The sequence below is a fragment of the Pristiophorus japonicus genome, chromosome 1, assembly GCF_044704955.1.
Source record: "Pristiophorus japonicus isolate sPriJap1 chromosome 1, sPriJap1.hap1, whole genome shotgun sequence".
Classification (NCBI taxonomy): Eukaryota; Metazoa; Chordata; class Chondrichthyes; family Pristiophoridae; genus Pristiophorus; species Pristiophorus japonicus.
This window is the reverse complement of record NC_091977.1, coordinates 300616490-300688578: the sequence shown is the minus strand read 5'-3', so window position 1 is coordinate 300688578 and position 72089 is coordinate 300616490.

Below are 72089 nucleotides of genomic sequence, written 5' to 3'. Positions count from 1 at the left end.
GCAAAAATTTCTATAGATATGTAAAGAGAAAAAGGTTAGTAAAGACAAACGTAGGACCCCTGCAGTCAAAATCAGGGGAAGTCATAACGGGGAACAAAGAACTGGCAGACCAATTGAACAAGTACTTTGGTTCGGTATTCACTAAGGAGGACACAAACAACCTTCCGGATATAAAAGGGGTCAGAGGGTCTAGTAAGAAGGAGGAACTGAGGGAAATCCTTATTAGTCGGGAAATTGTGTTGGGGAAATTGATGGGATTGAAACATAGAAACATAGAAAATAGGTGCAGGAGTAGGCCATTTGGCTCTTTGAGCCTGCACCGCCATTCAATGAGTTCATGGCTGAACACGCAACATCAGTACCCCATTCCTGTTTTCTCGCCATACCCATTGATCCCCCTAGTAGTAAGGACTACATCTAACTCCTTTTTGAATATATTTAGTGAATTGGCCTCAACAACTTTCTGTGGCAGAGAATTCCAAAGGTTCACCACTCTCTGGGTGAAGAAGTTTCTCCTCATCTCGGTCCTAAATGGCTTACCCCTTATCCTTAGACTGTGACCCCTGGTTCTGGACTTCCCCAACATTAATAAGAACATAAGAACATAAGAATTAGGAACAGGAGTAGGCCATCTAGCCCCTCGAGCCTGGTCCGCCACCCAACAAGATCACGGCTGATCTGGCCGTGGACTCAGCTCCACTTACCCGCCCACTCCCCATAACCCTTAATTCCCTTATTGGTTAAAAATCTATCTATCTGTGATTTGAATATATTCAATGTGCTAGCCTCAACTGCTCCCTTTGGGCAGAGAATTCCACAGATTCAAAACCCTCTGGGAGAAGAAATTCCTTCTCAACTCGGTTTTAAATTGGCTCCCCCGTATTTTGAGGCTGTGCCCCCTAGTTCTAGTCTCCCCGACCAGTGGAAACAACCTCTCTGCTTCTATCCTGTCTATCCCTTTCATTATTTTAAATGTTTCTATAAGATCACCCCCTCATCCTTCTGAACTCCAACGAGTAAAGACCAAGTCTACTCAATCTATCATCATAAGGTAACCCCCTCATCTCCGGAATCAGCCCAGTGAATCGTCTCTGTACCCCTTCCAAAGCTAGTATAGCCTTCCTTAAGTAAGGTGACTAAAACTGCACGCAGTACTCCAGGTGCGGCCTCACCAATACCCTGCACAGTTGCAGCAGGACCTCCCTGCTTTTGTACTCCATCCCTCTCGCAATGAAGGCCAACATTGCATTCGCTTTCCTGATTACCTGCTGCACCTGCAAACTAACTTTTTGAGATTTATACACAAGGACCCCCAGGTCCCTCTGCACTGCAGCATGTTGTAATTTCTCCCCATTCAAATAATATTCCCTTTTACTGTTTTTTTTCCCAAGGTGGATGACCTCACATTTTCCGACATTGTATTCCATCTGCCAAACCTTAGCCCATTCGCTTAACCTATCTAAATCTCTTTGCAGCCTCTCTATGTCCTCTACACAACCCGCTTTCCTACTAATCTTTGTGTCATCTGCAAATTTTGTTACACTACACTCTGTCCCCTCTTCCAGGTCATCTATGTATATTGTAAACAGTTGTGGTCTTGGCACCGATTTCTGTGGCACACCACTAACCACCGATTTCCAACCCGAAAAGTACCCATTTATCCCGACTCTCTGCTTTCTGTTAGCCAGCCAATTCTCGATCCATGCTAATACATTTCCTCTGACCCTGCGTACCTTTATCTTCTGCAGTAACCTTTTGTGTGGCACCTTATCAAATGCCTTTTGGAAATCTAAATACAACACATCCATCGGTACACCTCTATCCACCGTGCTCGTTATATCCTCAAAGAATTCCAGTAAATTAGTTAAACATGATTTCCCCTTCATGAATCTATGTTGCGTCTGCTTGATTGCACTATTCCTATCTAGATGTCCCGCTACTTCTTCCTTCATGATAGCTTCAAGCATTTTCCCCACTATAGATGTTAAACTAACCGGCCTATTGTTACCTGCATTTTGTCTGCCCCCTTTTTTAAACAGAGGCATTACATTAGCTGCTTTCCAATCCGATGGCACCTCCCCAGAGTCCAGAGAATTTTGGTAGATTATAATGAATGCATCTGCTATAACTTCCGCCATCTCTTTTAATACCCTGGGATGCATTTCATCAGGACCAGGGGACTTGTCTACCTTGAGTCCCATTAGCCTGTCCAGCACTACCTCCCTAGTGATAGAGATTGTCTCAAGGTCCTCCCTTCCCACATTCCCGTGACCAGCAATTTTTGGCATGGTTTTTGTGTCTTCCACTGTGAAGACCGAAGCAAAATAGTTGTTTAAGGTCTCAGCCATTTCCACATTTCCCATTATTAAATCCCCTTTCTCATCTTCTAAGGGACCAACATTTACTATAGTCACTCTTTTCCATTTTATATATCGGTAAAAGCTTTTACTGTCTGTTTTTATGTTTTGCGCAAGTTTACATTCGTAATCTATCTTCCCCTTCTTTATTGCTTTCTTAGTCATTCTTTGCTGTCATTTAAAATTTTCCCAATCTTCTAGTTTCCCACTAACCTTGGCCACCTTATACGCATTGGTTTTTAATTTGATACTCTCCTTTATTTCCTTGGTTATCCACGGCTGGTTATCCCTTCTCTTACCGCCCTTCTTTTTCACTGGAATATATTTTTGTTGAGCACTATGAAAGAGCTCCTTAAAAGTCCTCCACTGTTTCTCAATTGTGCCACCGTTTAATCTGTGTTCCCAGTCTACTTTAGCCAACTCTGCCCTCATCCCACTGTAGTCCCCTTTGTTTAAGCATAGTACGCTCGTTTGAGACACTACTTCCTCATCCTCAATCTGTATTAGAAATTCAACCATACTGTGATCACTCATTCGAGAGGATCTTTTACGAGGAGATCGTTTATTATTCCTGTCTCATTACACAGGGCCAGATCTAAGATAGCTTGCTCCCTTGTAGGTTCTGTAACATACTGTTCTAAGAAACAATCCCATATGCATTCTATGAATTCCTCCTCAAGGCTACCCCATGCGATTTGATTTGACCAATCGACATGTCGGTTAAAATCCCCCATTATTTGCCATTCCTTTTTCACATGCCTCCATTATTCCCTTGATTATTGTCCGCCCCACCGTGAAGTTATTTTTTGGGGGCCTATAAACTACGCCCACCAGTGACTTTTTCCCCTTACTATCTCTAATCTCCACCCACAATGATTCAACATTTTGTTCATTAGAGCCAATATCGTCTCTCACAACTCCCCTGATATCATCCTTTATTAACAGAGCTACCCCACCTCCTTTCGCTTCTTGTCTATCTTTCCGAATTGTCAGATACCCCTGTATGTTTAATTCCCAGTCTTGAAGGCCGACAAATCCCCAGGGCCTGATGGACTGCATCCCAGAGTACTTACGGAGGTGGCCTTGGAAATAGCGGATGCATTGACAGTCATTTTCCAACATTCCATAGACTCTGGATCAGTTCCTATGGAGTGGAGGGTAGCCAATGTAATCCCACTTTTTTTAAAAAGGAGGGAGAGAGAAAACAGGGAATTATAGACCCCTCAGCCTGACATCAGTAGTGGGTAAAATGATGGAATCAATTATTAAGGATGTTATAGCAGCGCATTTGGAAAGAGGTGACATGATAGGTCCAAGTCAGCATGGATTTGTGAAAGGGAAATCATGCTTGACAAATCTTCTGGAATTTTTTGAGGATGCTTCCAGTAGAGTGGACAAGGAAGAACCAGTTGATGTGGTGTATTTGGATTTTTAGAAAGCTTTCGATAAGGTCCCACACAAGAGATTAATGTGCAAAGTTAAAGCACATGGGATTGGGGGTAGTGTGCTGACGTGGATTGAGAACTGGTTGGCAGACAGGAAGCAAAGAGTAGGAGTAAATGGGTACTTTTCAGAATGGCAGGCAGTGACTAGTGGGGTACCGCAAGGTTCTGTGCTGGGGCCCCAGCTGTTTACATTGTACATTAATGATTTAGACGAGGGGATTAAATGTAGTATCTCCAAATTTGCGGATGACACTAAGTTGGGTGGCAGTGTGAGCTGCAAGGAGGATGCTATGAGGCTGCAGAGTGACTTGGATAGGTTAGGTGAGTGGGCAAATGCATGGCAGATGAAGTATAATGTGGATAAATGTGAGGTTATCCACTTTGGTGGTAAAAACAGAGAGACAGACTATTATCTGAATGGTGACAGATTAGGAAAAGGGAAGGTGCAACGAGACCTGGGTGTCATGGTACATCAGTCATTGAAGGTTGGCAGGCAGGTACAGCAGGCGGTTAAGAAAGCAAACGGCATGTTGGCCTTCATAGCGAGGGGATTTGAGTACAGGGGCAGGGAGGTGTTGCTACAGTTGTACAGGGCCTTGGTGAGGCCACACCTGGAGTATTGTGTACAGTTTTGGTCTCCTAACTTGAGGAAGGACATTCTTGCTATTGAGGGAGTGCAGCGAAGGTTCACCAGACTGATTCCCGGGATGGCGGGACTGACATATCAAGAAAGACTGGATCAACTGGGCTTGTATTCACTGGAGTTCAGAAGAATGAGAGGGGATCTCATTGAAACGTTTAAAATTCTGATGGGTTTAGAACAGGTTAGATGCAGGAAGAATGTTCCCAATGTTGGGGAAGTCCAGAGCCAGGGGTCACAGTCTAAGGATAAGGGGTAAGCCATTTAGGACCGAGATGAGGAGAAACTTCTTCACCAAGAGAGTGGTGAACCTGTGGAATTCTCTACCACAGAAAGTTGTTGAGGCCATTTCACTAAATATATTCAAAAAGGAGTTAGATGTAGTCCTTACTACTAGGGGGATCAAGGGGTATGGCGAGAAAGCAGGAATGGGGTACTGAAGTTGCATGTTCAGCCATGAACTCATTGAATGGCAGTGCAGACTCGAAGGGCAGAATGGCCTACTCCTGCAGCTATTTTCTATGTTTCTATGTTTCTATAATGCTCACGTCCTGCGTAACAGAGCTGTATCTGACATGTTTACTAGTCAGCCACAAGGTCAATGCTGGATGCTTGGTGTCAAAGGATATGGCCTCGCCACCTGGCTGTGATGACCCCCCCTCCCCCTGTGTGACACCCACACCGAGGCCAAGTAGCGAAACAATGAGAGCCACAGAGCCACTCACAATATCGTTGAGAAAACCATTGGAATGTTTAAGCAGCACTTTAGAATCCTGGACCACTCAGGAGGAGAGCTCCAATACCACCCTGAGCAGGTAGCTCAATTCGTGGTGGTGTGCTCAATGCTGCACAACTTGGCTATCAGGAGGGGACAAGAATTGCCAGCAGGGACTGATGGTTCACCTCAGGAGAGAGAGGAAGAGGAAGACGAGGAGGTAGACGCTGACATCGGCCAGACAATCAGGCTGACACTGAAACCATGCCCCCACCCCCCTCTAGACCGCAGGAAAGGGCCCATGGTGGCTACATAGCTGCAAGACTCTTATGTCAGCAGCTCATAAATGAGTGCTTTGCTTGAAAGAATGTTGTTGTTATTTACAAAGGTGCAACACTGCTGGGTGTGCAGGTCATAGATCAATGGTGTGCATCACCTTGGCGACAGTTAAAGTTTAAGTTGATTCAAGTTAAGTGTAATTATACCCTTGCATGTTAAGGAATCACCAGTGTGATGGTGCAGCTATCTGAACCAATGTGCAACAAGGTTTTGTTGAATAAAAAACATTTAAACCGACCATTTGTGTGAAATCATAAATCATTACTTAAATGGCGGCAGATTAAGAAAAGGGGAGGTGCAACGAGACCTGGGTATCATGGTACATCAGTCATTGAAGGTTGGCATGCAGGTGCAGCAGACGGTGAAGAAGGCAAATGGTATGTTGACCTTCATAGCGAGGGGATTTGAGTATAGGAGCAGGGAGGTCTTACTGCAGCTGAGGCCTCACCTGGAATATTGTGTTCAGTTTGGTGTCCTAATCTGAGGAAGGACGTTCTTGCTATTGAGGGAGCGCCACGAAGGTTCACCGGACTGATTCCCGGGATGGCTGGACTGACATATGAGAAGAACCTGGATCGACTGGGCTTGTATTCACTGGAGTTTAGAAGAATGAGAGGGGATCTCATAGAAAAGTATAAAATTCTGACGGGACTGGACAGGTTAGATGCAGGAAGAATGTTCCCGATGTTGCGGGAGTCCAGAACTAGAGGTCACAGTCTAAGGATAAGGGGTAAGCCATTTAGGACCGAGATGAGGAGAAACTTCTTCACTCAAAGAGTTGTTAACCTGTGGAATTCTCTTCCGCAGAGAGTTGTTGATGCCACTCGTTAGATACATTCAAGAGGGAGTTGGATCTGGCCCTTACGGTTGAAGGGATCAAGGGGTATGGAGAGAAAGCAGGAAAGGCTACTGAGGTGAATGATCAGCCATGATCTTATTAAATGGTGGTGCAGGCTTGAAGGGTCGAATGGCCTACTCCTGCACCTATTTTCTATGTTTCTATGTTTCTATTATAACTGTAAAAAATACCCCACCTCACCCCCCGCCCCACCCCACAACAAATTTATCACATTTACATCATTCGACTGGTCACCATTTCCAGCAAAACAAAACACAAATGCAAACCAGCAAGTTAGCCCCCACGCCACTTCCCTGCCCCTCCCACCAAAATAGCACAAACATCATAAAAATATGCGCAAGACAACACCAGCGGCCATGCACCTCACTTTCCTTCCCCCCACCCCGTCGCATCTACTCCCCATCTCTACCCCTTCCCCTTCCCCTTCCCCTCCTGACTCCAAGCCACCTGGCTGAGGAGTTCCTCAGGCGCTGCTTCATTGGGGGGGATGACAGCAGAACCGCCATTTGGACGGATACAGGAGAGGACGGTCCTGAGGTGGGAACATCCTCCGGGTCAGAAGCAACATCTTCCTCCTGGCTCTCATGTGTCATTGGCAATGGGGGTACGGCACCTTGGGGTGCAGTGCCGTGCTCCGGGACCACTGGGAGGCCTCTGCCACCAGTGTTCCTGGTTATCAGCTCCAGGGCCTCCGCGATCCGAGCCACACACTCCGTCATGGTGGCAGACATGCTGGCCAGGTAGAGGGATATGACCCCCATTGTCTGTAGGATCTGCTGGCCTATGTCAACACTCCTCCTGGACAAGTGTACCATGTCCCAGCTCAGATCTGCCGCTTGTGGAGCACACCTGCTGCATCGAACCAACCCCCGCTTGGTCGGCGCTGTCCTGGAGACACCTGGGGTGCCGTGTGGCAAGTTGCTTGGGCCCGGTACCTCCACGGTGGATGTGGGAATGGCCGCAGGAGCACTAGATGTTATCGGTGTCGAAGGGATTATGGAGGTTGGGGAAGCAGGCTCCTCGAAGTCGGCACTGTCATCCGTTGAGAAGGGACCCAGCAGATGCACGGCGAGAATCGGTGCCCCTCAGCACCAGATGGAGGAGAGTCCAGCGAGTCCGTCCCCGCGCCCCCAGCTTCTGGGCTCAGTGTTCTTGCATGGGACACGCTGCTGGTAGAGCTGCAAAACATAAATGAGGTTAGTAGAAGAAAAGGGGGTGCTAGAGTCACAAGGTGAGTCCAGCGCTACACACAGCATATGCACGACAAAAGCAACACCACTATCAAGATCATGACAGACATCACATTTCATGACCATCACCAAATTCTGCATTGCAATGATTCTCATGAGGACATCATCATTTAGAGAAACATTTTATGATTCATCTATCATATAATATTGGTCGGATATGAGTGGGTGTGGCATCTATTGATTTACATCACGCAATGGTGTGCACTTTACTCACGGGGCATCACATCAGGCTCTGCTGCTGCTTGTGTGGCCGACCGGGGGTGGTTCCCCACTAGTGCCAGCACACGCTCCTCTATGTCGGTGAGGTCGATGATGACTGGTGGCCCTCCAACCCGTTCGCCTCTGCTCGGCCCTATTCCTCGAAAGCTTGTTCTGTAAAAGATAACACCAGCACAACATGGCATGAGATCATTGCGTGATATCATTGTTCGGTACTGTCACAGAGACTGCTACAACACATGACCAACAGATGTAATCATGATTATAATGAAAATGATCATTCTTTACCTAAAGACGTACACTGTGACTACAGGCTTTGAGTACAACCTTCCGGTATAAGTGCAAGACATCACATCTGATTTTAATCACTCATTACACTTATAATTCCAATTATATAAATATATAAGTACATATAAATAAATGTAATACTTACTCTGGCGGATCCGACAAGGTCGTTCCATCGCTTGCGGCATTGGTTGCCCTCACGCACCTTGTTGGTCGCCAATGAGACCACCTCGGCTATCTCGGCCCATATCTTCTGGTAGGCCTTTGGGGTGGGCTTCTTATGCCCTCCCTGGGTCAATTGACCTTCTGCATGAGGGAGGCATTTGCCTCATCAGAGAACCTCCTCGCTCTTTTTTGTCCTCCCAATTGTTCCTCTCCCAGCTCACTGCTTTCACCAGCATCAGTCTCCACAGCATGCTGGGTTGCCTCCTTCATTCCTTCCATGTTAAGTATTATTTATTCCACAAAAACTCAGTGCCAACTACCTTCTTTGTGCTTAGTAGGCTTTTTGTTGCTCCTGCCTGCCACAACAGCCAAACAAACACAGACAACACCCACACACGCTTTCAGTCCCTCTCTCTCGATCTCCTCTTCTGTGCATGTAATGATGACCCCTGACCTCCTGAAACGTGGGAAAAGAGCGTTGCCATGCCGTTGCTATGGTCAGCGACACTTTACAGCAAGAGGTCAAAAAAATTTAATGCTAACGCCCATTTCAGATCGCTCGCGGTAATGCCTATTTTCAAAAATGGAATGTTAGGATTTTGAAAATGGGCGATAATTCGGCGATCTCAAAACCCATTTTTACCATCCACGCTGGAAATAATGCCCATTTTTTGGCGATCTGCACAAAAGTGGAAAGTCTAGCCCCAAGTCTGCAAGAAGACCAGAACAACAAACGGATCCCACCAGGTGTACATTTTTGGAGAACGAGGTATTTAGTTTGAGGAGTCATCTTTTGCCTGGTAGACTTCGTGTGCAAATTGGGAACATACGGGTTCATTATTGCAGTCAATCAAACAAGATGACTGCAAACAACGTATCGATTCAAACACATTATCGAAAACTGCAGCAGCGGGGGATTATTCAAAACATGGATATAAATATGCGAGCTAGAAGCAGCTTAGAAGCGAAGCGAAGAGTGGTACTGAAGCGATGCGAAGTATGGAACAAACACGGAAGGAACAGAACTGAGAAGAACAGCCAGAAGATGAAACATCCGGTCAAGGAACCAATGACCACGGATCTATGATCCACAATTACAGCGATAAACTGGACGGGTGATTGTCTGTCTTCAGTCAATTCTCTCAGGAATCTAGTTCTGTAGTTTTAGTTAGTTTTTGCTTAATAAAACTGACACTGGGTTAAACCTAAGTTTTGTGCCACATGTTGTCCTTTTTCCTATAATTCCCGAGGTCAAATGAATCAAGGTAGAGTGTAAAAAGAAACACCCTAGACCTTCCCTCCTCTCATGCTCCTTCCCAACGTTTCAAGCAGCTGTTACTTTCTCCTGTAGCCTCCGGCTCTTTTTCACCTCCTGTTTGAACCTTCCCTGCCGAGAAGGTGGCCCTTATTCCCCCTTCCGCCCCTCACTAACATTTCCCTTTCCACATGATGCCACCCCACCCCACCCCCCCACCCCACTTTGATGTCTCCATCCCCCTCTGACTCTTCACTCCCTGTTCCCCATCAGATACACCGATACATAATCTCCCTTAGAGAGTATTCCTGCTATTATGGTCTCTCCAACAGTGCTGTTCCCAGCGACCTTATCTCAACCGCTGACTCTTGCTCCCCGTTTCTTCTCTCTCTGGGACAATGGCGCGTTTCCACCCATCTTGCTCCCTTTTGGCGTCCCTGCTCCCACCCTGCTGCCCCTTTAAGACTCCTGGCTCTTGCACCCTCTCCTTGTCTTTCCCCCTCCTGCTCCCCGAGATGTCTGACTCCCCATCTTTCTTTGGAGTACTTAAACTTACCCTGCACCCCGCTCCCTCCTCTGCTCCCCCCAGCGACACCTGATTCTTTAGGGAGTATTATGGCTTGACTCTGCCCTTGACCCTGCCCTTGACCCATGCTGCCCTCTGCTGTCTTTGTCCTTTTCTACCGTACTTGATATGTTTTCTACCATCTCCATCCTATTCTCTGCTCTGCAATTTTCTGCCTCTTCTTGAGCTCTTTTCTCATTCCGTTCACCGGCTGTGTCCTCCGCCTGCTCCGCTCTTCTGGCCACTCCACTCACACCTCCTGCTCCCATCTCCTCATCACTCAAGGAGCTTCCTTCTGCCTCACACTCACAGCGGGTGGGGCCTTGTGATGCACCCCACAGCTCTCTGCCTTGCAGTTCTGAGCAATGTGTCCAGACCCGCCGCAGTTATAACAGTACAGGTCTGGATAGCTTCTTACAAAATGGTCGTGTCCAAGACAATAACAACAAACCTTCACCTGGTTATCATGCAGTACCTGGAAATACTGCACTCCTTCCATTATCTCGAATTTCATGCTGTAGGATAATTACTTCATTCCCTCTGGGAATCGCACCTTTACATAATGGGTTCCATCTGCTACCTTGTGTTCCTTGATAATATCTCTTCTTTACTGCCAAGAAAATGTTAATGTCCCACGACTCCAACTTTTTTATTAGCACATTGGTCTCAATATAAACCGGCAGGTTTAAGAATGAAACCATCGCCTCTTCAGAATACAGCAGGAACTTATCACCAACCTTCAAACTCATTAAAAGTCTTTGCACCTCCTCTCAGCCACTGACCGTCACCTCGAACCCAACATTCAGCTTTGGTCGGTAGGCAAAGCAGCTTCCCTCACCACAGTACTCATGTACTTACTGCCTGGATAAAATCCGAAGCTCGTATCTCCTTATCCTCGACTGAATCACCACCGTGTTTTCATTTGGGCCTTTTATTCTCCCTTCTCCCAACATTTTCTCCCCTGATTAAATTCATCCTGGGAACATTGTCCTATGAGGGACCTGGAACACCTTGCCCCTCAGCAGCCATCTGGCTGCTGTTTATGGGCCAAAAATGCCCTAAAACCTGAAAGAAACAACCCAAAAACCCAGCACCAATGTTAAACTATTTTACCATTTTTGTCATTCAGTCAAGTTGTAATATGCTTAACGTCATAGATGCAGAACTGAAAGTCATGCCATTTGAAATCTTAGTCATGTATAAATTCAGCTGTAGATTTGAGTACTTACCTGATTCAGACTGAATTGTAATTCCATAGCTGTAGAAACAGTCTAGTATTTTTTTTAAATCCTTATTGTAAGCTAAATCTCATAGATATTCTCAGAGGACATTTTGTGATCGATACTGCACTGAAAGCAGTGCTAATGCATGGGCTTGTCATCGGGAATAATAGGTGGTTATTCATTTCAAAGCAAGAGAAGCCGTGGGGATCTATTCTTCAGAACATTTTTACAGGAGCACAGAAGAACAGTGGGTCAGAATCAATGTACCCTGGTATTAATTGATTAGAAATTCACAACAGGCTGCATTATCCATTGCCAGGTACAACACAAATGCAATGAAGGGATCAGAAGCCCTTGTGTACAATTGAGCAGAATACTTCTAATTGACATTGAATATTGAAATTAGGACTAATATTTCATAGACACCCTTTAAGTACTCACTCATATTTTTTAATAATGACTTTCAAAACATATTTGAACCCTGAATAGCATAGAATTCAAGTAGCAGATAACCACAGTTTTGCTATGCAAGCAAACATCAATCCATGACTGTCGGGTCGTAACAACTTGTAATATATATATGGAATTGTTATTTACTAGTAAAACATGGTATTGCTTCTCTCTAGGTCTTCTCATCAAAATAATACCCCTGGTCTAGCATCAGAAATTTGTTAAAAATACTTTTCAATCATATGATATGGGACTACATGGAAAAAGATCAGTGGCTAATTTAGCAACAGTCAGCAGCTACAGCAGAAGTGAGTGGTCAAAAATTTGGCAGATGGAGTATAATGTGAGAAAATGTGAGATTATCCACTTTGGTAGGAAAAATAAGAAAGCAGATTATTATTTAAATGGGGAGAGATTATAAAATGCTGTTGCACAGAGGGATCTGGGAGTCCTTGTACATGAAACACAAAGTGTTACCATGTGGGTACAGCAAGTAATTAGGAAGGCAAATGGAATGTTAGCCTTTATTACAAGGGGGATAGAATATAAAAGTAGGGAAGTCCTGCTACAACTGTACAGGGCATTGATAAGACCACACCTGGAGTACTGCATACAGTTTTGGTCTCCGTATTTAAGAAGGGATATACTTGCATTGGAGGCAGTTCAGAGAAGATTCACGTGGTTGATTCCTGAGATGAAGGGGTTGTCTTATGAAGAAAGGTTGAGCAGGTTGGGCCTATACTCATTGGAGTTTAGAAGAATGAGAGGTAATCTTATTGAAATATATAAGATTCTGTGGGGGCTTGACAGGGTAGATGCAGAGAAGTTGTTTCCCCTCATGTGGGAATCTAGAACTAGGGGGCATAGTTTCAGAATAAGGGGTCGCCCATTTAAAACGGAGATGAGGAAGAATTTCTTCTCTCAGAGGATTGTGAATCTTTGGAATTCTCTGCCCCAGAGAGCTGTGGAGGCTGGGTCATTGAATATATTTATGGTGGAGATAGACAGATTTTTGAACGATAAGGGAGTCAAGGGTTATGGAGAGTGGGCAGGGAAGTGGAGTTGAGTCCATGATCAGATCAGCCATGATCTTATTGAATGATGGAGCAGGCTCGAGGGACCAAATGGCCTGCTCCTATTTCTTATGTTCTTATGATTGTGAATTAGGCATGGGATAATTCCAATAAATCACTAATGCTGCACTTCATTATTAAAAATATATTTGGAAGTACGTTAATGGCCGGAACAGTAGCAGTCATAGTTTATCTAATGGGACAACTAGGGGGAGACTTTACTGTAACGAGCGAGTGGGTTTGGGACTGGGTGGGTGGTTAAAAGTGCTAAAATTGACAGCACATCAGGACGCCAGCTCCAACCTTGCAACTTCTGCATTTAACTGGAGCACATTCGGCTGCGTGTGGGAAACACCCTTGGGAGAGTCGGGTTGCCAATTTAAATATGTTATGAGTTAATTAACAGCATTTTTAACAGGTGTTTTCCATTTTAACTGTGGGTTTCCCGGGCTTCGTTAACCTCGCCAGTGAAAGCAGGGCGAGAGCACAACGGCAATTGTGGGGGATGAACAAATGACAGGCAAAAACTCCCATCAGGACTGAGACCTCACACCTGCTTCCTTGCCGAAGTGAAAGGCTTTTGCTCACAGCACTTGTTATGAGAGTTTGCTTTCAGTACTTTCTAGGCAATTTCTACTATCTTCGAGATGAATTCCACTACTTTGGAGGATTGTGCGTCCGATCTCCACTTTCCATCTCACATATATGAGATCAGCATGGGTGCCGCTGATGCTGTCTCACCTTGGACCTCAGATCAGGACCAAGATGAGCAGCAGCAGCCTTCTCCTTGCAGACCTGCCGCTCCACAGGAGAAAGGGGATGAGCACAGAGGTGTTGCTCGTAGGAGGCGATACCCCCAACACAGGGTATGTAGGCACAGGATCAGCTTCCTGGACATGTCTGAACACCAGTGCCTCAGGAGGCTCTGGCTATTGCGTCAGGTCGTGGCAGACATTTGCAGCCTGATGGAAGAAGACCTGCTGCCAAGTGGACCTGATGGCCATGCTTCACCTGTGGATGTCAAAGTGACTCCGCCCTCAACTTCTTCGCATCAGGCTCCTGCAATGGATCTGCAGGAGACATTTGCAAGATTTCACAGTGGGCCACCCACAAATGCATCACCCAGGTGACCGATACCATGTTTGACAAGTTAGGCATTTTTCCACTGATGAAGCCAGTGTAACTGAGCGGGCGCTCAGTTTTGCGGCTCTGGCTGGCTTCCCACAGATGCAGGGCATCATCAACTGCACATATATGGTTATCAAGGTACCCCAGATCACCCAGGAGTGTTCATGAACTGTAAGGGCTTCCATTCCATCTATGTGCAGCTCGTCTGCAACCATAAAAAGATCATCATGCATTTGTGTACCAGATAGCCACTTAAAACAAAGCTGATGATACCCGTGAGCAGCCCAAAAGTGCTACAATCAAAGTCATATGACAATGGGATGTGTCATCAAGCAAGCAATCGGGATGCTGAAAATGCACCAGGTGCCTTGGCAATCTGAAGGCGTCTTCAATATGTATCAGCCAGGTTCTCCAGAATAATTTGCACAACAGAGCGCTGCAGCAAGGATTGGAGCAGCAGAACTAGCAAGGCACAGAGAGCACTGACTCTTCGGAGAGGGGGAGAGGGAATGTTATAATGGCAAGACTTAGTTAGGCTGCACTCAGCTGGCAGCCATATGCTGAACCCACTTGCGCCCCACCGCACCCCCCCACCACTCCCGATCCCCAGTACAAATCAGTTCTGCAATGAACAAAGCATCCCTTTCAAAGACACCCATTGCTTAGATTTAAGTCTTGTCTTACATAAGAACATAAGAATATAAGAAATAGGAACAGGAGTAGGCCATACGGCCCCTTGAGCCTGCTCCGCCATTCAATAAGATCATGGCTGATCTGATCATGGACTCAGCTCCACTTCCCCGCCGGCTCCCGATAACCCCTTATCGCTCAAGAAACTGTCTATTTCTGTCTTAAATGTATTCAATGTCCCAGCTTCCACAGCTCTCCGAAGCAGCAAATTCCACAGATTTACAACCCTCTGAGAGAAGAAATTGCTCCGCATCTCTGTTTTAAATGGGCGGCCCCTTATTCTGGTTACAGGAATGTGGGAAGGGAGGACCTTGAGATAATCACTATCACTCGGAGGGTAGTGCTGGACAGGCTAATGGGACTCAAGATAGACAAGTCCCCTGGTCCTGATGAAATGCATCCCAGGGTATTAAAAGAGATGGCGGAAGTTATAGCAGATGCATTCGTTATAATCTACCAAAATTCTCTGGACTCTGGGGAGGTACCAGCGGATTGGTAAGTAGCTAATGTAATGCCTCTATTTAAAAAAGGGGGCAGACAAAAGGCAGGTAACTATAGGCCAGTTAGTTTAACATTTGTAGTGGGGAAAATGCTTGAAGCTATCATTAAGGAAGAAATAGCAGGACATCTAGATAGGAATAGTGCAATCAAGCAGACGCAACATAGATTCATGAAGGGGAAATCATGTGTAACTAATTTACTGGAATTCTTTGAGGATATAACGAGCATGGTGGATAGAGGGGTATCAATGGATGTGGTGTATTTAGATTTCCAAAAGGCATTTGATAAGGGTTACTGCAGAAGAAAAGGTACGCGGAGTCAGAGGAAATGTATTAGCATGGATCGAGAATTGGCTGGCCAGCAGAAAGCAGAGAGTCGGGATAAATGGGTCCTTTTCGGGTTGGAAATCGGTGGTTAGTGGTGTGCCACAGGGATCGGTGCTGGGACCACAACTGTTTACAATATACATAGATGACCTGGAAGAGGGGACAGAGTGTAGTGTAACAAAATTTGCAGATGACACAAAGATTAGTGGGAAAGCGGGTTGTGTAGAGGACACAGAGAGGCTGCAAAGAGATTTAGATAGGTTAAGCGAATGGGCTAAGGTTTGGCAGATGGAATACAATGTAGGAAAATGTGAGGTCATCCATCTTGGAGAAAAAAACAGTGAAAGGGAATATTATTTGAATGGGCAGAAATGACAACATGCTGCGGTGCAGAGGGACCTGGGGATCCTTGTGCATGAATCCCAAATAGTTAGTTTGCAGGTGCAGCAGGTAATCAGGAAGGCGAATGGAATGTTGGCCTTCATTGCGAGAGGGATGGAGTACAAAAGCAGGGAGGTCCTGCTGCAACTGTATAGGGTATTTGTGAGGCCGCATCTGGAGTACTGCGTGCAGTTTTGGTCACCTTACTTAAGGAAGGATATACTAGCTTTGGAGGGGATACAGAGACGATTCACGAGGCTGATTCTGGAGATGAGGGGGTTACCTTATGATGATAGATTGAGTAGACTGGGTCTTTACTCATTGGAGTTCAGAAGGATGAGGGGTGATCTTATAGAAACATTTAAAATAATGAAAGGGATAGACAAGATAGAGGCAGAGAGGTTGTTTCCACTGGTCGGGAGACTAGAACTAGGGGGCACAGCCTCAAAATATGGGGGAGACAATTTAAAACCGAGTTGAGAAGGAATTTCTTCTCCCAGAGGGTTGTGAATCTGTGGAATTCTCTGCCCAAGGAAGCAGTTGAGGCTAGCTCATTGAATATATTCAAATCACAGATAGATAGATTTTTAACCAATAAGGGAATTAAGGGTTATGGGGAGCGGGCGGGTAAGTGGAGCTGAGTCCACGGCCAGATCAGCCATGATCTTGTTGAATGGCGGAGCAGGCTCGAGGGGCTAGATGGCCTACTCCTGTTCCTAATTCTTATGTTCTTATGTTCTTATGTTCTTATGGCTGATCTGATCATGGACACAGCTCCACTTCCCTGCCCGCTTCCCATAACCCCTTATCCCCTTATCGTTTAAGAAACAGTCTATTTCAGTATTAAATTTATTCAATGTCCCTGCTTCTACAGTTCTCTGAGGCAGTGAATTCCATAGATTTACAACCCTCTGAGAGAAGAAATTTCTCCTCATCTCAGTTCTAAATGGGCAGTCCCTTATTCTAAGATCATGTCCCCTAGTTCTAGTCTCCCCCATCAGTGGAAACATCCTCTCTACATCCATCTTGTCAAGCCCCTTCATAATCTTATACGTTTCAATAAGATCACCTCTCATTCTTCTGAATTCCAACGAGTAGAGGGCCAAACTACTCAACCTTTCCTCATAAGTCAACCCCCTCATCTCGCGAATCAACCTAGTAATCAATCTAGTAAACCTTCTCCGAACTACCTCCAAAGCAAGTATATCCTTTTGTAAATATGGAAACCAAAACTGCATGCAGTATTCCAGGTGAAGCCTCATCAATACCCTGTACAGCAGTAGCAAGACTTCCCTGTTTTTATACTCCACCCCCTTTGCAATAAAGGCCAAGATACCATTGGCCTTCCTGATCACTTGCTGTACCTGCATACTATCCTTTCATGTTTAATGCTCAAGTATCCCAAGTCACGCTGTACTGCGGCACTTTGCAATCTATCTCCATTTAAATAATAACTTGCTCTTTGATTTTTTTCTGCCAAAGTGCATGATCTCACACTTTCCAACATTATACTCCATCTGCCAAATTTTTGCCCACTCAGTTAGCCTGTCTATGTCCTTTTGCAGATTTTTTGTGTCCTCCTCACGCATTGCTTTTCCTCCCATCTTCGTATCGTCAGCAAAGCTGGCTACGTTACACTCAGTCCCTTCTTCCAAGTCGTTAATATAGATTGTAAATAGTTGGGGTCCCAGCACTGATCCCTGCGGCACCCCACTAGTTACTGATTGCCAACCAGAGAATGAACCATTTATCCCGACTCTGTTCTCTGTTAGTTAGCCAATCCTCTATCCATGCTAATATATTACCCCAATCCTGTGAACCTTTATCTTGTGCAGTAATCTTTTATGTGGCACCTTGTCAAATGCCTTCTGGAAGTCCAAATACACCACATCCACTGGTTCCCCTTTATCCACTCTGTTCGTTACATCCTCAAAGAATTCCAGCAAATTTGTCAAACATGACTTCCCCTTCATTAATCCATGCTGACTGTGCCTGACCGAATTTTGCTTTTCCTAATGTCCTGCTACTGCTTCTTTAATAATGGACTCCAACATTTTCCCAACCACAGATGTTAGATTAACTGGTCTATAGTTTCCTGCTTTTAGTCTGCCTCCTTTTTTAAATAGGGGCGTTACATTTGCAGTTTTCCAATCTGCTGGGACCTCCCCAGAATCCAGGGAATTTTGGTTAAATTACAACCAATGCATCCACAATCCCTGCCGCTACTTCTCTTAAGACCCTAGGATGCAAGCCAACAGGTCCAGGGGATTTATCTGTCTTTAGTCCCATTATCTTACTGAGTACCACCTCCTTAGTGATTGTGATTGATTGTGTTAAGTTGTTCCCCCCCGCCACAGCCCCTTGACTATCCACTGTTGGGATATTGTTTGTGTCCTCTACTGTAAAGACTGATACAAAATATTTATGCAGAGTTTCTGCCATCTCCATGTTTCCCATTACTAATTCCCCGGTCTCGTCCTCTAAGGGACCAACATTTACTTTAGCCACTCTTTTTCCTTTTTATATACCTTTCGAAACTCTTGCTATCTGTTTTTATATTTTGTGCTAGTTTACTTTCATAGTCTATCTTCCCTTTCTTAATCATTTTTTTAGTCATTCTTTGTTGGCTTTTAAAAGCTTCCCAGTCTTCTGTCCTCCCACTAGTTTTGGCCACTTTGTATGCCCTTGTTTTTAATTGGATACTGTCCTTTATTTCTTTAGTTAGCCACGGATGGCTCTCTTTTCTCCTACACCCTTTCCCCCTCACTGGAATATATTTTTCTTGAGAGTTGTGAAATATTTCCTTAAATGTACACCACAGTTCATCAACCGTCCTACACTTTTATCTATTTTCCCATGCTTACCATTGGCTTGCAGCCTCTGAATGCCACCTTAAATAAGATTACCAGCATGAGTTACCATTCATCACAAATGAGAAGGCCACTTGCCAGGTAGCAAGAAAGAATGGGCAAGACAGGAAAGTGGTGCAAAGAAATAATATTTATGTGGCTCAAAATAAACAGAAACTTAACAATGTAAAATTTTGTAGCACACTCATGTGCCATGTGCATACACTTGTGCATCTACAAATCTTTCACCTTCCTTTTTCTGCTACTCTTATGTCGTGCAGTCCCAGTGGCTTGAGCAGAGGTTTCGGCAGGCTGCTCAGATACCTGCTCTGACTGCTGAGGTGCACTTGGGTTTTGGAACCCGTGAGGGCCCTGCTAAAGACTGCTCCACCTGCACCTGTGCAGCGGCAGATTCAGACATTGGGACACGAGGCAGCATGTGAAGTACTGACTGAGGGTGGGGCAACAGGTGAGAAGTGCAAGTGGTTTGAGCAGAGTGCCCACTTCTATGTCCCCTTTCTCTATCTTCCCTCTCATGGCGCGCCCGCACTTCCCTGCTCACAATGAGCTGGAGAGCACTTTGCTGCACATCAGTAGGGCAATGAATGGCCAAGGCTAGGGTTTCATCAATCTTATTTAAGGTGGCATTCAGAGTCTGCAAGCCAATGGTAAGGGCCAGCATTTACTCACTTGGCTGCCGTGTTTGATGCGGGCACAGTGACATCATATCCCCCATTCTCCATCATTTACACCTCATTTGCAATGACTCATATTCACATCAATTTTACATGGGTGGCTAGGGTTCTAAGCACCATGGAGAAGGTGGAAGAGAATCTAAAGATTCAGTGTTAACGTGCAGTTAAAAGTTTATTTTTCAGTCAAGTTGTGTTTTTATTTTTAGGTGTTGCTAACTATTTTGTCATCTGCCTGTGTGTTGTTTACCAAGGAGTTCATCATTTCACCACTTCCCCCATTTCAGATATGAACATTGGCTTCCCTATTGGGAATTTCCCTCTATCTTTGCCTCTTGAAAGAAGAGGAGAGGGAGCATTAGAGTGATGACAGACTGATGAGGATGCACCAGAGGAAGCTGATCCCACCCATTGGTACCACCATACCCGAGTATCCAGGCAGAGGCACTCCTACCTGCATGTGTCAGCTGTGGCTCAGTGGATAGCACACTAGCCTCTGAGTCAGAAGGTTGTGGGTTGAAGTCCCACTCCAGGGACTGGAGCATAAAAATCCAGGTTGACACTCCAGTGCAGTGCTGAGGGAGTGCTGCACTGTCGAAGGTGCCTTCTTTTGGATGAGACGTTAAACCGAGGCCCTGACTGCTCTCTCAGGTAGACATAAAAGATCCCATGGCACTATTTCAAAAAAGAGCAGGGGAGTTATCCCCGGTGCCCTGGCCAATATCCCTCAATCAACATAACAAAACAGATTATCTGATCATTATCATATTACTGTTTGTAAGAGCTTGCTGTGCACAAATTGGATGCCACATTTCCCACTTCAAAACGTACTTCATTGGCTGTAAAGCGCTTTGAGACATCCAGTGATCTTTCTTTCTTTCTTTCTTGGCTCAGATGCAATGCCAGTGCCAGCTTCAATTCAAAAGGAAGCCATCACTGAGTTATCCTGCATGCTGTAACTGAAACCATAGCCCATCTCCACCACCACGAACACCACTATTAAATTCATCCTTGCAATTAATTTCTATGCTATGGGGTCATCCCTGTTGCTACTGAGGACATCTGTAACATTAGCCAAACTGCTGCGCACAGATCATTAAGCAACTCCTCGGATGCATTGTTCTCTGGAGCTAGTAATCTCACCTCCTTCCTCATAGAAAACCGATGGCAACATGACATGGCATTGCAATTTTACAGAGTAGCAGAATCCCACAAGGTCCAAATAGTCATAGATTGCACCCATATGACCGTACATGCTCCCTTGCACAAGCCCTATACCTACATCAACAAGAAAAGATTCCACTCTCTCAATGCCCAGTTCACTTGCAACCAGCAGCACATCATAATGGCAAAGAAAACGCACTGCCCTGAAAGCTGCTCCAATGCCTTCACTTTAAGGCATTCCACCATGCCTGCACTCTTCGACATTGAAAGGGAAGTTTCCAGATGGCTGCTGGAAGATCAAAACTATTCTCCACAGTCTGGGCTGATGACACCTGCGTACTTTCCTATGACACCAGCTATAAGATATAACAAGGTCCATTCACCCACCAAAGTCATCAGTGGGAAAAATATAGGCATGTTGAAGACACGCTCCTGATGCCTGGATTGATCTGAGGCTGTCTTGCAGTATAGTCTGACAAGGATCTCAAGGACCATGGTGTTGTGCTGCATGCTACACAGCTTTGCTTCATAAGGAAGCCTCCTCATGACGGCCCAGGCACCAAAGGTCTCAATTAAGAGCAAGGACATCAACAAGCAGAGCAGCAGCCTAAAGAAGCTGAGGACAACCCATTGCCAGCTACAAGAGATAGTCATGCCAATCTGATAAGGGAGACCTTCTCTTGACTATCACATCTGGCCACTGCATAAACAGTCCTAGCTACATCTTTGCCCTTCCCACCAGAATTATGTCACCATCCACAGACCCTTCTTTATCAATATCAAATTATGGTACTTGATCAAAGCCTGCTCCAACCTCGCCAGTGTCTGTATGCATGACACTTTTAAAGCTGCCATAATGCTAGTTATGGCCCATGCAGTCCCGGGCTCAATCTACAGACATGCTGTAACACAAAGGGTCTCAAGGATTGTGATAGTTTGTTGAATGCTGCACAAGTCACCGTATATAATGGGGTAGAAATTCAAAGTCCTGGGCCCGTACAACGTTTCTACGGACCCGGGAAGGTATCGGAAAAGCCGGTTTTCAGCACGCAATGCGCATGCGCTGAAAACCGTCTTTTCCGATCTGTCAAGCTAGAGTTTGACAGATCGTAGGCTTCTCGGGAGCGAGGACAGTTATACGGGCAAGATTGTGAGATTTACGCATATCTTGCCCAGCAAATGTCCTCATAAATCTTGCACCTGAAAAAATGTTTTTTTCTTTAAAAAACATGTATAACAACTTTAATTTCTATTAGTGTATTGTGTGAGGTGTTTTTTAAATGTTTTATGTAATGTTTGCGCATTTTGGGGTTTTTGTCATTCATTGTAATAAGAGAATCGTAATTTACGAATCTCCTATTACAATGAATGAGAAAATACTTACCTGTGATTGGGTGTCCAGACACACGTGACTCCTGCGGACGTCCCGATGAGCACGCACTGTGACGTACAGAAAGAGGAGGCCTGCGGATCGGGATTTCGAGCGGGCGCAGCAGCTTCAGGTAACTGCGCATTTTATGCCTATTATTTAGTGCTTTGCCCTCAAGAGGAATTGAGCAGCATGGAAATCAGGAAGAGGAGTAGTAGATTTCTGCAGTGGATGCAGAAGACAACCCATTGCTGGCTGCATGGCACTGATACAGGAGACCTACGCTTGCCTACTACATCTGGCTACTGCATTAACAGTCCTGCATATATCTACCATCTTCCCACCTTTAACATGGCATCTCTATGCACATCCATGTGCACCCTGCTCCCATTCATGCCACCTGATAACAAATTCCAAACCATGCCAATAACATTGTCTGCATGCGCAGCATTAGGCCAAGCAGAGTTTCAGTGAAAACAGGAGGTCACTGTAAGTGGTGGACATGCCTAGTACTGTGCGTTGCTGGAAGGTATGGCTGGTTCCTTCTGCCTTGGCAGAGCTGATAAAGTCGTAAAAATTTCTCTGACACTGAATTGCTGCGCATGGGGTGTGTTGACTGACTGCCCTGCCAATTCTTTCCATTGCCTACTCTCCACTCTCCTGGGAAGCCTACCTCACTTTGTTCCAAACAGGGCCTTCCTCCTCTGCCTGACTAGCTTCAATCAGCAGCAATTCTACGGCTGTGTCAGTGAACCTAGAGCTTAGATCAAGTTATGCTGCCGTCCTCTCCTTCCCGATGTAACTCAAAAAACGGAGACAGAAACTTCTTGATGAGCCATTCTACTGATCTCCCGTTCGGCTCCACCACTTCCAGTATTCCCAGCCAGAGATTTCATGCAAAGTAGAATGTCAACCCCGTATATGAGCAGGCATAGTGTAATACTAGGCAAATGATGGAAATATGTGCTCCGATGTATTTTACACTATTTCCACCATAGCCACACGGGGTGCCTGTTTGCTCCTGGCAATAGCTATGCCATGAGCAGCAGAGGACCATAAAGCCTAGACAATCAATCGAAGAGCAACGGTCTGCATATGCTTGGGTGTCATTTTTTTCAAAAGTGCAATAGGCAACACAGAGGATTCGAAGTTCCAATCCTCACCCCTGCCTTACCCCTCCCCTTTCAGCAGTGGGTGTGAAGTCGAGCTAAAAAATGCAAATGACCCCGCCCGCAGAAAAACAGCCAGGAGAAGGGGCGCATCCTTGCGATGGACAGGAGTCCCACCCACCAAGGATCCACTGGGATTCCACTAATTAATACAGTGACTACAATTCAAAAGTACTTCATTGGCTGTAAAGCAATTTGAGGCATCATGAAGTGCGCTATATAAAGGCAAGTTTATTCTTTCTTCCCTTAAAGCACTAAATCCAGGTCTTTATTTTGTCAGTAATAGCTGGCTGCTCATATCTTGCCTGACCTGGTAAAATTGTTGAACTGTTTCTGGCACTGTACTTGCAAGGAATTTTTTTGGATGAGTGCCCCTTACAGCTGCTGCAGGTGCTTAAATCATGCTCCAACAGATTAATTTCCACCTGCTAACTAGTAAATGTCCAGTCAGAGGTCATTCTGGTGCCTGGAACTGGCCCCAATTGTTAGAATTGGTCTGACCTAATTTCCTGTCAGCAGGCGTGACTCATGCATCACGCTACTTCCACTCAGGATTTCATCCAGGCAAGAGATCTAGGCATCGTTTCTGAAGTGCTTAAATGGGAAGGTCTGCATCTCAAAGCATTAAGATGAAGACATCACTGTTTAAATTCAGCAGAAACGCTCTGCAAGTAGTGCCTTGGATTGATCAGTCCAATATAATCTCAGGCAGCAAAACCCATTGGTTATACTGATCAGAACAAATCAAATTGGTTAGGGTAGCCTTGAGGAAGAGTTCATAGAGTGCATAAGGGAAGGGTTCCTTGAGCAGTATGTAACAGAACCAACCAAGGGTCAGGCTATCTTGGATCTGGTCCTGTGTAATGAGACAGGATTAATAAACAATCTCCTAGTAAAGGATCCCCTTGGAATGAGTGATCATAGCACGGCTGAATTTCAAATTCAGATGGAGGGTGAGAAAGTTGGATCTCAAACCAGTTTACTAAGCTTAAATAAAGGAGACTATGAAGATATGAGGGTAGAGTTGGCTAAAGTAGATTGGGAAAATAGATTAAAGTGTAGGACGGTTGATGAACAGTGGTGTACATTTAAGAAGGTATTTCGCACCTGTCAAGAAAAATATATTCCAGTGAGGAGAAAAAGGTGTAAACGAAAAGATAGCCATCCATGGCTAACTAAATAATTAAAGGACGGTATCCAATTAAAAACAAGGGCATACAAAGTGGCCAAAACTAGTGGCAGGACAGAAGACTGGGATGCTTTTAAAAGCCAGCAAAGAATGACTAAAAAAAGGGAAGATAGACTATGAAAGTAAACTAGCACAAAATATAAAAACAGATAGCAAGAGTTTCTATAGGTATATAAAAAGGAAAAGAGTGGCTAAAGTCTCTTCAAGGACGAGAACAGGGAATTAGTAATGGGGAACATGGAGATGGCAGAAACGCTGAACAAATATTTTGCATCAGTCTTTATGGTAGAGGACACAAACAATATCCCAACAGTAAATAGTCAGGGGCTATGGGGGGGGAGAAACTTATCATAATCACAATCACTAAGGAGATGGTACTCAGTAAGATAATGGGACTAAAGGCGAATAAATCCCCTGAACCTGATGGCTTGCATCCTAGGGTCTTAAGAGAAGTAGCGGCAGGGATTGTGGATGCATTGGTTGTAATTTACCACAATTCCCTGGATTCTGGGGAGGTCCCAGCAGATTGGAAAACTGCAAATGTAAAGCCCCTATTTAAAAAAGCAGGCAGACAAAAAGCAGGAAAGTATAGACCAGTCAGCCTAACATTTGTGGTTGGGAAAATGTTGGAGTCCATTATTAAAGAAGCAGTAGCAGGACATTTGGAAAGGCATAATTCAGTCAGGCAGAGTCAGCATGGATTTATGAAGGGAAGTCATGTTTGATAAATCTGCTGGAATTCTTTGAGGATGTAACGAACAGGGTGGATAAAGGGGAACCAGTGGATGTGGTGTATTTGGACTTCCAGAAGGCATTTGACAAGGTGCCACCTAAAAGGTTACTGCACAAGATAAAGGTTCACGGGGTTGGGAGTAATATAATAGCATGGATAGAGGATTGGCTGACAAACATAAAACAGAGAGTCGGGATAAATGGTTCATTCTCTGGTTGGCAATCAGTAACTAGTGGGGTGCCGCAGGGATCAGTGCCGAGACCCCAACTATTTGCAAGCTATATCAACGACTTGGAAGAAAGGACCGAGTGTAATGTAGCCAAGTTTGCTGACGATACAAAGATGGGAGGAAAAGCAATGTGTGAGGAGGACACAAAAAATCTGCAAAAGGACATAGACAGGCTAAGTGAGTGGGCAAAAATTTGGCAGATGGAGTATAATGTTGGAAAGTGTGAGATCATGCACTTTGGCATTAAAAAAAATCAAAGAGCAAGTTATTATTTAATGGCAAAGTGCTGCAGTACATCGGGACCTGGAGGTACTTGTGCATGAAACACAAAAGGACAGTATGCAGGTACAGTAAGTGATCAGGAAGGCCAATGAAATCTTGGCCTTTATTGCAAAGAAGATGGAGTATAAAAGCAGGGACGTCTTGCTACAGTTATACAGGGTATTGATGAGGCCACACCTGGAATATTGCATACAGTTTTGGTTTCCATATTTAAATCAATATGAAAAATGTACTGTGCTGCTCCTTTGTGCTCTGTCTGTTATTCCATGAACTAATGCATAGGAAATCCACAGAAGGTTCCAGGAAAACTCTGAGATGATTACCTCCAGTCACTCACGTTTAGTGCCTTTCCACAGGGTTTCCACAAATGTAGTTTACAGTGGGTGATTTTTACTGAGCATTACTAAGGTGATAAACACTAAACTTGCACTGATAGTTCAGCAGGTCAGTAAATATTAACGAATGCCACACATTAATGCATATAGGATCTTCTGTCTGATAAGTCTGGTACGGTACTCATTCAAATTTGTTAATTTTTACTTTTGCTACTACAGATTTCAAAAAAGCCCTCAACTTTCACAATATTAAGGTCTAATTTCCCATTGATTTGTTTAATAATTTGGCTGAGTGTTTGAGTTACTTTACAACAAGAATTTGTAAAGTTACAAACAAGACTACAGGAAGATATCAATGGACTGGTCAGGTGGGCAGAACATAAGAAATAGGAGCAGGAGTAGGCCCTATGACCTCAACTCCACTTTCCCGCCCGATCTCTATATCCCTTGATTCCCCTAGACTCCAAAAATCTATATCTCAGCCTTGAATATATTCAGTGACTAAGCATCTGGGGCAGAATGCCAAAGAGTCACAACCCTCTGAGTGAAGAAATTCCTCCTCATCGCTGACTTAAATGGCTTACCCATTATGTTGAGATTACGCTCCCTAGTTCTAGACACTCCAGCCAGGGGAAACAACCTCTCAGCATCTACCCTATCAATCCCCTTCAGAATCTTGTATGTTTCAATGAGATCACCTATTATTCTTCTAAACTCCAGAGAGTATAGACCCATTCTACACAATCTCTCATCATAAGACAGCCCTCTTATCCCAGGAATCAATCTAGTGAACCTCCGTTGCACCGCCTCCAAGGCAAGTATATCCTTCCTTAGATAAGGAGACCAAAACTGTGCACAGTACTCCAGGTGTGGTCTCACCAAGGCACTGTACAATTGTAGCAAGACTTCCTTACTCTTGTACTCTGACCCCCTTGAAATAAATGACAACATGCCATTTGCCTTCCTAATTGCTCACTGTACCTGCATGCTAACTCTCTTTGTTTCTTGCACAAGGACACCCAAATCTCTCTGAACAACATTTAAAAGTTTCTCACCATTTTAAAAATATTCTGTTTTTCTATTCTTCTTACCAAAGTGAATAACCTCACATTCCCCTACATTATACACCATCTGCCACCTTACTACCCATACAAGTCTCACATGCCTCTATCCTAGGCTCTGCTACCTTTCTCACCATTCTCTGCCCCCAACCCTTTTTCAGCAGTCCTGCCGCATGTGTCTCCAGTGTATATGCCCCTGACCTCAGACTAGCAACTCAATATGAGCCTGGTGCAATTGATCCTGGGACAAGTGCCACTGCAACTCAAGATAAAAGAGTTCCTGTAACTTCAAACTGCTCCTTTAAAAACATTAACGATGTAACCACATCAGTGGCCTTGTATGGTCAAACAGTACTATCTTGGAAAGATTATGCAATTTCATGCCTCTGCTGTGCAGCTGTGGGAATGTCTCATGTTGATACAGAGTGCTCGAACAGTACTGTGTCCTTGGACAGTCAAACTGAGTTCAGCACAGGGTCAGCGCTGAGGGCAGGGGTTAAGGGAGCTCTAAGCAAATGTGTTAACTCCACATGAAGTGGCGGCTGCTCGGAGTTTCACATTCAGTGATGTAACACGTTCCAGCTGTACGTTGCAGAATTCTTTCCTAGAACTCGCAATTGCTTTCACACATGTGCTGAAGATTGTAGGGCCAAGGCATTTCCTGGAATGACATTTCACCGAAACCTTGTGTGAGAGAGCTGCACAGTCAATCTCTGCTCACAGAACATGTGAAAGTGTTTAAAATAGTTTCTAAGACTTTGAAATTAAAGTCTAGAAATTACTGTTGGCAATAATAGCAGACGAATGGTTAACACGTACACATGGCAATCCTCTGTCTGCTATTTTAATGGAGATGTTAAAATAGTGGATAAATACATTTTATAGGAATGCATTAAGCCTTGACCCACCACTATCAGCAATGGTAAACTCTAGTCTAGTACGTTTCACAAGACAGTGGGCTGAAGTTTAGGGGAGAAATTGGGGTAGTTTGTACCTCCCATTTGTGCCCGTGGGGGCGTTAACGGGGCTCAACAACTTTTTGCTCAGGCGCAGCACCGCTAATGACTCCCGCGGCGACAGTAACCGCTCGCGCCCGCTCCCCTGCGCTGACGATGATGACATCATCATCATGCGCAGCAACCCGTTTTCGCCCCGGAGCAAAAATTCAGTATCGCCCCCTAGGCTGCACTGGGCGATGCCAGTTAGCCGACCGCTCACAGGCCGCTAGTTAAAGGGGAGGGGGCATGCACGCAATTAAACAATCGTCCGACTTACCTGTCACGGCCCGTTGCCTCCATGAACGCGGGGTCCGTGCCGCGATCAGGCAGCCGGGCACTTTGCTTGAGTGCTGGGCTGATAGCTCGTCACCCCGCTCCCCGGTGGTCTAGGTGGGGCCCCGCAGAGTCTGCAGTTTGACCCTCCCCTTTAATGAAGGGTGGGCCACTTCTACGCAGCAGCAGTACTTGACCCAGTGCGTAGCGCTGCGCCCCGCTCCATCTGCTTCCACCCCTTCAGCGCCCCAGAGAGGAAGTGGAGCACGTTTTTTTGCGCTCCACTTCCTCTCAGGGGTGATAACCCCAATTTCACGAGTGGGGCGGGACTTCCACGTCTGGCGCAGGAACTCCCACCTCACAAATGTTACCATCCCCAAACGGGATGCTACTCAATTTCCCGGCCTTAAACATTGATGGAGCCGAAAAACTGGCGATAGCAGATCAGCCGCCCATTAATGCACTCCGCCCGATTTTCCTTTATGATGACTTCAATGGAAAGGAAAATCAGGCAGAATATATGATTCCCAATTGAATGATTGCCATGATCAAGAGCACTAATATTTATCTCTCACACTGCGGCAATGAGAAAAATTCCAAAATATTGATCATATTAACGGGAATGATTAGTTAATATTTCATTGGGCAACCTATTACACACATAGTGGGTAATGGAATGCCTATTGGCAGCAACATAACGTTAATAATTATTATATAGTTTAGTGTAACAGTGATTGTACAATGAAATCAGAGCCAGTGGCTTGTGCGATAACATCAGTTTCGCACTATGTCTCATTGGGCCACAAAGAATGTTTGGCAATATGCCAGAGCAATGCATTATCAGAGAGTCATAGGATAAGCCATATCATTCTATTGTGTCAGGTATCACTCCACCTCCATGGAATCAAATGGACGCATTACAACTTTTAATCATTATACTAGAGCAAAATGTATACTATACAGGTGCTGCTATTTATCAATAGATAAATAATATATTGCCCAAATGTATAAATAATATACACTATATACAATATTATACAAACCAGTTGGTCATACTTTTGCAGCTGGTTTTATCTGGTCAATGTCACTTGGATAAATATATCACACTGGTAAGGCATGATATATCTTTTTTTAAATTATACAGAACAAAGTGAAAATCAACACCTTCAGTTTTAATTGCACACTATATAATGGATAATTGTTCGATACTATATTTTACCTATATAAAAATTGGGTAAATAACTACCTGTGGACAAGCACAATATAGACAATTTAGTACTAGTATTAAATTACATTCTGTATTGGAATGAGCAAAGTTCAATTGGAATATTAAACTAGGCATCAGGGCTCAGTTATAGCAACCTTTCTGAAATGATGTATTTTTCTACAATATCCAAAATTCTGACTCACCTCTTTCTGTATGCATAACTTTCTAATAGATTTCTACCAATGTCTTCATCTGCACAATGTCGTCATCTTTTTGTTAAGATTAAGTTCTATGGTATTAAAGGGACGATGGCAGTAAGTCAGCTACTGTGGATATTAAGTCAGCTAAATGACCAAAAAGAGAGAGGAGGGGTTAATGGATGTTTTTCAGACTGCAAGGACATAAACAGTGGTGGACCCATGGGTCATTATTAGGACCATTGCTTTTCTCAATATATATGATTTATCTGGACTCGGGTATAGGGGGTACAATATCAACATTTACAGAAAAAACAAAATAGGGAGTGTGGTTATCTGTGAAGAGGACTGTAAGTGACATCAGGGCATCTGTAGGAGTTCTGATGAAAGGTCATCAACCTAACCTGAAACGTTAACTCTGTTTCTCTCTCCACAAATGCTGCCTGACCTGCTGAGTGTTTCCAGCATTTTCTGTTATTATTTCAGAAGGACAGAGACTCGGCAGATAGAAATGTAATACAGGGAAATGATAGGTAAATCTATAAAATGTTGGGACAATTTAATAAAACTGTAAAAATAATGCGTATAAAATACTAGGGTACAGACCACATAAGCACTGAAGTAATGTGAAGCATATTGAAATCATTGGTTAGGCCACAGTTAGAAGCGTATGGAAATCATTGGTTCGGTTCAGTTTTAGGCAACCTATTTAGGAAGGATGTCAAGGCAATGGAGAGGGTGCAGAAAATATTTATAAAATGATCCTCAAGGATGAGAAGCTTTAATTATAAAGGGAGACTAGAGAAACAAAGGCTCCTTTCACTGGAACAGAAACTATTGAGGAGATCAGATAAGTAATTCAAAATTATGAGAAGTGCTATGAAGGAGAAGAGGAAATAACTAGGACCAATTTCGAGAGGTCGAGAGGCGGGAGTGCGTGGCGTTGGTGAGGCCTATAAAGGCCCAGCGGCAGCGAGAGGCAGCGGCAGTCCGAGAGGCGGGAGTTCGTGGTTGGTGAGGCCTATAAAGGCCCAGCTTGTGCAGCTACAGCGGGGAGAGAAGGCAAAAAAGAAGTAGAAAGAAATCAAATTGTGACGTCACAGCCAAGGGGTAAGTGATTGGCTGGTGATTGGTGAGTAGCTTTTCTTTTTATTTTTTAGATCAGTAAATAAACGTTTAACATTGTTGTTGCCAATTTAAGTGTATCTAAGGGTTAAGTCATGGCAGGAGAGCTCGGACACATGATATGCTCCTCCTGTACTATGTGGGAACTCAGGGACACTTCCGGTGTCCCTGACGACTACATCCACAGGAAGCGTATCCGCCTCCAGCTCCTGACGGACCGTGTTGCGGAATTGGAGCTGAGGGTGGATTCACTCTGGAGCATCCACAATGCTGAGAATGACATGAGTAGCACGTGTAGCGAGTTGGTCTTACCACAGGTGAAGGGTCCACAGCCAGCTAGAGAATGGAAGACCAGCAGGAAGAGCAGTGCAAGGAAGGTAGTGCAGGGGTCCCCTGTGGTCATCCCCCTGCAAAACAGATACATTGCTTTGAGTACTGTTGAGGGGGATGACTCATCAGGGGAGGGCAGCAGCAGCCAAGTTCATGGCACCGTGGCTGGCTCTGTTGCACAGGAGGGCAGGAAAAAGAGTGGGAGAGCGATAGTGATAGGGGATTCAATTGTAAGGGGAATAGATAGACGTTTCTGCGGCCGCAACCGAGACTCCAGGATGGTATGTTGCCTCCCTGGTGCAAGGGTCAAGGATGTCTCGGAGCGGGTGCAGGACATTCTAAAAAGGGAGGGAGAACAGCCAGTTGTCGTGGTGCACATTGGTACCAACGACATTGGTAAAAAAAGGGATGAGGTCCTACGAGAAGAATTTGAGGAGCTAGGAGCTAAATTAAAAAGTAGGGCCTCAAAAGTAGTAATCTCGGGATTGCTACCAGTGCCACGTGCTAGTCAGAGTAGGAATCGCAGGATAGCGCAGATGAATACGTGGCTTGAGCAGTGGTGCAGCAGGGAGGGATTCAAATTCCTGGGGCATTGCAATAAGTTCTGGGGGAGGTGGGACCAGTACAAACTGGATGATCTGCAGGGAGGACCGGAACCAATGTTCTAGGGGGAGTTTTTGCTAGTGCTGTTGGGGAGGAGTTAAACTAATATGGCAGGGGGATGGGAACCAATGCAGGGAGACAGAGGGAAACAAAAAGGAGACAAAAGCAAATGGCATGTTGGCCTTCATAGCGAGGGGATTTGAGTACAAGGGCAGGGAGGTGTTGCTACAATTGTACAGGGCCTTGGTGAGGCCACACCTGGAGTATTGTGTACAGTTTTGGTCTCCTAACCTGAGGAAGGACATTCTTGCTATTGAGGGAGTGCAGCGAAGGTTCACCAGACTGATTCCCGGGATGGCGGGACTGACCTATCAAGAAAGACTGGATCAACTGGGCTTGTATTCACTGGAGTTCAGAAGAATGAGAGGGGACCTCATAGAAACGTTTAAAATTCTGACGGGGTTAGACAGGTTAGATGCAGGAAGAATGTTCCCAATGTTGGGGAAGTCCAGAACCAGGGGACACAGTCTAAGGATAAGGGGGAAGCCATTTAGGACCGAGATGAGGAGGAATTTCTTCACCCAGAGAGTGGTGAACCTGTGGAATTCTCTACCACAGAAAGTTGTTGAGGCCAATTCACTAAATATATTCAAAAAGGAGTTAGATGAAGTCCTTACTACTAGGGGAATCAAGGGGTATGGTGAGAAAGCAGGAATGGGGTACTGAAGTTGCATGTTCAGCCATGAACTCATTGAATGGCGGTGCAGGCTAGAAGGACCGAATGGCCTACTCCTGCACCTATTTTCTATGTTTCTATGTTTCTAAAAGACAGAAAGGAGATGAGTAAATGTGGAGGGCAGAGAAACCCAAGGCAAAAAACAAAAAGGGCCACTGAATATAAAGGGGCTGCAGGAGGGGCAAAACTAAAAATCATGGTTTAAAAACTAGGTTTAAAACACTCCACCTAAATGCACGCAGCATTCGAAATAAAGTAAATGAGTTGACGGCACAAATCATTACAAAAGGGTATGATTTGGTGGCCATTACAGAAACATGGTTGCAGGGTGGCCAAGACTAGGAATTAAACATACAGGGGTATCTGACGATTCGGAAAGATAGACAAGAAGGGAAAGGAGGTGGGGTAGCTCTGTTAATAAAGGATGATATCAGGGGACTTGTGAGAGACGATATTGGCTCTAATGAACAAAATGTTGAATCATTGTGGGTGGAGATTAGAGATAATAAGGGGAAAAAGTCACTGGTGGGCGTAGTTTATAGGCCCCCAAAAAATAACTTCACAGTGGGGCGGGCAATAATCAAGGGAATAATGGAGGCATGTGAAAGAGGAACGGCAGTAGTCATGGGGGATTTTAACCTGCATATCGATTGGTCAAATCAAATCGCACGGGGTAGCCTGGAGGAGGAATTCATAGAATGCATACGGGATTGTTTCTTAGAACAGTATGTTACAGAACCGACAAGGGAGCAAGCTATCTTAGATCTGGTCCTGTGTAATGAGACAGGTAAAATAAACGATCTCCTCGTAAAAGATCCTCTCGGAATGAGTGATCACAGTATGGTTGAATTTGTAATACAGATTGAGGGTGAGGAAGTTGTGTCAGAAACGAGCGTACTATGTTTAAACAAAGGGGACTACAGTGGGATGAGGGCAGAGTTGGCTAAAGTAGACTGGAAACACAGCCTAAACGGTGGCACAATTGAGGAATAGTGGAGGACTTTTAAGGAGCTCTTTCATAGTGCGCAACAAAAATATATTCCAGTGAAAAAGAAGGACGGTAAGAGAAGGGATAACCAGCCGTGGATAACCAAGGAAATAAAGGAGTATCAAATCAAAGACCAATGCGTATACGGTGGCCAAGGTTAGTGGGAAACTAGAGGATTGGGAAAATTTTAAACAACAGCAAAGAATGACTAAGAAAGCAATAAAGAAAGGAAAGATAGATTACAAAGGTAAACTTGCACAAAACATAAAAACAAATAGTAAAAGCTTTTACAGATATATAAAACGGAAAAGAGTGACTAAAGTAAATGTTGGTCCCTCAGAAGATGAGAAGGGGGATTTAATAATGGGAAATGTGGAAATGGCTGAGACCTTAAACAATTATTTTGCTTCGGTCTTCACAGTGGAAGACACAAAAACCATGCCAAAAATTGCTAGGCTAATGGGACTCAAGGTAGACAAGTCCCCTGGTCCTGATGAAATGCATCCCAGGGTATTAAAAGAGATGGCGGAAGTTATAGCAGATGCATTCGTAATAATCTACCAAAATTCTCTGGACTCTGGGGAGGTACCATCGGATTGGAAAGCAGCTAATGTAACGCCTCTGTTTAAAAAGACAGGTAACTATAGGCCGGTTAGTTTAACATCTGTAGTGGGGAAAATGCTTGAAACTATCATTAAGGAAGAAATAGCGGGACATCTGGATAGGAATAGTGCAATCAAGCAGACGCAGCATGGATTCATGAAGGAGAAATCATGTTTAACTAATTTACTGGAATTCTTTGAGGATATAACGAGCATGGTGGATAGAGGTGTACCGATGGATGTGGTGTATTTAGATTTCCAAAAGGCATTCGATAAGGTGCCACACAAAAGGTTACTGCAGAAGATAGAGATACGCGGAGTCAGAGGAAATGTATTAGCATGGATAGAGAATTGGCTGGCGAACAGAAAGCAGAAAGTCGGGATAAATGGGTCCTTTTCAGGTTGGAAATCGGTGGTTAGTGGTGTACCACAGGGCTCGGTGCTGGGACCACAACTGTTTACAATATACATAGATGACTTGGAAGAGGGGACAGAATGTAGTGTAACAAAATTTGCAGATGACACAAAAATTAGTGGGAAAGCGGATTGTGTAGAGGACACAGAGAGGCTGCAAAAAGATTTGGATAGGTTAAGCGAATGGGCTAAGGTTTGGCAGATGGAATACAATGTCGGAAAGTGTGAGGTCATCCACCTTGGGAAAAAAAACAGTAAAAGGGAATATTATTTGAATGGGGAGAAATTACAACATGCTGAGGTGCAGAGGGACCTGGGGGTCCTTGTGCATGAATCCCAAAAAGTTAGTTTGCAGGTGCAGCAGGTAATCAGGAAGGCGTATGGAATATTGGCCTTCATTGCGAAAGGGATGGAGTACAAAAGCAGGGTGGTCCTTCTGCAACTGTATAGGGTATTGGTGAGGCCGCACCTGGAGTACTGCGTGCAGTTTTGGTCACCTTACTTAAGGAAGGATATACTGGCTTTGGAGGGGGTACAGAGACAATTCACGAGGCTGATTCCGGAGATGAGGGGGTTACCTTATGATGATAGATTGAGTAGACTGGGTCTTTACTCGTTGGAGTTCAGAAGGATGAGGGGTGATCTTATAGAAACATTTAAAATCATGAAAGGGATAGACAAGATAGAGGCAGAGAGGTTGTTCCACTGGTAGGGGAGACTAGAACTAGGGGCACAGCCTCAAAATACGGGGGAGCCAATTTAAAACCAAGTTGAGAGTGAATTTCTTCTCCCAGAGGGTTGTGAATCTGTGGAATTCTTTGCCCAAGGAAGCAGTTGAGGCTAGCTCATTGAATGTATTCAAGTCACAGATAGATAGATTTTTAACCAATAAGGGAATTAAGGGTTATGGGGAGAGGGCGGGTAAGTGGAGCTGAGTCCACAGCCAGATCAGCCATGATCTTATTGAATGGCGGAGCAGGCTCGAGGGGCTAGATGGCCTACTCCTGTTCCTAATTCTTATGTTCGTATTTCCTGATAAGAACAAATCTCCTGAGGAAGTAAAGGAGTGTTTTGGAGCTTATATTTATGCAGAGGAATGTTACAACATATTTCTATTACCATTACCCATCAATGTTCTACTGAGCAGCGTCATTGTGTGATTATAAGGCAGCATGGTAAGAGCTAATTCCCAATATCGAGCAAGGGTTCAATTCATCCCTGAGCATAAAACATGGGAGAATGCCTCTTTTTATTTGTAATTAGTGACTCATTCATAAAATTGCATTGTCAGAAATCACATTTTTCGTTAGCAAGAAATGAATTATGGAGAAAAATATTCTTCTATTTTTCATTAAATAAAATGGATTACCACTGTCTCAACTTTGCTCCAGTCATTTCAATAGGACCAATTTCCTGATAAGAACAAATAGATGCAATTTAATCTCAGAGACAAGATGATGTCCCTCACCACCTGAGTCTTGTTCTCGGAATGGAACTCACCCAAGCGCCCTATTAGTCCCATAGGCGCGGCCATCTGGACTCTGGCAATGTCAAGTGTGCTTGAAATTTACCTTGGATTTTTAGCTGTGCTGCAAAACAAAGAACCTCTCAAATTCTTTCTGTTGTTTGGCAGGATGATCCACTGACAAAAATTTCAGCTCGGGAATCTGATTACATCGCCAATGTGATATATTCTTTATGACATCACTAAGCACACAGACTACAAGATAGCTCTACAGGAACTTGTTATCATGTAACCTTGTCACATGACCCATTATTGTATTTACATCAGCAGTTGCATTACCACAGTAGTCCACTCGGTGGAGCAGTAATCCACTGGGGGAGCTCTATATTACAAAATCCACAATTAATTTACAGCCTCTTCTCTCACTCAAACATTCACACTTCAATATAATACCATAGAATTTAGAAACATTTTAATGTACGGAGTGACTCCTGACAACAAACTGGAAGCTACCAGAAGCTGCGCAAATTTAAAAAATAACATTCACAATAGCTCGTGTAGCTCTGCAGTTGAGAGCCCCCAATCTCTGTAGCTCGGCAGAAAACCATTTTTATGCGCTCAGTAATTAGCATCATCTCTCTCTTGCACTAATCTGTACTTTCCTGGAACCTTAAACTTCTGGAACTCATTCCCTTCCTCAATCTTCCCTTCCTCCGAAAATCTACAGGTGTTTAAAAGCCGAGCTTGCTGTCAACTCACTATTACCTAGTCTTCTTGTTCTTTCTCAACCTCTGGTATCACCCCACATTGTCAATTTAAAAATAAGTAACCTATTTTATCACTTGTCACGGATATCGACATGGGAGCTGTTAGGAGAAATGCCTGATCAGAAACACTGAGCGGGAACGGGAGGTCAAGGCCTATAAAGGCCAGCAGCAGTCGGAGGAGCCACAGGAGCGGGAACGGGAGGTTGAGGCCTATAAAGGCCAGCAGCAGTCGGAGGAGCCACAGGAGCGGGAACGGGAGGTCGAAGCCTATAAAAAGGCCAGCAGCAGTCGGAGGAGCCACAGGAGCGGGAACGGGAGGTCGAGGCCTATAAAAAGCCCAGCAGCAGTCGGAGGAGCCACAGGAGCGGGAACGGGAGGTCGAGGCCTATAAGAAAGCCAGCAGCAGTCGGAGGAGCCACAGGAGCGGGAACGGGAGGTCGAGGCCTATAAGAAAGCCAGCAGCAGTCGGAGGAGCCACAGGAGCCAGCTGGTGCAGGGACAAAAAAATTTTTAAAAAATCAAAATCAAAGTGTGATGTCACAGCCAAGCAGGTAAGTGATTGGCTCTTGGACTGGTGAGTATTTTTCTTTTCTTTTCTTTTTCTTTTTCTTTTCAGTCGGAGCTTGAGTTGGTGCAGCTGGAGACACCTCCCGCACACATGGTCGCCCCAGCTGCGCGAAGCACCCGGGACTTCCCATATGCCACAGGATGTGCAATCCACGGGACTGAGCTGCCCTGCCATCCCTCTAGCTACACTCGCAACTATCAAGTAGAACTAAACTCTAAACCTTAGTACAACACACCCAGCCGCTAGTCAGCAAACAGCCGATTTAATTAACTGGCTCTCCTTAGATAATAAAGATCACATATATTTACTGGCAGATCCTACTTACTGTCATGTATTTGTAAGGGGTGGTTTGCAAAGGGTCAGCTTTCCCTTCTGACCTTATATGAGCGGTTCCGAATCGCTCCCACACCCTTGGTTCTAGACACTGGAATTATGAAGGGACTGTGACAGACTTGGACAGACAATCGGTTTCAAGGTAGGAAGCAGGTATGGCTTTATTGTGTTTAAAAAGAAGTAAAAGGCACACCTTTAATAACACACAGCTGCGCGAAGCACCCGGGACTTCCCACATGCCACAGGATGTGCAATCCACGAGACTGAGCTGCCCTGCCATCCCTCTAGTTACACTCGCAACTATCAAGTAGAACTAAACTCTAAACCTTAGTACAACACACCCAGCCACTACTCAGCAAACAGCCGATTTAATTAACTGGCTCTCCTTAGATAATAAAGATCACATATATTTACTGGCAGATCCTACTTACTGTCATGTATTCAACTATCATTGTAACCCATGTATAAGCTGACCTAAGTTGTACACCTTGAGAACATTGACCACAAGGGGGTGAACTTGTGGGAGACATCCCTAACCTGGACTTTCAGGTATAAAAAGGGAAGCTCCACCCACCTTCATCACTTGAGGTCTGGGTAATAAAGGTAACTGGTCATAGAGTGATCTTCTCTCAAGTATGGGCCTTGTGTGCATTTATACTATATAGTAAGGACATATCACTTATAACAATGCTAAAGGAGTTCCCTGAGTCCATCTCGCTCTTCAACCGGTATTCTGTTCTGAGTATCGGTGGGGGCGATGGTGGCTCTGGGGAGTGCAGCCAGAGCCAAGTCCATGGCACCACGGGTGGCTCAGCTGCACGGGGGGGCAGGAAGAAGAATGGAAGAGCTATAGTGGTAAGGGATTCAATAAGTCAGGGGAGCAGACAGGCGTTTCTGCGGCCGCAGACGTGACTCCAGGATGGTATGTTGCCTCCCTGGTGCCAGGGTCAAGGATATCACCGAGCAGCTGCAGGGCATTCTGCAGGGAGAGGGTGAACAGCCAGAGGTCGTGGTCCACATCGGTACCAATGACATAGGTAGAAAGAGGGATGAGGTCCTGCAGGCAGAGTTTAGGGAGATAGGAAAGAGATTAAAAAGCAGGACCTCAAAGGTAGTAATCTCCAGATTACTCCTAGTGCCACGAGCTAGTGAGTACAGAAATAGGAGGATAGAGCATATGAATACGTGGCTGGAGAGATGGTACAGGCGGGAGGGCTTTAGTTTCCTGAGGCATTGGGGCTGCTTCTGGGGGAGTGGGACCTGTACAAGCCAGACGGGTTGCATTTCAACAGAGCAGGGACCAATATCCTTGCGGGGAGGGGGGGTGGGGAGGCTGCTCGTGCTATTGGGGAGGTTTTAGACTAGCTTGGCAGGGGGATGGGAATCTGAAAATAGATTCAGCAGGGAGGGGAGTAAAGCTGAAATTAGAAAAAATAAATAAAGAAAGTGAGTTTGAAGGAGGAAACAAGCAGGAAAAAAAGGTAAAAAAACAAACTTAAAGGAACTTTGCTTAAATGCACGTAGCATTTGTAACAAAATAGATGAGTTGACGGCACAAATTGAGACAAACGGGTATGATCTGATAGCCATTACAGAGATGTGGTTGCAAGGTGACCAGGACTGGGAATTAAATATTCAGGGGTACTTGACAATCCAGAAGGACAGACAGAAAGGAAAAGGACGTGGGGTAGCTCTATTGATAAAGGATGGAATCACTGCAATAGTAAGAAACAATATTGGCTCAAATGATAAGGGTGTTGAAACAGTTTGGGTGGAGGTAAGGAACAATATAGGAAAAAAGTCACTGGTGGGCGTAGTCGAAAGGCCCCCTAACAGTAGCAACTCAGTTGATCGGAGCATAAACCAGGAAATAGTGGGGGCTTGTAAAAAGGGAACAGCAATAATCTTGGGTGATTTTAACCTCCATATTGATTGGACAAATCAAATTGGTCAGGATAGCCTTGAGGAGGAGTTCATAGAGTTCCTTGAGCAGTATGTAACAGAGCCAACCAGGGGGCAGGCTATCTTAGATCTTGTCCTATGTAATGAGACAGGATTAATAAACAATCGCCTAGTAAAGGATCCCCTTGGAATGAGTGATCATAGCATGGTTGAATTTCAAATTCAGATGGAGGGTGAGAAAGTTGGATCTCTAAATAAAGGTATGAGGGCAAAATGGACTGGGAAACTAGATTAAAGTGTAGGATGGTTGATGAACAGTGGTGTACATTTAAGGAGATATTTCACAACTTTCAAGAAAAATATATTCCAGTGAGGAGGAAAGGGTGTAAGAGAAAAGATAGCCATCCGTGGCTAACTAAAGAAATAAAGGACGGTATCCAATTAAAAACAAGGGCATACAAAGTGGTCAAAACTAGTGGGAGTACAGAAGACTGGGACACTTTTAAAAGCCAGCAAAGAATGACTAAAAAAAATGATTAAAAAAGGGAAGCTCGACTACGAAAGTAAACTAGCACAAAATATAAAAACAGATAGCAAGATTTTCTATTGGTATATAAAAAGGAAAAGAGTGACTAAAGTAAATTTTGGTCCCTTAGAGGACGAGACCGGGGAATTAGTAATGGGGAACATGGAGATGGCAGAAACTCTGAACAAATATTTTGTATCAGTCTTTATGGTAGAGAACACTAACAATATTCCGACAGTGGATAGTCAAGGGGCTATAGGGGGAGAGGAACTTAACACAATCACTAAGGAGGTGGTGCTCAGTAAGATAATGGGACTAAAGGCAGGTAAATCCCCTGGACTTGATGGCTTGCATCCTAGACTCTTAAAAGAAGTAGCAGCAGAGATAGTGGATGCATTGGTTGTAATTTACTAACATTCCCTGGACTCTGCGGAGGTCCCAGCAAATTGGAAAACTGCAAATGTAACGCTTCTATTTAAAAAAGGAGGCAGATAAAAAGCAGGAAACTATAGACAAGTTAGCCTAACATCTGTGGTTGGGAAAATGTTGGAGTCCATTATTAAAGAAGCAGTAGCAGGACATTTGGAAAAGCAAAATTCGGTCATGCAGAGTCAGCATGGATTAATGAAGGGGAAGTCATGTTTGACAAATCTGCTGGAGTTCTTTGAGGATGTAATGAACAGGGTGGATAAAGGGGAACCAGTGGATGTGGTGTATTTGGACTTCCAGAAGGCATTTGACAAGGTGCTACATAAAAGGTTACTGCACAAGATAAAAGTTCACGGGGTTTGGGGTAATATATTAGCATGGATAGAGGATTGGCTAACTAACTAACAGAAAACAGAGAATTGGGATAAATGGTTCATTCTCTGGTTGGCAACCAATAACTAGTGGGGTGCTGCAGGGATCAGTGCTGGGCCCCCAACTTTTTACAATCTATATTAATGACTTGGAAGAATGGACTGGGTGTAACGTAGCCAAGTTTGCTGATGATACAAAGATGGGAGGAAAAGCAATGTGTGAGGAGGACACAAAAAATCTGCAAAAGGACATAGACAGGATAAGTGAGTGGGCAAAAATTTGGTAGATGGAGTATAATGTTGGAAAGTGTGAGATCATGCACTTTGGCAGAAATAAATCAAAGAGCAAGTTATTATTTAAATGGATAAAGATTGCAAAGTGCCACAGTACAGCGGGACTTGGGGGTACTTGTGCATAAAACACAAAAGGATAGTATGCACATACAGCAAGTGATCAGGAAGGCCAATGGAATCTTGGCCTTTATTGCAAAGGGGATGGAGTATAAAAGCAGGGAAGTCTTGCTATAGCTATACAAGGTATTGGTGAGGCCACACCTGGAATACTGCATGCAGTTTTGGTTTCCATATTTACGAAAGGATATACTTGCTTTCGAAGCAGTTCAGAGAAGGTTCACTAGGTTGATTCCGGGATGAGGGGGTTGACTTATGAGGAAAGGTTGAGTAGTTTGGGCTTCTACTCATTGGAATTCAGAAGAATGAGAGGTGATCTTATTGAAACGTATAAGATTATGAAGGTGGATGTAGAGAAGATGTTTCCACTGGTGGGGGAGACTAGAATTAGAGGGCGTGATCTTAGAATAAGGGGCCGCCCATTTAAAACAGAGATGAGGAGCAATTTCTTCTCTCGGAGGCTTGTAAATCTGTGCTATTTGCTGCTTCGGAGAGCTGTGGAACCTGGGACATTGAATAAATTTAAGACAGAAATAGACAGTTTCTTGAGCGATAAGGGGTTATGGGGAGCGGGCGGGAAAGTGGAGCTGAGTCCCTGATCAGATCAGCCATGACCTTATTGAATGGCGGAGCAGGCTCGAGGGGCCATATGGCCTACTCCTGTTCCTATTTCTTATGTTCTTATGTTCTAAGCAGATCACAATACTGTTTCAAACAACAACAACAACTTGTATTTATATAGCTCCTTCAACATAGTAAAACGTCCCAAAGCACTTCACAGCAGTGTTATAAGACAAAACAAATAAATTTGACACCGAGCCACATAAGAAGAAATTACGGCAGATGACCAAATCTTGGACAAAGAGATAGGTTTTTAAGGAGCGTCTTAAAGGAGGAAAGAGAGGAAGAGAGGTGGAGAGGGTTAGGGAGGGAGTTCCAGAGCTTCAGGCCCAGGCAGCTGAAGGCACGGCCACCGATGCCAACCACAAAATTCAGTTTTCCCGCCTGAAAAGGGGATTGCAGCATTAAATCAGGCATTACACTCTACTCTGGAGGTGGTAAACAGCGGGAAGTGGGGCAGCAAGTCGGGTGGCAACATCCAGGCAGCAATCATCATTTGTAACTGTGCCACAAACTTATTGCTGCCACCCGCGAAGTAGTGATTGGGTGTGGCACCACCTCGTATCTATCTTCCTGTCATATCTTAGAGAGCACACACATCACACAGCCTGTAAAATGGCTGCAGTTTCCGGTGACCCCAGATCTGCCGGTCAGGTGACCTGCTCTTTATTAAACAGTACTAGCTGCAGTAACACAGGTATCCACAGTTGAAGCTACAGACATTACACTTATCCCTCCTTAATGAAGAGTTATTATAACAAACAATCATCATACATAACTTGCATGGTTATACATAACAAAGGATATGGACTTATTTTGCTAAATTTACAAATCAAGCTTAACTATTTGTTTTCTATTTCGAAGAGGATACCTTCACTCTCGAACAGAGCCTTCCAAACATGGTGTCGAATTTAAACTCATTTGAGGCTGATCCTGAGGGAAGTTTTCCTCCAAGGGATGCCCTTGATTTCCATTTGAACTCTGTCTAACTTCAGACTGTTTGTTTTCCTGACTCGGACTCAGATTTAAATTCTGACTTTCTCTTGGATTTGTTTCCAGTACATTGGATGTAGGATATGCTATTGGTGTATCAAAACTCTCTGATGAGTCAGAAATAATGGAATCACTCCCACCTTCAACTCCTTCCATGTCTGTAGGTAAAATATGATCAATGTGAACAAACCTAACCTGTCCATTATTAAACATCTTGACCAAATATGTGCGAGGACCACATATCTTCACCACTCTGCCTGGTAACCACTTTACCCATTTATGGTGATGGTTCTTCACTCTCACCTTCTGATTTAATTTCATACTTCTCTCTTTTACTCTACCTCTATCATGATTCTCTTTCTGTCTTAATTGTGTCTCTTCTACAGACTGTGCCAAGTTTGGTTTTAACAATGAGAATCTGGTTCATGGCTGTCGTTTGAGAAACAACTCTGCAGGTGTTCTACCAGTAGTTGTGTGAGGAGTATTACGATACATTATTAGAAAATTAGCCAATTGATGAGGACATGTTTTACAATTTGTACAGTGCGCTCTGCTGCACCATTTGAAGCAGGGTAGTACGGTGGGACCTTGGTATGTTTCACACCATTTTTGCTCGTGAGCTGTGCAAATTTTTCTGAACGAAATTGTGGTCCATTATCCGAAACAATTTCTTCTGGGAGGCCAAATGAAGAAAAGAATCTTCGCAAAATGTCTAAAGTTTTACTTGTTGTTATTTTCCACATTGGAAATACCTCGACCCACTTCAAATGGCTATCAATCACAATGAACAATTGTTGCCCTTCTAGCTCAGCAAAATCGATATGTAGCCTTTGCCACACCCTGGGAGGTCATTTCCATTGCTGTAATGATACTGATGGTGGTTGCTTGCTTACCGATTGACATGTTGTACACTGACTGACGATGTATGCTATATCTTTATTTAGACCTGGCCATCATAAGTAACTGCGTGCAAAACTCTTGGTCAAGCACATTCCCAGGTGCTGGTCATGGAGGTCTCCTAATAATTTGGACCTGAATTTATTTGGTATAACCACTCTTGCACCCCACATGATACAATCTTTATCGACTGATAATTCATTCCTACCAATGAAGAATAGATGAATATCTTTGTCTGTTACCTGGTTTGGCCATCCATTTGCAATATACTCATACACCTTTGACATAACTGGGTCACGTTTGGTTGCTGTCCCAATCTCTTCAGCTGTGACTGGCAGTTCATCAATGTATGAAAAATAAAACACCTCTTCCCTATCGGGTGTAACTTGTGATGGGGAAGGCAATCTAGACATAGCATCAGCATTACTGTGATCAGCTGATCATCTATATTCAATATCATATGTATATGCTGACAAAATCAAAGCCCATCTCTGCATTCGGGCTGCAGCTAATGTTGGAACTGGGGACTTTGGATCGAGGATTGCTATTAAGGGCTTATGGTCCGTAACGATGATTAACTTATGACCATACAAGTATTTGTGGAACTTCTTGACCCCTAAAATTGATGCCAAAGCTTCCCTTTTGCTTTGCACATAATTACGCTCATTGGCACTGAGAGTGCGTGAAGCAAAAGCAATTGGTCTCTTCTCCCCACTACGTAATACATGAGAAATTACTGCCCCAACTCCATACAGAGAGGCATCACATGCTAGCTTGATCTCCTGAGATATGTCATAGTGAACTAACATGGTGCTCTCTACGAAGTTGCTTTTACATTCCTTGAATGCTGTATCACATCCTTTTGACCACTTCCAATGGACCTGTTTTTTCAATAGGTCATTCAGTGGATGTAATACTGTAGCCAAATTTGGTCGGAACTTCCCATAATAGTTCAAAAGACCCAAAAATGATCGAAGTTCAGTAACATTCTTGGGAGTGGGTGCATTTCTGATTGCATCCAGTTTTCCCTTGAGTGGATGTAAACCATCTTTGTCTACTCTGTACCCTAAGTACTCCATTGAGTTTTGAAATAACTCACCCATGCGAGCAGCCACTCGTACTCTAGCTTCTCTAGCTGTTTGAGGACTTCATTCAATATGTTATTATGAATTTGCCTATTTGGTGCTGAAATGAGTATGTCATCTAAATAACATACTACCCCTTTAATACCTTGCAAAATCTGGTTCATTACCCCTTGGAATATGACGGGGGCGGAAGACACTCCAAATGGTAGCCTATTAAATTGATATAGGCCTAGATGAGTATAGCATGACTTGAACTCCTCATCTAGTTCCAGCTGTAAGTAGGCATTCGTCAGATCCAACTTTGAGAAAATCTGACCCCCCTGTCAGTATTGTGAATAAATCTTCTATATTTGGCAATGTATTGCGGACATTACCCTCTCGAACCTGGTTTACGGTTACTTTATAATCACCACACAATCTTACCTTACCATCAGACTTAGGTACAACAACAATGGGTATAGCCCAATTACATCGATCTATCTTAGAAATAATGTTCTCAGTCTCTCGTCTTTTGAGTTCTTGCTCAACTTTCTCCTTGAGTATATATGGTACGGAACGTGGCTTGCAGTAAACCGATCTAGCATTCTTCTGTACCCTGACACTCACCTTGAAGCCTTGGAGCGGACTGCCTGTTTCACAAAACAGCTTCTGATAATTCTTGATGACATCATCCTTTGACGCAAATCTCGTTTCGACATGAAAAATCTCACTCCAATCCAGCTTCAGTGATCCCAACCAATTTCCTCCTAGTAAGGCAGGCTTGTCTCCTGCCACTACTATTAGAGGCAAGCTCTGAACTTGATCCTTATATTTCACCGGTACGATGATACGACCTACCACAGCAATGTTCTCTCCCGAGTAGCCTCGCAGCTCTATCTTGGCTTTCTCCAATGGGAAATCCCGCAATTTGTTGCAGTATAGCAACTCCGGTACTACATTCACGGATGCACCGGTGTCGATTTCCATGGGTATCTTGAATCCCGCAACATCAATGTGGATTATGATACTTTTCGAATAGCCGTCTGTTAACCTCGTGATCCTGATGACGTGTAACTCTAACATCTCCTCGTCCTGTTGTTGTTCTTCCATGCTATGTAGTCTCTGGGGATTTCTACTCATTGCTTTGAAAGCTAGTTTATCCTTCAGTCGGCATGTCTTCGCAAGATGCCCAGTTTTCCTGCAGATGAAACACTCTGCCTTCGCATATGGACAACTTTGAGCAAAGTGTTGTCCTAGGCACTGATAGCAGGACGTCAATGCTCTGTTCCCATTTCCAGTTCCTGAGACTTTGGGGCCCCACCGCCTTTTATTTTGAACCTGCAGGCAGTTCACCTCGGTTGTCCGAGGAACGTGTCTCGGTCCTGATGGGTGCACAAGTGGGTGTGGTGGCGGTGGGTGAAGCTGAGCCACCTCGAGACAGTGACTGTATGTTGAGTTCTTTTCCAGCCTCTAACAGTCCACTTAGCCATGACACCACAATCCTTCACCACTCTTCTCTGGCTTTGTGCTTTCAGATGATGAGCACGTCAGCCTTCCACTGCGGGTGATGGTGGAGAGTAAGAGGAGGCAGAGGGCACCTCTCGGGACATGACAGAAGATCCAGCGGCCTCAGAGAGTGGGGCCAGTAGCTTTTTGGCAGAAGATGTGGTCAGGGAGATGGAGGTGGGGGACCCAGTGGCCTGTAGCAATGCCACAGGGGAGGGGAAAGCATGGGTCCAGCTCCCCGGAGAGTGTGTGTGCCTGAGTGTTGCTCAGCAGCACTCTGATGATGAGCCTGAATTAGAGGATGTCGCAAGACAGTCATTGTGGATACACAGCGATCTGCTGGGTGCATTGGCAAGGGTGCCCAAGAGTCTCGATGCACTAGCTGTGAGGATGGTGGAGTCCGCCTCAACTTTTGCACATGCCTCTCAGCAGCCCGTCGAGTCGATCCTTGGTAGATACCAACGGATTTTGGATGCTTCAAGTGACCATGGGGTCCTAGACATGGTGGCTATGGCTGACACGGCAGTAGCCATTGAGCACCAGGCCGATGCTATGGTCCACCTGCATGCTGTCATGTTGTCAATGCATGGTGGTATCAATCAGCTCTGTGATGTGCTGCAGACGCAGTCTGACCTGATCCAGAGCCAGCTTGATGCCACGCAGGCACTGACCGCTGCCATCTGTGCTCACCCAGATTGCTCTAGATGCTGAGGCTCTGCCCCAGGGGAGTTGCAATGTGTTGGGCCTGTTGGAAGATGATGTCCTCTCTCAGGACGACATCACTCTGCCCTTGACGCTGCCGCTCTCTGCAACCCATCCACTACAGACTGCTACCACCCATGTTGAGGTGATGCAGTCTGCAGCTGGGCCTTCCAGGGTCCGATCTGGTGTGGAACATCTTGCTAGGCCATCAGCTGTGGCATCACTGCCAACAGAGCGACCTTCTACTAGCTTTGCTGCAGGCACTATGGCCCCTTTGAGGAGGAGCAGTAGGCGTGGGAGGGGGGAGAAGTGAAGGGGTGGTAAATCACTAAGAAAGACCCGCTAAAGATGTGTGTGCTAGTGGCCAGAGATGGTGACCTTGCCCAAATATGAACTCATGTAAATAGTTGCACGTGGATGTGGGTGAGAATGTTTCAAAGGGTCTGATCTCAATTATTATTTGCTATGGATGATGATGTCCTTTTGTCCTTCTTTACAGCACAATATGATTTTTGTTTTCAATAAAAGTTATTTTATTTTTCACAATCTTGTCTTGCCATTTATATACACGGGCGCGATGTCTTCAGCAGGTCGGCAGGTGAATAGGCTGGTCATTCGGCACATCCTGTGTCATTCACTGGAATCAATGCCCGATGAGTCTCTGATGAGCAACCCTTCCAGCCGTAACAGTGTCAGGCTGTCTCCTCCTTGCCTGAAGCTTCTCGTCTTCCTCCTCATCCTCGTCATCCTCATGAGGTGGAGCTGCCATCCCTGCTGGTAATGGCTGGCCCCTCATGATGGCCAGGTTGTGCAGCATGCAGCACACAATGGTGAAGATGAAGACTCTATCTGGTGAGTACTGCAATGCCCCTCCAGAGCGGTCAAGGCAGCGGAAATGCTGTTTGAGAACCCCAATAGTTTGCTCTATAATGGTCCTGGTTGCGATATGGCTGCTGTTGTAGCTCCTTGGCAGGGGTGGTGGGATTGCAGAGGGGAGTCATCAGCCAAGTCGCCGATGAGCCAGTCACGCCCTTCATGCGGTGGCTGGAACAATCGTGGCACACTGCTCTCCCACAGGATGAAGGAAGCGTGGCAGCTGCCAGGATAGCATGCATTGACAGCGAGGATCATCTGTCTGTAATCGCAGACCAGCTGAACATTGAGGGACTGGAAGCCCTTTCCATTGCAAAACACCTCTCCATTGTGAGGCGGGGCCTGCAGTGCCACATGTGTACAATCAATGGCTCCCTGAACCATGGGGAAGTCCGCTATACTGGTGAAGTTATGCGAGCGCTCATCCTGGGTCTCCCTGGACATGCTGAGCTTTATGTTGTCCATTCGTCGGCTGTAGAGAGCATCAGTCACCTGGCGAATGCAGCAATGTACTGCAAACTGCGAGATGTTGCATATATCACCTACAGAAGACTGAAAGGAGCAGGTAACATAGAAGTTGAGCACGACTGTCACTTTCATTGCCACTAACAGGGAGGTCCTGGTGCCGATGTCAGCTTGGAGGTATGTCTGCAGGAGGTGGCAGAGCTTGATGAGCACCTCACTGCGGAACCGCAGCCTTCTTATGCACTGCTCCTCGGACATATCAAGGTAAAAATAATGTGCGCGGTAAACCCTGCATCTGTACGGCCTCCTGCCCTGAGGTCTGGGGCTTCTCTAGCGTAGACTCACATTGGCCTGAAGCTGACTCTGTAGCCAGCGCCTTTGAAGTTTTCACCACAGGACAACATGGTGCGCCATCACTGCCCCCATTAAGTTGCAGAAGGTAGGCACGATATGCTAGTCGCCAATACATCTGAACTGAAAGCCACCAATGTTTGCGAAATACTAATAGTGAAGCTGAGTAGTCACAACCGCCAACACCTACGCACTCCGCAAGGAGAGAGCTCAGCACTGACCGCGACCTCTGTGGCCCGGCTTCAACTCCCTTTAAATACCGCCCCAGAATCTTTACCTCGACTAGTGAACGCCAACTTTTTGTGGCGTGTTCTCCGCCAGCTGGTAAGTGAGGTGGCAAAAGTGTATTTGGCGACGTTATGTCTCAAATAAAGCAATGTGGCTGAGTACTGTAGACTTGAGTAAGTGTGACCTTAGTCTCTTTATTCTGACTCTAGAGTGCTGGCACAGCATGGGAGGCCTGCTTATATGCAGTGCTCCCAAGGGATTCTGGGATCCCTTGGAACTCCAACAGATGCGCCCTCTGGTGGCAGTAGAATGCTGGTTACAAGATGTTGCATACATAACATCACTCACCCCCAAAGTCAATAGTACACTTATTTACAAGGTGAGGCGATCAGGGGCTTTCCGCTCCCTAGTCGATCGTCTCGGTACAAACACAGGTGAGTTGGTTGGGCCTTCGCTGGGCTGCTGCACAGCTGGCCTTGCTGGGCTGCTGGGAATGATGAGTTCAGCTTTGTGGTCAACCGTGATGTCGGTTGCCATTTGTGTGTATATCGGAGGGTTGAAGTTGGTGGTGTCCTCTTCAGGTTGCTTGTGGCTGTCTGCGAATCGCAGTTTGGTTTGGTCCAAATGCTTTCTGCAAGTTAGTCCATTTGCAAGTTTGACCTCAAACAACCTACTCCCTTCTTTGGCTACGACAGTGCCAGCAAGCCATTTGGGACCATGTCCATAGTTGAGTACAAATACAGGGTCATTGACTTCAATATTGCGTGACAAATTTGTGCAATCATGGTACATGCTTTGTTGATGCCGCCTGCCCTCGACATGATCATGTAGATCAGGGTGGACTAAAGAGAGCCTTGTTTTGAGTAATTTTGGTAATTTCCTACCTGGGTTAAGCACCTTGCAGTTTGGCAGGGGGAACCAAGGTGAGTGAGTGGGTAGCTGAGCAGGACTTGGGACAAGCGGGTCTGCAGGGAGCCTTCTGACATGCGTTTCAAGCTTTGCTTGATGGTTTGGACTGCCCGTTCTGCCTGGCCATTAGATGCGGCTTGAACGGGGCAGATGTGACGTGCTTGATCCCATTGCAGGTCATGAATTCCTTGAATTCAGCACTGGTGAAGCACGGCCCATTGTCGCTGACAAAGACATCAGGCAGGCCATGCGTGGCAAACATGGTGGCAGTGGACGTGCTTACAGACATTAATACACACTCAATCCATTTTGAATAAGCATCCATAACAACCAAAAATATTTTGCCTAGAAACGGGCCAGTGAAGTCAACGTGGATCCTAGACCACGGTTTGGAGGGCCATGACCATTAACTTAACGGTGCCTCCCTGGGTGCATTGCTCAGTTGAGAGCAAGCGTTGCATTGACGCACACAAGGCTGAGTTGATGCCAGGCCACCACACATGGGATCTGGCTATAGCTTTCATCATTACTATGCCTGGGTGGGTACTGTGTTTGAACGTTTCCCTGCCTTTCTTAGGCAAAACCACCCACAAAAGACAGTCCGCCTGTATAAACATTTTGTCTTTGCGCTGCTGGAACAGCTTGATCTCTTCATGTATCTCCACTGGGACGCTGGAACAGCTCCCATGGAGGACACAGTTTTTTACAAGGGACATTAAAGGATCCTGGCTGGTCCAGGTCCTGATCTGGCAGGCCGTAACGGGTGACTTTTCATTTTCAAATGCATCCATCACCAAGTGCCTGTGGTGAGCAATGGTAGCCGACTGAGAGCATCAGCGCAGTTCTCTGTGCCTGGCCTGTGGCGAATTACACAGTTATATGCAGACAGCATGAGCACCCATCTTTGGATGCGAGCAGAGGCATTGGTATTAATACCTTTGCTCTCTGAGAATAGCGATGTGAGTGGCTTATGGTCAGTTTCTAAATCGAACTTAAGCCCAAACAGATATGGTGCATTTTTTTTTACCCCGTAAATGCATGCCAGAGCTTCTTTTTCAATCATGCTGCAGGCCCTTTCAGCCTTGGACAAACTCCTGGATGCATACACGACTGGTTGCAATATTCCCGATTCGTTTGCGTGTTGTAACACATACCTGACCCCGTACGAAGACGCATCGCAAGCTAGCACTAAACGTTTACATGGGTCATACAGAACAAGCAGTTTGTTGGAACAAAACAGATTTCTGGCTTTCTCAAAAGCAGTCTCTTGTGATTTCCCCCATACCCAGTCATCTCCCTTGCGTAGCAACACGTGTAGAGGTTCTAGCAAGGTGCTTAACCCGGGTAGGAAATTACCAAAATAATTGAGTCATCCCAGGAATGACCGCAGCTCCGTCATATTCTGTGGTCTCGGCGCATTTTTGATGGCCTCCGACTTGGCGTCGGTGGGTCTGATGCCATCTGCCGCGATTCTTCTCCCTAAGAACTCGACCTCTGCCGCCAGGAAAACACACATCGAGCATTTCAACCTGAGTTCCACGCGATCTAGCCGACTTAGAACTTCTTCCAGGTTCTACAAGTGTTCGATGGTGTCCCGACCTGTGATAAATATGTCGTCCTGGAAAACCACGGTGAGCGGAACCGACTTTAGCAGACTCTCGATGTCCCTTTGAAAAATAGCCGCGGCCGATCGAATCCCAAACGGGCATCTATTGTAGATGAACAGACCTTTGTACATGTTGATGCAGGTGAGACCTTTCAAAGATTCCACCAGCTCCTGCGTCATGTAGGCCGAGGTCAGGTCCAACTTGGTGAAAGTCTTCCTTCCTGCCAGCGTCACAAATAGGTCATCTGCCTTGGGTAGCGGGTACTGGTTCTGCAGTGTAAGGGGTTTTCTCAGGGAGTGTGATTGTGCCTTGGGTGTCTCTCTCTGGGCTTCTGCCCTCACAGCTTATGCCTGGCCTGTGAGGTACCCTGAGTGCTGCAAGAGCACCCCTGGAGAGACTGTCTCCACAGCTTATGAAGGGGGTTTTGAGACTCGTGCGTCCCCACAGCTTATGCCTAGCCTGTGAGGCACCTGTGAGTGTCAAACACACCTAACCCCTTCTTTCCTAGCCTGTGACACACAGTTGAGCGTTTTCGAGGCGCTCCTAGCTTCCCTTACACTGTTCTGACATAAGACTCACGATCAGGAGATGTAATACAATAGAACTGAGACAAGGTGATTCCAAGAGGAACTTAGGCTTCCAATTTATTTGACAAGGTGTATCTCAACAAACAGCAATACACCAACAAAATAATCCCCCTAAATCCCACTAAACGGACACAACGAAAATCTTTGCACAAGTTTAGCAGTACAATGCCCAACCTCCCACCTTTCCTGGCCTAACTGAGTTGGGAGTTCCAGGGACCAGAGGTTATACTCACTACTGTGCCTTCTGCAGTCTGGTGGTTTGTTTCTTCTATCTTCGGTGTCTTCGGACACTGGTTTTCCTTCAATGTAGAGAGGCTTGCTGGTTGTTGGATCATGAGAGCAGGGAACCACACACAATGCGTCAGAAACCCCTTTTTAGAGCCAGATTATCCAGTCCGCCTCTCGTGCTGAAATCGATCCTTCCCATTGGTGGGCTTTGTGATTTTGAAAAATGCAGCAGTTTTAGATTATTGCGGGTTTTTTTCCACTGATGTTAACCTACTCAAGGTTTGAGTGGGTGTTGATTGCATTGGCCTCCTGTAGCCATTGTGTAGGCCCTTGGTTTGTTTTGGGTTCCCTAGTTTTCTGAAGGTCTGCATAATTTCCTTCCATAGTGTAAACATGGGGAAGACAATAGCCCGATAATGGCGATGAGTCCGTCCCACAGTTTTCGAGCAAGTGCTCTCCCATTGGCATGAAAGCCCCATGCTTCGGGCTGACTCTGTCCCACCATTGGCCCTCCGGTGTCCTCCCCCGTCCAATCACTGCTCTGCCAAGGTCAAACCGTCTCGGTTTCAATTACAGCACAGACCGATCTCACAGCCCTTTTCCTTCTGGGTAAAATGAGGGGGTTTTCGTCCTCCCCTACATAATCCCCCATCTGACACAGTCAGACACCACTCGAGTGTGTCAAAGTTCAGGGTGGTGAGAAAACCCTAGGTCTCCCAAATTGCCCAACTTTCCCCAGTTTAACTCTAAACTGATCCCGTCGATATATATCATAATTCCTATTAACGCGGTACAAAACACAGAATCCAACAGGTTACAATATACGACAGCACTATACATATATGTACTTAAGGTTACAGCAGTAATTGTACTTTGAGTCTCATTTCAGTCTTAACCGTAAAACAAAGAAACCTGCCCTGCAAACTCCCCAGGGGCCATGTATGAAAACGCAGTCATCCCTGGGAATAACAAAACCACCTAAGTGTCGCGGTCAAGCTTTGTTTACACGCCTTGAGTGTTTAGCAATGGCTCTCCTGGCTGTGTAGTAGCCTGAGGAACTGCGTTCTTTTTGCTTTTCTCCTGAGCTTACAGCTTGTAACTAGCAGATAAGCTACAATCAGGAGTTGGCCGATTACTAAGACATGCGATCCCACCCGGATCCACGCAGGTATGTCTGCCCATATCCCCAAATCCCACCATGCTGGGGGTTTAATCTGGGCAATCTCCCCTGCTAGAATTTCAGTTTTCTGCTCCATGGTGTAAAAATGTTTTTGAGACAAATCTACTGCCTGGAGGAGGGCTGTAAGTTTCTCAGGTAGTTGGGCAATGGGATAGCCAAAATGGGCGACATATTGTTGTAGGTGGCTGAGTTTGTTTTGTACCGTGAGGTGAATCGTGGAAGGTTCAGGGATGAGTGTGATTCTGGTGTGTGCCACTTGAACCTCTGCCCTGGGTTTAAAGCAAAAGCTGCTGTACGGTATTGGACACCACCTTCCCGGTCCGTGTCCATACTGTTGGGCACTTGTGGTGACACAATATGTCCCACCGCCTACATATGCTACCTGTGGAGGCATGTGGTTAGGGGCCATTACCTCCATTGTGCAATTGATGGGCTCTGCCCCAGCAGTGCTGAACTCGCATTTTAGCCTTGCAAAAGCATTCAAGTGCTGGGGGCACAGGATTACCTGTGCTCCCCTGCTCCGACAACCCGCGAGGTCTGTACCTGTCACAGTGTGCTCCCACATTGTGACATAAGGTGGGATCTCTTGCAATCGAACATGCACCTCTCCACGAATGACTCCCACATTCTCCACTCGGTACAGGAGTGCTGGTCGTGGGGACGCCCCCATCACGGGCATCCTGACCACCACACCCATGATGTTATGGTTTGACTTTCCACAGTCCACCGGTACCGGGTAGGCTTCCGATGCTACACGAAGTTGGCAAGGACTCAAAACATTATCATAAGGGTGCAGTGCTGCTAAGTGCTGTTTGCTGATCCAGGAGGGGACCTGTCCCTGTCTCAGATCCTCGAGGTTACTCCGTCCCTCTCCCAGCAACCAGGCCCCATAGAGCACGCACACCTCATTTAGGGCGGCTTGATCGGAGGCGTTTCTATCCTCCCGAATCAAGGCGTTTACAGCCCTGGCCTGTGCCTCCAATTGAGAGATAATCTCCTTTAAGTGAACTGTCATTGCCACCTCTTCGTGGGGCGCAGATCCCACGACGGTATTCTCGTCCCCCAGGATTTTGCGCAGCTGATTCTTTAACCCATTTATCTGGAGGGCCAGCTGCATGTTATCCAAACTGTTTATGGCGGACGCCCCGGTGTTAAACCCTGTGAAAATGTCATTTAAAGTGCCACGCCCCTGCTTGCCCGGTTCGGCCCTATCCCACTGTTTATACAAGTCTGTCACTCTCACTCTGGAAGTTGCCACAGTGATCTCCGGGCAGGGGATGGAGGCCTCTCCGTAGGTAAAGTCCTTATGGTTGGAGTACTTGGTGGAGTTCGATCCCAACCACCCAGGCCATCTCCCCTCGTGGGCATCCGCCGCCGGAGTCCCTTCTCCTGTGGTCACTGTCGGCGCTCTGCCCCCGGAGCATCCGAAAACCAGGGAGTCCTCGGTGTCCCCTCGGTGCCCGGTGCAGATCCTTAGCGATACCAGCATCACTAACGCCCAGTAGGGAGGTGTTGACATCTGAAAGGCAAGAAGAACATGGCCTTGCCTTGAGAGACCTCTCCAGGCTCGGCCCACGTAACATGTTCCAAACACAAAAATGCTGTACCCAACCGTCACTGCCTTACCTAAACACATATGCACACAACACAAAGTAACAAAACAGGAAGGGAAAATATATACACTGCCACCCGTCCCCGGGTAGCCAGGCTATATCCTGTCACTGTACAGGCGTCGTCAACCACTCGGCTGACCGTACCCTGGGGACCAGGATGCCCTCCGCTGAGGGGCTCATATAGTCCCCCTTAATGAGTCTTGTGCTGCCCTCCAAGGCCCTCCCGGGCCCCGGATAATCGGTGGGAGACCCTTGCTAGCGCAACAGAGCACCCTCCCTGTTGTCTTTCGCCTTCTCGGTCTGGGGCGGGGAGCTAAGTAAACAGGGGACCACGGCGCCCTGGGCTGTGGCACTCTGTCACTCCTCCTTAATGTCGGTGCAGAGTCCCATGTTATGGGCTGCAATGCTAGCTCCTCCACCTCTTGGGCTAGCCCCAGCTGATCCACCATGGGAGGTTCAACTTCCCCTCGGACCTTGCTAATGGTAGAGCCTTTCTCCCTACTTCTGTTAGTGGGCTGGGAACCTCTACCCAGTGGTGGGATAGCCTTACAGGAGCAATGAACCAGCCCCGGCTGTAGAGCTTCGGGGCTCGCTGCCTCCTCCGGAGCCTCCAAATCCACCGGGGCCTGTTCTTCCCCCAGTGCCTGATTCCCTTCCCTTGCTCGTCCTCTCTGTTTTTGACCTCTTTTGGGGTCAAACAATTTACACTGATTAATGTGATACCACTTCACCCGGCGAGGCAATCGAACCGCATAGACCATAGGGCTAGCCTTGTCGACGATGCTGTATGGTCCCATATACAGTGGTTCAAATACCCCGACCCGGGCGAAGCTTCTCACCATCACCTGGTCACCCACCTCCCAATCATGGTGACTACGGGGTTCCAACTGCAGCCGATTGGCACGGTGCTGTTTACCCATGTTGTTGGCCGCCTGCCAGTGAATCTGTTGAAACTGTTCAAACAGATTCCTGACGAAGCGGTCCCGGTTCACCTCTCGAAGCTGCCCTTCGGTGAGAACCGGTGCCAACACATGCACTGGGGTTCTCATGATCCGGCCCGTCATCAGCTCATGGGGTGAGTAGCCTGTGCTCTTTGACTGACTGGCCCGGATTCCCATGAGGACCAACGGTAAGACCTCCACCATTTGTTCGGTGAGTCTCCCGTCTCCTTGCGCAGCCTTTCCTTTAGGGTCCGGTTCAGGCGTTCTATGGGGCCTGAGGACTGAGGGTTGTAGGCGACGTGCCATTTGGCTCTTATCCCCAGCACCTTTAGGGTGGCCTGCATCACCTGGCCAGTGAAGTGGCTTCCCCGGTCGGACTCCACGATTTGAGGTCGACCCCACCGAGAGAACACCTCCCTCACCAGGATTTTTGCAGTCCCCACCGTGGTAGCTGTTCGGCAAGGGAAGGCTTCCACCCACTTGGAAAACACATCCACCAGGACGAGGTAGTATTTATAACCTCCCTGGGCGGCCGGTAGGGGTCCGATGTAGTTGATCTGGATCGACTGCCATGGTCCCTTTACCCACCTGACGTGTCCCATAGACACCTTCCTTTTCTGAGGGTCTGGGTTGTTTGCAGCGCAAACCAGACAGCCCGCACAGAAGTCGCGGACGTCTTCTCGGAGGTCTGGCTACCACCCTACCTTTTCTACCCGTTGCCAGGTAGATTCCGGCCCGGGGTGTCCCGCACCTGGACCCTCATGGGCCAGCTGAAGGAATTCCCTCCGGTGTTGTGGCGGCACTATCCATTTGTCCCCTTTAAACAACATGCCTTCCCGCACAGCAATAGCTGCAGCACTGTATGGGCCCTCAGCCTTTTCCCCCTTTTTGATAGCAGCCAAGGCAGCCTTCAGGATCGGATCCTGCATCTGGACTACTTTAAGGTCCGGGGCCGCAGCCGCCCCAACGCTCCCTTGTGTCCCTGGCTTGCTTCTTGCTGCTGCTATCCTGCCTGCCTCATATGGGTCCCATGGGTGACCTCTACGAGCACCTTCCCTTACCAGCAGGTCTGCCTGCTGGTTACCTTCCCACCGTGGCTCAGTTTTGGAGTAGGCCTTTACCTTATGGATATATACATCCCCGGTTTCTCCCACTGCAGTCACGATCTTTTCTAGCAGGGGTTTGGTCACAAGGGGCTTCCCATCCGCAGAGGTGTACCCCCGGCGTGACCAAATCGCCAGACACTCTATACGTGAATTGCAAGTGAACATGCTGTCCGAGCAAATCATGTATGGGGTAGGGAATTCTTCGGGGTGTGTGATCACATACATCACCGCCGAGAGTTCAGCCTGCTGGGCGCTCAGGGTACATGGGAGTTTAAGAGCCAAGGCAATCCCTGCCTTGGGATCCCAAACTCCGCAGCCCGTGAGTCTTGTACCCGCGGACACTGGACTGGAGCCAGCAACGTAGATCTCGCGGCCTGTGGGGTGTATCCCTGCCCGAAATCCAAAGTTGATGTCCCATACCCCCTCCACAGAGCATCTATGTGGCTGCCCTGGATAGATTAAATTTGCTGCGAGCCTGGGCTCGCAGAGGCCCTTGACCTTTAAAGCCATTTGGGAGAGGAGGAGGGTCCAGCGAGTGATTCTAGCACTGCTCACTGTCCTGTCCTTAATCCTCCCATCCAACAGCATCTGCGTCGGGATATGATGGGTGAGGAGTGTAATTGGGGATACTCCGGTAAAGATCTGAGCTCTCTTTACTGCCCAGTGGGTGGCCAGCAAGTGCCTCTCACAATTGGAGTATCCCTTTTCTACCTCTGTGAGGACCCTGGAGGAGTACACCACTGGTCTCAGCTGACCGTTTCGCCCCTGGAGCAACACTGCACTTAAGCTGTCGCCACTGGCTGCCACCTCCAGGAAGAATTCCTCCCCGCCATCAATTGCTCCTAGGGCTGGTGCTACCTGCAGGTCTCTCTTAAGACGGACAAATGCTGCCTCACAGCCCTCGTCCCATTCCCACTCGAACCCCTTATGTAGGAATCTGAACAGAGGGGCGGCAGTGGCTGCATAGTCCTCGATGAAGTCCCTACAGTAGCCAGTGATTCCCAGGAAAGACCTTACCCCCGACACATCCCTAGGGACAGGGAGTTCCTGCACTGCCTTTCTTCTAGCCTCATCAATGGCCCTTTCTCCTGCCCTTATTGTCAGGCCCAGGAATTTTACCTCTCCTAGGCCTATCTGGTCTTTCTTGGGGTTAACTTTAAAACCCCCTTCCTTCAGTAAGACCAGCAGTTCGGCCAGCAGTGGACCGTGTTCCTCACTGCTGTCTGTGAACAACAACAGGTCGTCCACATACTGGACCAGCTGGTGTGGTTGGCTGAAGCCTTTTAAGCAGTTCGCCATGCATTGGTGAAAGATGCTGGGACTATTATGAAAGCCCTGTGGGAGGCAGCTCCATGTACACTGCTGTTCCCGGAAGGTGAAGGCAAACTTGTACTGGTCTTCCCTCCATACAGGGATAGACCAGAACCTGTTGATATGTCCAACACTGTGAACATGGTTGCGGATGCAGGGATTTCCCCTATCAGATCCGCAACCGACGCTACTGTGGGGGCACAAGCTGGGATGTTTTTATTGAGCACCCTATAATCCACCGTAGCCCTCCAAGAATTGTTCGGTTTCCTAACCGGCCAAAGCGGGGAGTTGACATGGGTGGCTATGGGTCTCAAAACACCCAGCTCGACAAGCAAGCTTAAAGCTGTCTCCAAGTCTGCTTCTGCCTCTCGGGGAAAGCCATACTGCTTTTGCGGGCGGGACATGGGATCCCCATCTATTCTAACCTCCACTCCTGTGACTCTCCCACAATTGTGTTTATGGGTGACAAATGCTGCAAGATTTGCTTGCACATAGGCCCGGTACTCGGCCAGGGTGTTACCGACCAGAACCTCCAGGTCGTAACCCCCTTTTGGCTTCATTGTACACAGAGTCCTTTTTCCCTGTTTCTTATCAATAACCATGACTTCTCCCTCTGCTCCCGTGCCCACTGTACCTCATAGACAGTGATTCCTCAAGTCTACTAGGATCTGGCGAGCAATGATGAAATCAGCCCCCAAAATCCCTTTTCCCACCGGCTCCCAGTTCATCAGGACGCACTTCTATTGTATTTGGAGTGCTCCTAAACGAACTGCGAGCAGGACTGAGAAAAACCCAGCCTTCTCATTTCCTCTGAACCTAACTAGTTGATACGGCACCCCGTTTGATAGAGGTGAGGTTGCGGGGTCCTCTGAATGGACTATCGTGCTGGAAGCACCAGTGTCCTAAAGGTAAGTACCCAATACACCCTCAACCTCCATCTTGACCCAGGGTCGTCCCCAGGGGTCATATTCTAGTGGGCACAGGTATGCAGGCTGGGTCTGGGCTAGTCACGGCCTCTATACTGGCAGGGTTGCTGGTGCTTCCCTGCCTGTTGCCGTGGCTACCTTCCCAGTCCTCTCCAGCGCTGTCCTCACTGCAGCTACTATCTCATCAAGGGATGGTGAGGAGCTCCCTCCACTTCCCCCACTCTGGGCGGCTCCGAAAGAACTTCTCCCCCCATATCTCTTTACTGGGCTCCTGCAATCCCTTTTAAAATGCCCAGCTTTCCCGCACCAGTAGCACACTCCCTCCTTATCAGACGAGCGGCCACCCTCCTGGTGCCATTCCCTTTTGGGAATCGAGTTGGGTTTTACTTCATTTACCCGACCTTTGGAGATTTTCTCCTCCTCCCCTCCTCCATTCCGTTGGACCAGTGCCAGTTGCCTGACCACTGCTTCCTCGGTGAGGTTGGGGTCCCGGGAATTGAACCACAGTTCTGCCCTGGCCTTGAGCCGGGGCAAGCAGTTTGCCACCAGCATCCTCAGCCAGCAGCCAGTCTGTACCACGGAAAGATTCGCCCGGTCGAGAAGCTCCCCACAGGCTGCGTGGTATACCACCCACAGTCTGTCCGCAAATGCCTGCGGGGTTTCCCCTGCGAGCTGCCTTGTCCTTTCAACCCGTTCGAAAGGACTGCCGTCATCGAAGCCCATAGCCTCAAGGACGGCCCTCTGGACCTCAGTAAATGTGCGCTGCCCCCTCCGGCATTCTGCCAGTAGGGCCTGGTACAATTTGCTGTCCAAAGAGAAGAACAGCAGCTTGGTTGTCTCTTCCTCGTCGCACCCATTAATTTCCCCTGCCTGCATCACCTCCACGAAGTGGATAGACGGGTCCCCGCTGCGAGTGAGTTTGGCCAAATGGGCCACCACGGCCCTGAGTGATTGAACTCCATGGGGAATAATAAAGTCACTCTCCAGCGCCCCCTGACCTTGGCCACCTGCCTGTGGAGGACCGTACTTGTGCTGTCTGACCGGGCACATCCGCCCTGGTTCAGGATCTTTCTGCGCTGGTCCCTCTACCTCCGGCTGTCCCACCATACCCGGTGCAGCAGACAGTGCCTGGTCGCCTGATCCAGCCCTTAACACCCTCGGCGGGAGCCTCACATCCCTGCTGCCGAGCGGGACACATTGGTCCTGCCCCCAGCCCTGGGTATGCTACAACCTGCAGGCCCCGCTCCTCCTGGTACCCCACCGGACAAACCACCGGTGCCTCAGGAGGTGGTCAGGTGTCCCTTGCCTTTGGATTCTCCTCTACCCCCCAATACTCTCCTTTGTCCCCTGTGGACACTCCAGGTCCTATCAGGGCGACCATCCCCTTTGCCTGGGATAGAGCGTGGGTGAGAATTTTAATCCTCTCCTGGCAGGGACCGTGATCTACAAACTCACTGCTACTGGCCACTTTATAGGCTGTCTGTACGTCTTTTAATTTATTCTCTAGTTCCCAAATTTTCTGGGTGTACCGAGAGTTCTTTTCCCGCAGGGACCCCTCACTACCCTTGGCCTCAGTGACCTGACACTGAAGGTAGTCCCGGCTATTTCGGAAGGTCTCCTCCAACTGCCGGTTCCCTTGCTGCTCCTCAGCTAATTCGGCCAGCAGGTTGTCCCCAATCGCAGCCCAGATAGCAGAGAGCTCCTCTGATTTCTGAAGACTCTGTTCCAAGTCCTTCACCCGCTGGTCGAGCTTTCGGACTTGGCAGGTGAAGCAGATAAGCCAGATGGCCTTTTCCACCCTGTGGTTGTGGTCCTTCCCTACTGTCCACTAGGCAGCAGCGTCCACTGAGCGCTCTGCCCATGTGAGAGCTTGCACCCAAGGTTTGGTGAGGTTCACCTTGCCAAAAATGTATGAGGAAATTCTCTCCTCCATTTTAGTTTCCTCTCTTATCACCTCATCCGTTTATTAACATCTCCTGTTTGCTTATGTCCTGCCGCAGTCACCATGTTCTGTAAGGGGTTCTCAGGGAGTGTTGTTGTGCCTTGGATGTCTGTCTCTGGGCTTCTGCCCTCACAGCTTATGCCTGGCCTGTGAGGTACCCTGAGTGCTGCAAGAGCACCCCTGGAGAGACTGTCTCCACAGCTTATGAAGGGGGTTTTGAGACTCGTGCGTCCCCACAGCTTATGCCTAGCCTGTGAGGCACCTGTGAGTGTCAAACAATCCTAACCCCTTCTTCCCGAGCCTGTGACACACAGTTAAGCATTTTCGAGGCGCTCCTAGCTTCCCTTACACTGTTCTGACATAAGACTCATGATCAGGAGATGTAATATAATAGAACTGAGACAAGGTGATTCCAAGAGGAACTTAGAAACTTCCAATTTATTTGACAAGGTGTATCTCAACAAACAGCAATACACCAACAAAACAATCCCCCTAAATCCCACTAAACGGACACAACGGAAATCTTTACACAAGTTTAGCAGTACAATGCCCAACCTCCCACCTTTCCTGGCCGAACTGAGTTGGGAGTCCCAGGGACCAGAGGTTATACTCACTACTGTGCCTTCTGCAGTCTGGTGGTTTGTTTCTTCTATCTTCGGTGTCTTCGGACACTGGTTTTCCTTCAATGTCGAGAGGCTTGCTGGTTGTTGGATCACAAGAGCAGGGAACCACACACAATGCGTCAGAAACCCTTTTTTAGAGCCAGATTATGCAGTCCGCCTCTCGTGCTGAAATCGATCCTTCCCATTGGTGGGCTTTGTGATTTTGAAAAATGCAGCAGTTTTAGATTATTGCGGGTTTTTTTCCACTGATGTTAACCTACTCAAGGTTTGAGTGGGTGTTGATTGCGTTGGCCTCCTGTAGCCATTGTGTAGGCCCTTGAGTTGTTTTGGGTTCCCTAGTTTTCTGAAGGTCTGCATAATTTCCTTCCATAGTGTAAACATGGGGAAGACAATAGCCCGATAATGGTGATGAGTCAGTCCCACAGTTTTCGAGCAAGTGCTCTCCCATTGGCATGAAAGCCCCATGCTTCGGGCTGACTCTGTCCCACCATTGGCCCTCCGGTGTCCTCCCCTGACCAATCACTGCTCTGCCAAGGTCAAACCGTCTCGGTTTCAATTCACAGCACAGACCGATCCCACAGCCCTTTTCCTTCTGGGTAAAATGAGGGGGTTTTCATCCTCCCCTACAGCAGCGAAAAACAGTTAATTGTTACTTTATAGTCCCCACAAATTCTGACTGTGCCATCGCCCTTGAGAACTGGAACAATCAGACTGGCCCACTCAACCGGCGCGATGATATAGAAACATAGAAACATAGAAAATAGGTGCAGGAGTAGGCCATTCGGCCCTTCTAGCCTGCACCGCCATTCAATGAGTTCATGGCTGAACATTCAACTTCAGTACCCCATTCCTGCTTTCTCGCCATACCCCTTGATCCCCCTAGTAGTAAGGACCTCATCTAACTCCTTTTTGAATATATTTAGTGAATTGGCCTCAACAACTTTCTGTGGTAGAGAATTCCACAGGTTCACCACTCTCTGATGCCCTCTCATTGCAGCCTGTCCAGCTCAATCTCCACTTTCTCTCGCATCATGTATGGTACCACACGTGCCTTGTGGTGGATGGGTCGTGTACCGGGAACCAAGTGGATCTGCACCTTCGCTCCAGAGAAATTTCCGATGTCTGGCTCAAACAACGACAGGATCTTGCTCAAAACCTGGACACAGGAGGCGTCGTCGATGGACATAAGGGCTCAGATGTTGTCCCAGTTCCAGTGGATTTCTCCCAGCCAGCTTCTGCCGAAAAGTGTGGGGCCATCTCCTGGTACAATCCATAGTGGTAGTTCGTGCACCGCTCCATCATCGGAGACTTTTACTGTTGTACTGCCAATTACAGCGATCAGCTCTTTAGTGTAAGTTCTCAGCTTGGTATGAATAGGGCTCAGCTTGGGCCTTTGTGCCTTGTTGCACCACAGCCTCTCGAAGGTCTTTTTGCTCATGATAGACTGACTCGAACCCGTGTCCAATTCCATGGATACTGGAATTCCGTTCAATTATCTTTTAACATGATCGGTGGACATTTCGTGGTGCAGGTGCATACTCTGTACACTTCTGCCTCCTCGGTCCGAGTCTCTAGTTCAGTTTGATCCGCCATGGATCGGTCTTCCTCTGCAAGTGGTGGTTTGCAGGATTTGCAGCTCGTCTGCACATTCGCTGGAGGTGTCCCATTGTTCCACAGCCTTTGCACACATAGTGTTTGAAGCGGCACTGATGGGCTCGATGATCACCTCCGCCAACAAGGTGTTAACTGCCTCGCATTAACGCTTGATGGCGGACTCTGAGTCATCTGAGGTCGTGCAGCTGCAGGCGTGTATGTTCTGCCTTATGCATTCCTGCCTGAAACTGACGTTACTTTGTGTACAGTACTTGCCAATGCATCTTTATGCTGCAAAATTTGTTTGGTGTTATCGCTGGTGGACATAAATGCCTGGGCTATCATTATGGCGTTGCTCAGGTCTGGTGTTTGAACAGTCAATAGTTTGCGAAGGATAACCTCATGGCCAATGCCAAGCACAAAAAAGTCTCTTAGCATTTGCTCCAGGAATCCACTGAATTCACAATGTCCTGCAAGGCATCTTAGTTTGGCAACATAGCTCACCACTTCAGACCGTTGACATATATAAAATCGATACCTTGCCATCAGAACGCTCTCCTTCTGATTTAGGTGCTCCCGGACTAGCGTACACAGTTCTTCATACAATTTGGTTGTTGATTTCAACCGGAGCAAGAAGATTCTTCATGAGGCCATAGGTTGTTGCCCCGTAGACAGTGAGGAGGATTGCCCTTCGTTTGACAGCATTCTTATTCCCTTCCAGCTCATTGGCCACATAGTATTGGTTGAGTCGCTCCACGAAGGCTTTCCAATCATCACCACCTGAGAATTTCTCCAGGATACCAACAGTTCTCTGCATTTTTGAGAGATGGTTTGTTATCTATTACTCGTCGCCAGTTGTTATGTCTCAACTAAAGCGATGTGACTGAATACTTGAGTAAGTGTGACCTTAGTCTCTTTATTCTGACTCCAGAGTGCTGGCACAGCATGTGAGGCCTGCTTATATAGAGGGCTCCCAAGGGATGCTGGGATCCCTTGGGACTCCAACAGATGCGCCCGTTGGTGGCGGTAGAATGCTGGTTACAAGCTGTTGCATACATAACAGGCGAGACTGGCGTCAGGATTTCCATGGCGGTAGTCGGCGAGGTGGCAATTCTTTGCGCTCTTGAAAAAGCAGAATCGAATTTCCCATCATGCGACATCCCCGCCTAACACCGACGCCCAGCCATTTATGCCCTGTTGCCGCCTCTGCCAGGTGGTATCAACTGGCACTAGCAACCGAATTTCGACCCCTTTGTGGGTGCGGATGTTCTCAAGCAGGAGAATTTTAATCGGAGCCAGGCAGCATAAGGAAGTCCCGCCTTGCTGGATCTGGTACAGTGTCTGCCAGTCTCAGACTGGTCACTGATGTATAAATGCTTCTGTGCTGATTTTTAAATCTATAAAACATGTTGGCAGTTAAAAAAAAATCTGCTCTGAGTAAAACCATGAAAAACTCTCAAAAGTCTTGAAGCTTTAGTTTCCTTTTTCCAAAAAAAAACGATACTTCTATCGATTTTTGTTTCGCAACTTTGCTCCACACAGTTCACATGCACAGTTCATGTATGATTTCACCGCAGTAATTTAAGCATCGCTATCTATACAGCTGTATTTATCTGCGATCCTGCTGAAAGCTCGGTGCTTTCAAATCAATTGACCCACATGGAGCTGTTATGAGTTTCCTTGGCGTCACCTGATTTAAAAAAAAAAGGCTTTGCACAATCTTTACGTGCTTTGTGGTTGATATAACGCTTTGAGCTATGAAGATCCAGTTTAAACAGAAGTGAACTGATTGTGGAAAGGTTGCATCTTCCCAGATATTTTAATTTCAACTGTAACTGAAACGTCAGTTTTCACAAGTATCCTTTGCCTCATTTTTAGACATAAACAGTACAAGTGGCTTGCTTTGCCAGCAAGCAATTTTAAAGGTCCTTCTCCCTACATGAATAACTCACAGCTTTTCATACATTTCATACTACGGCCAGCGTTTATGGGGCCCAGTCTGCTTGTCAGCACTACAAAGATTAATGCTGGCTGGCACCCTCTCCCTTAATGTCACTCCCACCTGATTCCTGCTGCTGTATACTACACGTGGAAATTCCCACGCGAGCAGAAATTCACACTTACATAATGGGAATTACTTTATAACAGGGTTCAAATAGGAGCAGTGCTGAGAGGAAAGGGAAGGGGGGCAAATGGATGTCAATGAAGGGAAGAAGGAAGGTGGAAGGCTTGACAATACCGGTAAGAGGGAAGTGGATATGGATGGTAATGAAGGAAATGAAAGAAATAAAGACTTGCATTTGTATAGCGCCTTTCACGACCACCAGGAATCTTAAAATGCTTTACAGCCAATGAAGTACTTTTGAAGTGTAGTCACTGTTGTAATGTGGAAAACACAGCAGCCAATTTGCGTACAGCAAGCTCCCACAAACAGCAATGTGATAATGACCAGAAAACTGTTTTGTTATGTTGATTGAGGGATAAATATTGGCCAGGGATATGGATGGTAATGAAGGAAAGAAAGAAATAGAGACTTGCATTGATAACTTCCCGGCTCTTCTTCGAAATAGTGCCTTGGGATCTTTTACATCCACCTGAGCGAGCAGACGGGGCCTCGATTTAATGCCTCAGCTGAAAGACGGCACCTCTGACAGTGCAGCACTCCCTCAGCACTTCACTGGAGTGTCAGCCTAGATTTATCTGCTCAAGTCCCTGGAGTGGGACTTGAACCCACAACTTTCTGACTCAGAGGCGAGTGTGCTATCCACTGAGCCACAGCTGACACTCAAAGGAAAGAGAAAAGAAGCTGGAAGCAGTACCCTGTAGTTTACCCGAAGACAAATTTAGGATGGCCTTCGGATCTCTCCGTTCTGGCATGCCTTGGTTGCATGCAGCATAGACCATGCTTGGCTTCGGATGCTAATGAGCTTAGGCCACATTGTTTCTATAAACTGGGTCCAGACGGTGTAGAATGCTTCTGTGAACAGGGCAGAAGGCTTGGATATAGGAGGGTGACTGTTCAAGTAACTTTTGAGGAAGTGATCGTCTGGTTGGTCTGTTGAAATCCAAATATCACTGTGCTGTTGCTTGTTTTTTTAGATTAAAATTCTATGAATTGTGAAGGATGACGGTACTTAAAATTAACCAGAATGTATGAGGCCTGATTCCTCCACCACCGATCCTTGCCTCTGGGAACCATCCTGTAATGTATGCACTTGTGAGTGTGATCACAGGTTTGTAGAGCTGTTGCATTGTGAGTGGCTTAGACAGTTACATGATGTTCACAAGACACAATAAAACCCCAGTCAGTTGGGTCTAGGTCATCCACGATGAGGTATTCAGTTGTGAGCCTAGTAGATGAACTGGTAATGTGTAGTTTGGGTGTTAAAACTTTGTTAATAAACCAACTAGTTCTTAATAGTAATGTGTGGCTATGAATTCTTAAGCAAGAATCCATGAAGCAAATACATTACACATCCATTTCCAAAGTACAAAGATTAGGAAAAAGAACAGGGTCCTGGTGAAATGGGTCTCCACCCTTCTTTATGTTGCCCCAGGACTTCTGTGGCCTCTCTGGGCAGCCAGAGTTGGGCCTGGCCCATTGCAGCTATGGTAATGAGGCAGGAGCAGGCGTTCCCTACCTATCGCCTCATTTCCCTGTCAGATATTTGCTTTTGCACTGGTGCGGACAAATGTGGAGTTGCAAAATGCAAAAAGTCCTTAGTAATCCATCTTCTGAATTGTTGGTGAGGTGAAGCGAGTCCATGAATCCAATGTTATCGGTCAGATAAAGCCATTCAGATTCGTGGTGCAAAGTAGCACCAGCTCTGATATTGATGAGCAATTTAAAGTTTGTCTTTAGTGCGATAAAAACATTTCTAAGAACATTTTTATTGCACAAATATTATTTTAATCCAAAATATCTGTATTAATAGCAATCGGGCCAGGATGACACACTGGAACAAGAGCTGGCGTTCAATCATTTTTCATTTGCACTGCACCGCAGCTCCTCAAATGTTGTGACCAGATCGAGCTCAGCGATCCAGGTCAGCTCAGGTCACAGTAACCTAAAGTTTCAATCCAGAGTTGCTTTGCTCTACCTAACCTGGGGGTTATAACATATTCGTAATGTGCTTATTATTTGAAGTCACCAGTTACCCTGGTCAATGGCCAATGGAAAGCACCGAGCTTTTAACGAACACTGTTGGAAGGACTTGAAACATTCACACAGTGAACTGGTGAGATATCAGATCGAATCTCTTAAGACAGCATACTATCAACAACAACAACAACTTGTATTTATATAGTGCCTTTAACATAGTAAAATGTTCCAAGGCGTTTCGCAGGAGTGATATAAGACAAAAAAATAAATTTGACACCGAGCCAGATAAGAAGAAATTACGGCAGATGACCAAAAACTTGGTGAAAGACATAGGTTTTAAGGAACATCTTAAAGGAGGCAAGAGAGGTAGAGAGGCAGAGAGGTTCAGGGAGGGAGCTCCAGAGCTTGCGGCCTAAGCAGCTGAAGGTACGGCCACTGATGGTTGAGCAATTATAATCAGGGATGCTAAAGAGGGCAGAATTTGAGGAGCGCAGACATCTGTTGGGGGGTGGGGGGGGGGGTGGTTGTGAGGCTGAAGGAGATTACAGAGATAGCGAGATACAGAGATACAAATTACTAGCTCCTGATAAAGCACAATAAATTTATTTTGAAAAAGAAAGATCTTTTATTCCTTCATTCATGTTACGCCAAACTACACACTATTCCCCTGCAGGCAAACCACTCAAAGCTCCTCCAGCAGCATCAGTAGGTGGCTCTGCTGAAGTGTGTGGCATCTGATAGTTCATCAGAGGCTGAGTGCCGGCTGTAGAGGAAATTCCAATATTAAACGCTATATTAGCCGCGTAAAGAAAATGCATCCCTGTTGACCTGCGTGCTCTTACTGTCAAAGATCCACATTCCACTCTAGCTTGAAGGAATGAGAGGAGATATGCACGCACGAGAGCTTCAATCTGAGGCTTCTGTTGAGCTAATGTGTATGAAAGGATCCACAATTTCACTCTTGAGAAAAGAACAAACTTTGTTTTGTTACATTACAACCAGGACTTGAGTTGCCAATCATCCTGGATTGTCCTGGAGTCTCTAGGAATTGAGGATTAACTTCCAGGACACCACTGCGAGCAACCAGGGAGAAACATCATAGGGGTGTTAAACCAAAATTATTTTTGTTCATTCTCTTTGAACAATTTCACTATTAGCTGTAAAAATATTGGAGATGGGGGAAGAAGTGCTGTTGAACTGACAGTCAAGATTAATCCAATTGGCTAACAAAGAGTCTGCTTGCTTTTCAATTGGTCGTGAGAAGGCAGTATCGTCTGGAGGATGGACCAATAGCGGGAGTGTGGGGTGGGATGGTTAGAGGTCATGTGATAAAACCTCCAGGAATATATCCAACCAGAGTTGACAACCCTAACCAGGACACTAAAGACCCGATTTTAACATTGTCCATCCAACGGGAACTGGGCATCGGGTTGTTAAAATAGCAGTCACTCTTGCCGGCGGGTTCCCAATGAACTCCCATCCGCTGCCATTGAAACGCTGCATTACTTTGATTAGGACCCAAGGCCATTTTAACTACAAATCGCGGATGTCCCACCAGATGCCTCAGCCGCTAGTGAAATCTGGCGGAACTGGAGTCTCATCGGAACAGGAGTAGGCCATTCATCCCCTTGGGCCGTCTTTCAATTAGATCATCGCTGATCTGTGCCTCAAAACTATTTTCCTGCCTTAGCTCGAAATCCCTTGATATGCTTACCTAACCAAATTCTATCCAGCTCAGTCTTGAAAGCTGCAATTGTTCCAGCATCCAAAGCCTTTTGGGGAAGAGAATTTCAGATTTCCACTGTCCTCTGTATGAAAAAGTAATTCCTGATTTCCTCCTAAATGACCCAGCTCTAACTTCAAGATGGTATCCCTTCATTTATGATTTCTCCATCAGCAAGGAAATAGTTTCTCTGTATCTACCCAATCAATCCTTTTAACATTTCAAAAACCTCGATCAGACTACCCCTCAATCTTCTAAACTCAAGGGAATAAAAGACAAGTTTATGCAACCTATCCTCATAATATAACCATTTTAGACCCGATATCATTCAGAGTTAAAACTGCCCAGACCTCATGTTGATGATGTCATGGGGGCTCCCGCCCGCCCAATTTGCGCCCTGTGTTACACACTCACACTTTCCTGAAAAATTTTACAAGAACTAGCAAAACTAGAACACTATTGGTGAAGCCAAGACTTTGTGTTAGCAGGTCTAGCAATGGAGGATAAATTTTCCCGGTCTCTTGAAGAAGTCGGGCAACCCAGATGCACCCATAACCAGCCAGCGGTATTCAAATGAGGTGGCCTGCCCCAATCTTGCATACCCTGGTAAGGTCAGCAGCAGGGGTCAACAGTGGGTGCAGTTCTGATCTGAGTACAGGGATCACTGGTCCAGGGAGTTTTCAAGCCTAGGGAATGCAGTTTGGAACGGAACCCCTTAACAAACTGTTATTCAGTAATACTGGCATACTTAAAGGGGCACTGTCTTTACTGGAACATGTTTGGCAAATGTTTTCTTCTATGTTTAAACACACACACAAAAATTATGGCCCAATTTGCATAATTATGATGTAAGAAAGAAAGAAAGACAGACTTGCATTTTATATAGCACCTTTCATGACCACCAGACGTCGCAAAGCACTTTACAGCCAATGAAGTACTTTTGTAGTGTAGTCACTGTTGTAATGTGGGAAACGTGGCAGCCAACTTGGGTACAGCAAACTCCCACAAACAGCAATGTGATAATGACCAGATAATCTGTTTTTGTTATGTTAATTGAGGGATAAATATTGGCCAGGATACCAGGGATGCACCTCCAACAGTGCAGCACTCCCTCAGCACTGCACTGAAGTGGGACATGAACCCACAACCTTCTGACTCAGAGGCTACCCACTGAGCCACAGTAATTTGTTCATTGTTTATCATATTGCATAATGTATTCTCAATCCAGATTTGTTTTTACCTCCTGATGTTATTATGCAGGTTTTTATCAAAGGCAACTGCTATTCTGGCTGCTTTTGATTATTCAGGATATGGGAACAGTATGTTTTTCAAGCTTAGATGTTATCTGGACTTGTTCAATACATTTTACACCTTAAGCAAAAAATAAATTCAGGTTAAAAATCAGATTAGTTTGTAATGTCACATCATCATGTCATCATCACCCAATTTATCAAACTGAAAAATAGAGAAAAGAGAGAGAAAGCAGAAAGTCAGATTTCCCAAATACTTTTCTACAAATACAATGCACTTTTTAAAAATAGTTTTATTCCTATGTATTTTTTGAACCTCACAATACTTCTCTGTGCATTGTAGGTCTCTGTGATCATCACTGGATGTCGCTCTATAATTCAGTTATATGGGGCATATTTGCAATCATCAGTTTTGCTACATACACATAACCCCTCCTCTGAGGTGGTATGTTCCACAGTGAGAGCCACTCCGCTGAGTGACCCCTGCAGGAACTGATCAAATTCAATTTTTGTAGGTCGTGATGGGCTGCCAAGAGACTCAAGCCAATGACTCATTGCTTGGGTAGCTAGCACCATGTGCACAAGGATACAATCCCACCCAGTTCAACAGAATGTTACTCCAAGGCGAAATACTTAAACTTAACTGGGATAAATGATGACCCACAATAGTTGCAATAAAAAGATAACCATTGGCTTTTTATTAACTAACACTAAATATTACAGGAAAAAAACATACTTTTACTAAACGTGGTGTAACAATGAACTCAAAGGTCACATCAGAAATCTGCACTTGAAATCTCAATTCATCCAAACCTGTGCCACTTAGTACAACCGAGCATTACCTATTTTGGGCTCCAATTTATTTTCAGTGGCAAAGTAGGCGCTTGGCGCTGACCCCTGTTTTGACTTTACCATTGAGCAGGAAGAGGGAGTAAAGAGTTCAGGAGTTAGAATGTTGCATAGAATTACATAGAACATGCAGCATAGAAACCAGCCATTTAGATCAACTGGTCTATGCCTGTGTTTATGCTCCATTCAAGCCCCCTTTCACCCTACTTCATCCAACCCTAAGTAGGGTGGGAGGAGGCTTTTGTGGATCATAAAAACCGGCATAAACCAGTTGGGCTTAATGGCCTGTTTCTGTGCTGTAAATTTTATGTAACTCTATGCACTTCATCTAACTCTATCAAAATATCCTCTATTCCTTTCTCCCTCATGCACTTATCTAGCTTCCCCTGAAAGGCATTTATGCTATTCACCTCAGTTAATTTATGTGGTAGCAAGTTCCACATTCTAACCACTCTCTGAGTAAAGAAGTTTCTCGTGAATTCCCTATTTAATTTATTAGTGCCTATCCTCTATTTATGACCTCTAGTTTTGGTTTCCCCATAAGTGGAAACATCCTTTCTACATCTACCCTATTAAACCCGTTCATAATTTTAAAAGACCTCTATTAGGTCACCCCCTCAGCCTTCTCTTTTCTAGAGAAAAGAGACCCTGCCTTCCTTGATAGTCATACCCTCAAAGCAAAACTCCTTTTCTGCACCTTCTCCAGTGCCCAAGGT